This window comes from Trachypithecus francoisi, unplaced genomic scaffold (genome assembly GCF_009764315.1).
Source record: "Trachypithecus francoisi isolate TF-2019V2 unplaced genomic scaffold, Tfra_2.0 Lachesis_group10, whole genome shotgun sequence".
Taxonomy (NCBI): Eukaryota; Metazoa; Chordata; class Mammalia; order Primates; family Cercopithecidae; genus Trachypithecus; species Trachypithecus francoisi.
In genome coordinates, this window is record NW_022681455.1 from 29976928 (window position 1) to 30046806 (window position 69879).

Sequence of the window (69879 nt, forward strand, 5' to 3'; positions counted from 1 at the left end):
AACAAGCAATAGGGAAAGGATTCCCTATTTAATAAACGGTGCTGGGAGAACTGGCTAGCCATATGCAGAAAATTGAAACTGGACCCCTTCTTTACACCTTACACAAAAATTAACTCAAGATAGATTAAAGACTTACATGTAAAACCCAAAACTAGAAAAACCCTGGAAAATTTCTAGGCAATACCATTCAGCACATAGGCATCAGCAAAGATTTTTATGATGAAATCAGCAAAGCAACTGCCACAAAAGCAAAAATTGACAAATGGGATCTAATTAAACAAAAGAGCTTCTGCACAGCAAAAGAAACCATCATCAGAGTGAACAGACATCCTACAGAATGGGAGAAAATTTTTGCAATCTATCTATTTGACAAAGGTCTAATACTCAGAATCTACAAAGAACGTAAACAAATTATATGAAAAAAACTTCATTAAAAAGTGGACAAAGGACATGAACAGACACTTCTCTAAAGACATACATGTGGCCAAAAAACATATTTTAAAAGCTCAACATAACTGATCATTAGAGAAATGCAAGTCAAAACCACAATGAGATACCATCTCATGCCAGTCAGAACGGCAATTATTAAAAAGTCAAGAAAGAACAGAAGTGCTGAGCTTGTGGAGAAGTAGGAATGCTTTTACACTATTGATGGACATGTAAATTGGTTCAACCATTGTGGAAGACAGTGTGGCGATTCCTCAAAGATTTAGAACCAGAAATACCATTTGACTCAACAATCCCATTAGAGGGTATATACCCAAAGGAATATAAATCATTCTGTTATAAAGATACATGCATATGTATGTTCATTGCAGCACTATTCACAATAGCAAAGACATGGAATCAACCCAAAAGCCCATCAATGATGGACTGGATAAAGAAAATATGGTACCTATACACCATGGAATATTATGCAGTTATAAAAAGGAATGACATCAAGTCCTTTGCAGGGATATGGATGAAGCTGGAAGCCATTATCCTCAGCAAACTGACACAGGAACAGAAAACCAAACACTGCATGTTCTCACTTATAATTAGGAGCTGAACAATGAGAACACGTGGACAAAGGGAGAGGAACAACACAGTTGTTGGGGCCTGCTGGGAGAGGGCAGTGGTTGGTGGAGCATTAGGAAAAACAGCTAATGCATGCTGGGGTTAATACCTAGGTGATGGGTTGATAGGTGCAGAAAACCACCATGGCACACGTTTACCTATGTAACAAACCTGCACATCCTGCACGGGTACCCTGGAACTTAAAATAACATTAAATTAAATTTAAAAACAAGCTTAAAGCATTAAAGAAAAACAATTAGATAAAAAAAGACTTTGATTTACAAAATCCTGAAACAATAGTTTGAATTTTGCTTTTAACATAGATGCAAATCCTTTAATACTGCTCCCTTCCAGAGGTACAGCTTAATTCCCTCTCTTGAGTGTGGCTTGGAATTAATGATGCACTTCTGATATGGCCCAGTTCTGTGTTCCCACCCAAATCTCATCTTCAATTGTCATGCTAATTGTAATCCCCACATACTCAGGGAGGGACCTCACGGGACGTAACTGAATCATGGGGACGATTCCCCCAAGCTGTTCTAATGATAGTAAGTGAATTTTCATGAGATCTGTTGGTGGAAACGTAAATTGGTTCAACCACTGTGGAAGTCAATGATTGAACCTATTTTTCCTAATGATCCCCCCACCACTGCCCTCCACCAACAGGCAAATATGTGTTGTTCCTCTCCCGGTGTCCATGTGTTCTCGTTGCTCAGCTCCCAATTATAAGTGAGAACATGTGGTGTTTGGTTTTCTGTTACTCTGTTAGTTTATTTAGTTTGTTGAGGATAATGGCTTCCAGCTTCATTCATATTCCTGAAAGGACTTGATCTTGTGCCTTTTCAGGGCTGCATAACATTCCATGTTGTATATATACAATATAAGGGATTTTTCCCCACTTCACTCTGCTTTTCTCTCTCCTGCCACCATGTCTTCTGCCATGATTGTAAGTTTCCAGAGGTACCCTCCTCAGCCATGCGGAACTGTGAGTCAATTAAACCTTTTTTCTTTTTAAATTACCCAGTCTCGGGTATTTCTTTACAGTAGTGAGAGAACAGAATAGTATAAATTCTAACTAATAGAGTAATGTTGACATAGCAGTTTGTGAGTTAGGGTGTAGAACATAAAACTCACTGAGGCTTCCACCTTCTCCTCTCTGTCTCTGAGATCATGAACTCTGGGGGAAGCCAGCTGCTGTGCCATAAGTGGCCCTGCAGGAAGGTTCACGTGGCTGAGAACTGAGGCCTTCTAGGAACAGACAACAAGGAACTAGGCCTTTTCCAAGAGCCATGTGACTGAGCCATGTTTCATGTGAATGCTCAGCCCCAGTGAAGCCCTTAGATGATGCAGGCCTAGGCTGACAACTGGACTGCAACCTTGTGAGAGGCCCTGAGCCAGAAGTCAGGGAAACCTCTCCTGCATTCCTGACCATTGGAAACTGTGAGAGATGAGGAATATTTGTTGTTTTGAGCTGCTAAGTGTTACATAATTTGTTATGTAATAGTAAATAACTAATACATTTTCACAAGACAGGGTGTATTATTACGTTAGTATGCATTTACTCTAAATTTATCATCATCATTATTATTATTTCTAAGACAGGATCTCACTCTGTCACCCAGGCTGGAGTGCAGTGGCATGATCACCATGCACTGCAGTGTCGACCTGCTGGGCTCAAGGGACCCTCTGATCTCAGTCTCCTGAGTAGCTGGGACTACAGGCATGAACCACCATGCCTGACTAATTTTCTAACTTTTTTGTAGAGATGATGGCTTCACCATGTTGCCCAGGCTGATCTTGAACTTCTGGAGTCAACAAATTTGCCTTCTTCTGCCTTCCACGATGCTAGGATGACAGGCGTGAGCCACCACACCTGGCCTAAATTAATTATAAGATATTAAACATGTAACTTAGTTTTAAAAGGTAAGGAGAATTTCCACAGCTGAAGAGGATGCATTTTATTACCATTCACAATGATCACTTTACTTGAACTTCAATTTCCAACTGTGTCCCAATTAAACACAAAAGGAAGATCCAACCATTGCTAGGCTGACTCTATTATGGCCACAACTACCACCTCCTGGTCATTCACCTTCCCCCAGTTATTCAACCAACTCTAGTGTAGGTGCTGCTGTGAAGGGATTTAGCAGATATAATTAAGGGCCTCAATTAGTTGACTTTAGGCTAGGTTTATCCTGCTTGGACTGTCCTAATCAGGTGAGCCCTTGAAAGGACTGGGTTCTTGCTGAGCATAGAGATCCACAGTGTGAGAGGCACTCAGCATGAGGGGTTTCCTCCACTGTGGGCTTTGAAAATGAAGGGGCTGTGTAGCAAAGAACGCTGGTGGGCACCAAGAATTGAGCACAGCCCTCTCTGTTCTCTACATTGACAGTCAGCAGGGAATAGGGACCTCAGTCTTACAACTGCTAGAAACTGCATTCTGCCACCTCTGTATAAGTCTAAAGAAGGATTCAAAATTAAGACTCAGGTTTGGGAAGCCCGGAACAGAGATTCCATCTACATCACACCCAGATTTCTGACTAAGGTACTATAAACAGATAATGGGTGTTGTTTGGCCAGGCGTGGTAGCACACGCCTGTAATCCTAACATTTGAGGAGCTGACACAGGAGGATCACTTGCAGCCAGGAGTTTGAGACCAGCCCGGGTAATATAGTAAGACACTCGTCTCTACAATTTTTTTTTTTAATTAGCTGGGCGTGGTGGCACTTGTCTGCAGTCCTAGCTACTCTGAAGACTGAGGCAGGAGGATTCTTTGAGCCCAGGAGTTTGAGGCTGCAGTGAGCCATGGTCATGTGACTGCACTTCACCCTGGATGACAGCGGGAGACTCTGTCTCTAAAAACAAATAAATGAATACAATAAATGGGTGTTGTTTAAAGCCAATGTTTGTGACAATTTGTTACACACTCTTATAAAATTCATACACAGGCTCCACAGACTCATGGAATGAACTGATGAATTGATATACACACTAGTTACATAAAATAAAATCTTTCTTAACTTTTTCAGTGTTTTACATTTTATAATTTTCTGTGATGCAATTTAATACTCTCATATTTCATTCATGCAGTCAACAAAAAATAATTTAGTCCCTACAATGAACCAGGTGTCCCCTCATATGCTCACGTGCCTGGCATTCTAGAAGCTTCACAAGACCGAGGTGGAGCCACTGGAGTGTTTTAGGTGGAGAAATGACACACTTTGACTCACATTGGCAGGACCACTGTGGAGAGAACAGTCATGTAGCAGGTAATGGGAGAATGCCAGTGTCACAATTCAGGAGTGACAGTGTGATGGGGACTAAGGGGAGAGGAGGGCCTGAGGGATACAAGGGACGGAGGGAAGGGTTGGGGATGCAGGAGGCGAGGAAAAGGAGCAGAGGGACAGAATTCAAAAGCAGCAGAACTCTTAGGTTTGAACACATTGATTTACAGTATTTCAATACATTCATCTACAGAGCCTCGAAGGGTGTTACTTGCAGTTGGCCTTTAATACCTTAAGTGGATCTGCTTAAAAACTAATTTTTTATATTAATCAGGTTTTAAAAATACTAAGTGTTCCTATAAAATATACACACCACTTAGATGTGGATACTTCCTAAAACCTGGCAGTGCATGAGCACTGGTGATGGGCATTGTGACTGCGTTTAGCGCTTGCAACTTTGTGGTGAATAAAGTCTGTACTGACTCCTGGTTGCAACATACAGGAACATAGTGGCTACTTTGTATTGAGGAGATGTTCTGGACTCACATAGAAACACAGGGCTATGGAATGAAGGTAAATTTAAAATACAAAAAGCGGGAGTCACAGATACATTGTCTGCGAAAGTGAAACTTAGGAGCTTTGTGAGTCCTGTTGTAACGCTTTTATATATTTTATACATTTATATATCAAGGGGCCAAAGTCACATTTTTTACCGATTAGATTCCTGATCATTCAGGGATTACCAAGATTCTGCTACCCACTGTTGTTAATAAACAAAAAGCAAACTGATCTCTATTCTGTCTCATGCACTCAGGCACAACTTTTCCAGATTTAAAGAAAAAGAAAAAAGAAAGAAAAAAAAAAAAAGCCCTGTCTCTACACCTCCATTCCCAGGGCGAGCTCTTTCTCCGGCACCAAGCTCCCTGGGGTGAGTTTTCTTCTAGACGACTCCAGGGGGACAGGTAAGAGTGGGAGACAGGGAGTCCATTTCAGGGACAGGAATTCCGGGATGAAAAGTGAAGCGAGAGGGAGGGGTCCCAAGCCGAGGGTTTCTTCCCGGTTTCTCAGACAGCTCCTGGGCCAAGACTCAGGGAGACATTGAGAAAGAGGGCTTGGCACAAGAGGAGCGGGTCAGGGCGACGTCCCAGGGCCCCAGGGGTGGTTCTGAGTCTCAGGCCCCGAAGGCGGTGGATGGGCTGGGGAGTCCCAGCGTTGGGGATTCCTAATCTCCGCAGAGTTTCTCTTCTCCCTCTCCCAACCTGCGACGGGGTCCTTCTTCCTGGACACTCACTACGCGGACCCAGTTCTCACTCCCACTGAGTGTTGGGTTGCTAGAGAAGACAATCAGCGTCGCGCCGCCCCGGTTCTAAAGTCCACACGCACCCACCGGGACTCGGAGTCTTCCCAGACGCCGACGATGGGGTCATGGCGCCCCGAACCCTCCTCCTGCTGCTCTCGGGGACCTTGGCCCCGACCGAGACCAAGGCGGGTGAGTGTGGGGTCAGGAGGAAACGGCCTCTGCGGGGAGGGAGGAGCGAGGGGCCCTCCCGGCGGGGGCGCGGGACCCGGGGAGCCGCGCGGGGAGGAGGGTCGGGCAGGTCTCAGCCTCTCCGCGCTCCCAGGCTCCCTCTCCTTGAGGTATTTCAGCACCGCCGTGTCCTGGCCCGGCCGCGGGGAGCCCCGCTTCATCGCCGTGGGCTATGTGGACGACACGCAGTTCGTGCGGTTCGACAGTGACGCCGCGAGTCCGAGGATGGAGCCGCGGGCGTGGTGGATGGAGCGGGAGCGGCCGGAGTATTGGGAGCTGCAGACACTGGGCGCCAAGGCCCAGGCACAGACTGGCTGAGTGAACCTGAGGACTCCGCTCCGATACTACAACCAGAACGAGGCCGATGAGCGACCCCGGCCCTGAACGCATATCACTTACTCCCGGCTCCATGCCTCACGGACGGCCCTGGTCCCCCTGAGTCTCCGGGTCCAAGATCGACCCCGAGGCTGCGGGACCTGCAGAGATCCTCGACCCTGGAGAGCCCCAGAAGCCTTTACCCTGTTTCATCTTCAGTTGAGGCCAAAATCTCTGCAGGTTGCTAGGGGCCGGACCCGGCCGGAGCTGGGTGGGCGGGGCTGACCGCGGGAACTGAGCCAGGGTCTCACACCCCACAGTAATGTTTGACTGCGACGTGGGGCCCGACGGGCGCCTCCTCCGGGGGGTATGAACAGTACGCCTACGACGGCAAGGATTACATCGCCCTGAATGAGAACCTGCCCTCCTGGACCGCCGCGGACACGGCGGCTCAGATCACCCAGTGCAAGTGGCAGGCGGCCATGTGGCTGAGCGAAGAGAGCCTATCTGGAGGGCACCTGCGTGGAGTGGCTCCGCAGACACCTGGAGAAAGGGAAGAGACGCTGCAGCGCGCGGGTACCAGGGGCCATAGGGTGCCTCCTAGATCTCCTGTAGATCTCCTGGGCTGGCCTCGCACAAGGAGGGGAAGAAAATGGCAACACCACCAGAATATTGCCCTCCCTCCGGTCCTGAGGGAGAGGAATCCTCCTGGGTTTCCAGATCCTGTACCAGAGGGTGACTCTGAGGGCCCGCCCTGCTCTCTGGGACAATGAAGGGATGAAGTCTCTAAGGGGGTGGGGGGGAAGACAATCCTTGAAATACTGATCAGGGGTTCCCTTTGACCCCACAGCAGCCTTAGGTACCAGGACTTTTCCCCTCAAGCCTTGTTCTCTGCCCCACACTCAATGTATGTGGGGATCTGACTCCAGCTCCTCTGAGTCCCTCGGCCTCCACTCAGGTCAGGACCAGAAGTCCCTGCTCCCCCGCTCAGAGACTAGAACTTTCCAAGGAATAGGAGATTATCCCAGGTGCCTGTGTCCAGGCTGCTGTCTGGGTTCTGTGCTCCCTTCCCCACCCCGGGTGTCCTGTACATTCTCAAGATGGCCACATGAGTGCTGCTGGGGTGTCCCATGAGAGATGCAAAGAGCTCGAGTTTTCTGACTCTTCCTTGCAGACCCCCCAAGACACACGTGACCCACCACCCTGTCTTTGACTATGAGGCCACCCTGAGGTGCTGGGCCCTGGGCTTCTACCCTGCGGAGATCAGACAGACCTGGCAGTGAGATGGGGAGGACCAGACCCAGGACATGGAGCTCAGGGAGACCAGGCCCGCGGGGGATGGAACTTTCCAGAAGTGGGTGGCTGTGGTTGTGCCTTCTGGAGAGGAGCAGAGATTCACGTGTCATATGCAGCATGAGGGTCTGCCCAAGCCCCTCACCCTGAGATGGGGTAAGGAGGGAGATGGGGGGATCATGTCTCTTAGGGAAAGCAGGAGCCCCTCTGGAGACCTTTAGCAGGGTCGAGTCTGGGGCCTGAGGGTCAGAACCCTCACATTCCCCTCCTTTCCCAGAGCTGTCTCTCCAGCCCACCATCCCCATCGTGGGTATCGTTCCTGGCCTGGTTGTCCTTGTAGCTGTCATCACTGGAGCTGTGGTTGCTGCTGTGCTATGGAGGAAGAAGAGCTCAGGTGAGGAAGGGGTGACAGGTGGGGTCTGAGATTTCTTGTCTCACTGAGGTTCCAAGCCCCAGGTAGAAATGCCCTCCCGGTTACTGGAAAGCACCATCCACACTCATGGCCAACCCAGACTGGCCCTGTGTGCCAGCACCTACTCTTTTGTAAAGCACCTGTGACAAGGAAGGACAGATTTATCACCTTGATGATTGTAGTGATGGGGACCTGATCCCAGCAGTCACAGGTCAGGGGAAGGTCCCTGCTGAGGACAGACCTTAGGAGGGCAGTTGGTCCCAGACCTACATCTGCTTTCCTTGTTTTTCCTGATCCTGCCCTGGTCTGCAGTCACACATTTCTGGAAACTTCTCGAGGGTCCAAGACTAGGAGGTTCCTCTAGGACCTCATGGCCATGCCACCTTTCTGGCCTCTCACAGGACATTTTCTTCCAACAGATAGAAAAGGAGGAAGCTACTCTCAAGCTGCAAGTAAGTATGAAGGGGGCTGATCCCTGAAATCCTTGGGATATTGTGGTCGGGAGACCATGGGGGAGCTCACCCAGCCCACAGTTCCTCCTCTAGCCACATCTCCTGTGGGCTCTGACTAGGTTCTGTTTTTGTTGTACCCCAGGCAGTGACAGTGTCCAGGGCTCTGATGTCTCTCACAGCTTGTAAATGTGAGACCCTGGGGACCTGATGTGTGTGGGGTGTTGGGGGGAACAGTGGACATAGCTGTGCTATGGAGTTTCTTTGACTTGGATGTATTGAGCATGTGATGGGCTGTTTAAAGTGTCACCCCTCACTGTGACAGATATGAATTTGTTCATGAATGTTTTTCTGCAGTGTGAGACAGCTGCTTGTGTGGGACTGAGTGGCAAGATTTGTTCACGTTTTCCCTTTGTGACTTCAAGAACCCTGACTTCTGTTTCTGCAAAGGCATCTGAATGTGTCTGTGTTCCTGTAAGCATAATGTGAGGAGGTGGGGAGACCACCCCACCCCCATGTCCACCATGACCCTCTTCCCCACAGTGACCTGCATTCCTTCCCCCATCACCTTTCCTGTTCCAGAGAGGTGGGGCTGGGATGTCTCCATCTCTGTCTCAACTTCATGGTGCACTGAGCTGTAACTTCTTGCTTTCCTATCAAAATTAGAATCTGAGTATAAATTTACTTTTTTCAAATTATTCCATGAGAGGTTGATGGGTTAATTAAAGGAGAAGATTCCTAAAATTTGAGAGACAAAATAAATGGAAGACATGAGAACCTTCCAGAGTCCACGTGTTTCTTGTGCTGATTTGTTGCAGGGGAGGAGAGTAGATGGGGCTGTGCCCAGTGGGTTCTCAGGCCACTGTGGGCTTTATGTGGTCACAGCTCGGCTGGGTCATCTTTGCTGCTCCATTGCCCTTGGCCCTTCAGTAGAACTCTGTCTCATCAAGACCTGTGATCACAGGGACTTGGATGTTACCTAGGGTGGTCCTTACACATAGAAGTCCTTCCAGTATCAAGAGACAAACTTTCAGACCCCTGTATCTCTCGCCCTCCTTCCAGGTCTCTTTCCTGGATTGTACTTTCCATCTTTTTCCCTAGCCTTCTTAAAGGAAGCAGATTCTGAAATTTACAGAGAGGATGGGTCCCATAGTTTCTTATCACAGGTAACTTTCTGTTGGAGCTCCTCTTCTGCTCTCCTACTCTTCTTCCTGCCCTGAGTTGTAGTAATCCTAGTGCTGGCTCCAATCCAAACTCATGGATTTATAAAGCAGAGTCTAATTTAGATTCATAGGTGGTTGAAAAATTGGACCCAGAAGCCTAGGATTATCTTTCCTGAACAGAAAAATATGGTTGTGTGCTGCAGTGTGCAGGAGGATTCGTGTGGGAGGAGGAAGGGAAGGAGGACACACAAGCAGCCCTGGTGAGAAAAGCACTGGTGGCACTGATGGTGGTGTGAGATGATGTTGTTCTTTAGCTGCCATGAAACAGCATTTGACCTGAGGCTACATTAATAAAGATATTGCCTTTAGAATATAGAGGTGCTCTACAGTGATCATTCATTCAACTGACATTTGTTGTCTGCTAGGGATATGACTGTTTCTGCATTTAGAAAACATCATTAAAGTAAAAACTGAAAAATTTCCAGCCTTGTGGTGCATACATTCTTGATGCAAGCTGTCCAACCCGCTGCATGTGACCCAGGACAGCTTTGAATGTGAGAACTTTTTTGCTTATCTGTGGTGGCAAATATCATGAAAATTATGCCTGAACTTTTTTTTCTATTCTTTCTGCTCATCAGCTGTCATTAGTGTATTTTTTGTGTGGCTCAAGACAATTCTTCTTCTTCCCATGTGGCCCAGTGAAGCCAAAAAATTGGACACCTCTGTAGGCAGATGATAGATATAGTATAAGCAGAGTAGGAACAGAAGATGCTGAGTTAGAAGGTGGCAAGTGCTGTGTGGCAGGTGATTCAGAGTGTGGGCTGTGGGGACAGGGAGGTGGCTGTTGTGCTGGGTGGTCAGCATGGGCCTTGTTGCAAATGTGACCTTGGAGTAAAGATTTGAGGGATGTGAGGAGCTGTCTACAGGGATGTCTGGGAAAGTTCTTTTCAGGCAGGGAAACTTCAGGGTAGATGCACTAGGGCAGGAAATTGTCTGTGTTCCTGGAAGGACAAAGAGGCCAGAAGGGCTGGACACACAGAAACTGAAGTGAGGTCCAAGGTGTGGCTAGAGCAGGTAGCCCTGGAGGGTGTGGGAAGGATGTTGACCTTTGCTCTGAATGACATGGGGAGTTAGAGGACAGTTTTGAAAAGTGGGATATGGTAGGACTTATCCTTTGAAAGCTTCTCTCTGGCTGCTGTGCTGAGAACAGAATTGAGAGGTGGGGACCAGTGAGGCAGTGGGGAAAACAGTGGGAAAGGAGTGCAGTATTCCAGAATGGAGACATTGCTTACCTTGACTGGGGTGTGAGCAGGGAAATAGTGGGAAGTGAAGGGATTATGGATGAATGTGAAGATGGACTTCACAGCACTTGCTGATGGATTTATCTGTGGTGTGAGAAGAATCAGGGCACCCCCAGTGTTGGACTGAGTGAGCAGAAGGGTGGAGCTGCTGTCAGTGGAGATGGGGAGACTCTGGCAGGAGCATACAGAGGAGAGGGCATCGCAGGCACTCATTGGAGGAGACATCTACGCGAATGCAGGTGAGGGGCCCAGATGCCTCTGCAGCTACAGATTCATCATCCAATCACTCTCCTACTTCCACCACCCCTGTGTCTCAGAGCCAGAGCACTGATTCTCCCCTGGGCTGTCTGCATAGGCAGGTGAAAGTCAGGGAAGTTACGGTCTGCTGTTGGTTATAATAAGTCACAGATTATTGTACTTTCTCAGATAATTACAGAAATAATAAGAGGATGTATAATTAGAACACTTAGTCACAAGACTAAAATAATGCAAAGTTTTTTATTCATCTAAAGAAGGAAACAGAAGAAAAATAGTTGAGCAAGAAAGAGATAATATTAGAAGGCAGCAAACGACAATGTACAGATTTAAACCCAATGAGGTCAACAATTACATTAAACATATGGACTCAAACACTCTAATTACAAGACAAATAGTGCAAGGGGGTAAAAATAAATAAATAATAAATAAATAAATAAATAACCGTAGGCTATCGACAAAAGCCATAATTTCAGTAGAAGATACAGAAAAGTTGAAAGTAAAAGGATAGAAATACCAGACAAACATTCATGAAAAACCACATGGAGATGTCATTTAGAAAAATTACAGGACATGAGTCTCCTGAGACGTAGAGTACATGCAGACAGCTCACAATGTGTTTTTCCTTTTTTTCAGAGACAGGGTCTGTTGCCCAGGCTGCAATGCAATGGTGATATCATACCTCACTGTAACCTCAAACTCCTGGGCTGAAGCAATTCTCCTGCCTCAGCCTTCTGAGTAACTAGGACGACAGGCATGTGCCGCCACAGCTGCTATAATGTCTCATTTTCTCATTTGCTGAGGTGTGATCAAGGAAACAATATCACGCCATGTACATGCAGCATGTACATGTACTTGCAGCGGGTACACAACAATGTCAGATGAATAAATAAAACCACTTAGTAATCCAAGCCATATCCACATATACATTTTACAGGTGTGGAGCAACATCCCAGACAAGTAAAATAAACTGATTTACATCATCCAGAGCAGAATCGAGGACGTATTCCCTGTGCTAAAGGAATGAGAGCTCTACCAGGGGTCATAGCAGTATCATGCAAGTCAGATATGCTAATTACCAGAATTGGAATTGATACATTTTGAGATATACTAAACAAAGGATTTGGGAGGATTAACTGAATGCAGACATAGAGGAAGAAAATAGATTTGTTTAAAAGATGGACAGAATCTTTAAGGAAACAACATTTTTTTTAAGTGGCCTTATGTGGACCAAAGTAAAGATGAGCTCAAGTGTCAGGTGGGAAAATGCCTGACTAAGTGCAGCTTCCAGACCCAAGGGAGACCTAAAAATCCCGGACATTTTCGGTTGTCATGTGGGGATTGGTGGGAGGGGGTGAGTGGGGGTGCTGCTGGCAAACCTCCCACAATGCACAGGCCACTCCACAAGGGATTCTCTGTCCCAAACTGTTAATAGTGCTGCTATTGAGAAACCCGCCCCAGAGGTAAGTGCTGTAGTGTCCTCACCATTTCACCGATTAAGAAACTGAGGCACCAGGGAGGAAACTGTCAGTAGGACCAGAGCTGCAGGCTGAATCCAGGCCACCTGGCTGTAGGGTTTTGGCTCCCCTGATTAGGTCAGGGACCCGGGAGCCGACCACCAACAATCCCAGTCGTGTGGTGCCTTCATGGTCTGTGGGCGCCTTCATGGTCTGTGGGCGCCCCCTGGTGTTAACACTGGGCCTGTGGCCAAATGAGGCTTCACGGAAAAGGAAAAAAAAAGGTTTGGGTAGGGGGATATTCTTTCAGGCTCTCCAGATTTTGAGCCATGACTTACGCTCAGAAAAAAATAATGTCCTTCTTAATTATCTCTCCAACCCTGTTTTTCCCAGTCCCGGCCAGTTCCCTGCCTCGACTCCATCAACATCGGCACCTGCCAGACGCCCAGCACCCACCAAGTAAGGAGTGAAAAGACCCCAGGACTAAAGGACAAGACGCGGTTCCACCCCAGCCACCCCTCCCCTCCTAGAGCTCTAGCTCTGTGCGTTTAGTGCTTAGGCTGTTACCCTGGGGTCCGTGAACCCACTTACCTGTGACACTGCATGCAGAAGTGATGTTACATGCGCACATGACTTCATTACAGGACATTGGATATTAATATTCATCAGATCAGCTAGTGGCCCAAGATACACTCTTCCCCCAACAGCTTGTGATCCTCTGAATTAAAGAAAGGGTAGTGATTGAGGGAGGCCCTAACTCCAAATCTTCAACCACTTCCAGGGAAGTGCTGAAAAGCAGTGCAAGGTACTCAACCTACGCTGGGGATACAGCAGAAAGCAGAGCGTTCGCGGATTTCACATTCCATCAAAGAAATACCATTTTGAGAAAATATCCAAGTCACTTTTCTAAACCCCAGGCAGCAGCTCAAAAAAAAAAAAAAAAAAGAAAAGAGAAAAGAAAAAAAAAAATTCTTGGCCCAAGTGAAATCTTTGAGGACATAAAACTTTGTGAGACCCGTATTTAGAGCGAAGGACAATTTAATTTAGGGCTGCAGCGGAAAACCCCCACATCATATAGCTTTTTTCCTCATCATGAAGGTCCCCTGAAGGGATCTTCTCCCCTCAGCAGTGCATAGTGAGGCCACTGCTGTGTAAAAAGATAGAATTTCTTTCATTCCTGATGTTTACACTTACTATTCACTCTTTGACTTTGTAGATGCCAACTTCACATTAGACATCTTTCGGTTAGTTTCCTTACTCTGTCTAAGCAGAGAATTTGAAATTTTTTCTGAAGCAGAAAACCAGGGACTTGTTATATGAGCTGTCACCCTACTCTGTGGCTCTCTTATGCAATAAGCATAAGAGATTGTGGGCCAACAAAATTTGTAGTAAGGTAAACATAAACCCTTCATTTCAGCCTATGTTTCAGTTTGTCTGGTGATGTTCCAGTCTTGCTCCAGTCTTAACATTTTAAAATTTATAATTGTACTTGCATTTGAGTTTATAAGAAGTCATATATATTCATTTCTGTTGGGTTTCTCAGTGAAAGTCTTCTTAAAACAACTGTGGAGGAAAGACAGGTAAATAAATGCATGGTGCTCCCATGTGTTAGTGCTCACTGCATCTTACAAATGTGTCACCCCCACTGCGACATACAGTGCATCAACAAATGGTGCTGGAAACCTGGATATCCACATGCAAAAGAATGATGCTGGAGAAAAATGCCCTTCCATTACACCCTTTTCAAAAATAAAGTCAGAATGACTCAAAGAACTAACCTTAAGAGTTGAACCTGTAAAACCCTTTAGAAAATACTGAGGAAAATCTTATGGACATTAGAATCGATAGTGGTTTCTTGGTTGGTGACCACTAGTACAAGTAACATAAGAAAAATGACAAATGAGACTGCATCAAAATTTAAAAACTTTTTTGCATCAAAGGACACTGTTAAGAGAGTCAAAACAAAATGCACAGACTAGGAGGAAATATTTGCCAATCACATATCTGATAAAGAATTAATATCCAGAACATGTAAAGAACTACAATTCAATAATAGCAAAACAATCTCATTCAAAAATGAGTAAAAGATATGAATAGACACTTCTCCAAGGAACATATACAATAAGGACATAAAAATAAGGAATGCTGGTCAGGCGTGGCGACTCATGCCTGTAATCCCAGCACTTTGGGGAGCCGAGGCAGGCGGATCACAAGGTCAAGAGATCAAGACCATCCTGGCCAACATGGTGAAACCCCATCTCTACTAAAAAAAATACAAAAATCAGCTGGGCATGGTGGCATGCACCTATAGTCCCAGCTACTCAGGAGGCTGAGGTAGGAGAATCACTTGTACCTGGGAGGCGGAGGTTGCAGCAAGCCGAGATTGCGCCACTGCACTCCAGCCACGCGACAGAGCAAGACTCCATCTCAAAAAAAAAAAAAAAGAAAAGGAAAAGGAATGCCGATAAGGACATAAAAATATGGTAAACTTCACTAGGCCAAATGTTGGTGAAGATATGGAGAAACTGGAACACGTGCACACTGCTGGTGAGAGTGAACAGTGGTGCAGCCACCATGGAAAACAGTATAGTGGTTCCTTAAGAAAGTGAAGATGGAATTACTATATGAGTCAACAATTCCACTTTTGGGCACATCGTCAAAAGAATTGAAAGCAGGAATTCACACAGATATTTGCACACTCAGGCCCATAGCAGCACTATTCCCAATACCCAAAAGGTGGAAGCAACCAAGTGTCCACTGAGGATGACTGGATAAACAGCCCACGGTGCACATACACATGGAATATTATTCAGCCTTAAAAGTGAATGAAATTCTGATTGGATGAGCCTTGAAAACACTGTAAGTGAAATAAGCCAGAAATAAAAACAAATATGATATTTTACTTATATAAGGTAGCTAGAATAAGCTAATTCATAGAAACAGAAAGTAGAATAGAGGTTACCAGGGAATGGGCAGTTATGGTTTAATGGGTATGGTTTCTGTTTGGGATGATGAAAATGTTCTGGAAATGGATATTGGTGGTGACTACACAACACTGTAAATGTGCTTAATGCCACCAAATTGTACACTGAAAAAATGGTTAGAAGGTAAATTATACAGTATGTATGTTTTATCACAATTTACAAAAAATATATCAACACTAAATCCAATCACAGCTCTCATCAAGATTATTTTATAATGATGTTTCAATAAGCATGTTGCCACTGTGGTGGGGGGGGGAGTCATTAGGGTTCTTATGCCACTATGTTCTTTTGTGTCACTCCTCAGCCACTTTTGAACTGTGCTTATGCATCCCAATTTCTGATCTGCTAAGTACTTTCAGGAAAGTTATTCACATGGTAAAAACTCATTAAGCACCTAACTTATTCTTGGTGCTCTACTCTATGGAGTTGATCTCAGAAAAAAGAATCAGACTTCATTGGACCTCATAGATGGCACAGTGGGGGGTTGGAACATGGGTAAGGAAATTATAACACAACATGTTACAGTATTTTATATTACTTTTTTCCTTTGAATGCTACATTATTAATATTTTATAATGACTGTACTGACTTACATGTACCAATGATTCCAAATTAAAATTACTGCTTTCTCTGTTTCTTTCTTATATATTTTTCTGTCTTTGTAAGTATTTTCAGAGTGGGCATTTTGGAAATAGCCCAACAATTTCATTTATATGATAATGTTTTGTTTACTCTTATTCTTGAAAGATGGATTTGTCAGCCACAAATTTCTATTTGACATTGGCTTTCTCTAGGCTCTTTGATGATTATGCCTCTTCTGGCTGCTGTGATTAACAGGGAAAAATCAGTTACATCTTAACCCAGTTGCTTCTTAGATGATCTGTGTGTCTTCTGCAGCTACTTTGAAGATGACTGTTTCCCTTTAACATCTGAAGTTCCAGTGCAGTGTGAGTAAATGTGGATCCTTCATTCACAGTGCTATGTACACACTTGCTTCACCTTTACCCATAAACTATTCATGGAATGCCTCATACATTTACTCACTTTGTGACGTGTAGGAATTTAACTAGACTAATGTTAAATCTCATTTGGCCACCACTTACATTGTGAAATCCAAAATAATGGCCCCACAAATATGTTCAAGCCCTAAGCCTATCACCTTTGGATATGTTACCTTACACAACAAAAGAGATTTTACTGACATGATTAAGAGGATGGACCTTTAGATGGGGAGATTATCTTGGATTTTCTGGGTGAGCCCAATCTGATCACATGAATCCTTAAAAGTAGAGATGACTGAAGAAATGTGGGTCAGTTGGAGTGCTGAATTTCTTTTACAGTAATTTCTTCATCTACTAAAATATGATTGTCTCTGTTTTTTAATTCTTTAAGTGGTGAAATGCATTAAAAGATTTAAAATTTATATATCATTGCATTCTTGGGATATATAACTTTGTCAATATAGTCTATTCATTGCATACAGGTAGATATAGTCTACTAATATTTTTCTCAGGATTTTCACACCTAATTATATAAAAGTGATATTCCTATAATAATCTTTCTTTATTGATTTCCTAACTGGTTCTAGAATCAATGTTATTCGTGCCTAAAAATTTGAGTTGTTTGGATTTTCCTATGATTCCCTATATATCTTGAATATTTTATATAAGTCTATTATATGTTTGATACATGAGCATACCTATAAAACTGGATATATTTGAAGGGAAATAAAATATTTATCTTTTTTTTTTTTTTTTTTGAGACAGAGTCTCGCTGTGTCACCCAGGCTGGAGTGCAGTGGCTGGATCTCAGCTCACTGCAAGCCCCGCCTCCCGGGTTTACACCATTCTCCTGCCTCAGCCTCCCAAGTTGCTGGGACTACAGGCGCCCGCCACCTCGCCTGGCTAGTTTTTTTGTATTTTTTAGTAGAGACGGGGTTTCACCGTGTTAGCCACGATGGTCTCGATCTCCTGACCCCATGATCCGCCCATCTCGGCCTCCCAAAGTGCTGAGATTACAGGCTTGAGCCACCGCGCCTGGCCTTTTACCATTGTTTTAACTTCTTTACTTGTAATAAGTCTTTCTGTTGACATAATTTTTCAGTTTCAAGACTGTTTAAATCTCTCCTATATCTGCAGTGGTATATTTGTCTGTTATGACGCTGTCTTGTTCTTAATTAACACTGCCTGTTTTATTTCTCTGTTCAATGAACAGCTGCTTTTGGCAGGCTGGGTTATCAGCAGTGGCAGCTGCCAGGTCAGCCTTGGTGAGTCGAGTCAGTTGCTGTGCCCGTGCAGTGTCCATCGCAGCCACCACGGCCACTTTGTGCACAGATTCCATGAGCAAACCCTGTGCGGCCGAGTGGCATCGTCCATCAAGCCGTCTTGCCCACCTGATTACAGGGAGCCCCAGCCCCTTGCAGCCCCTCTGTTAGGCATCCACGTGCAACCACTATCATCACACAGTCTGCCCATAGCAAGAGGCCTATGCAAACCTCTCTACCCACTAATTTTCATCTTTATTTTTCCCAAGTTCCTGACTTGCAAGCAAACCCCTGAGACACTGCCCATGATTCATTCACTCATGCACTATTGGGGCATCATTTCACACCCCCCACCTTCCATGGGCCTGTGTGGGATTTGATTTCTAGTTCCTGGCTCAACAGCCATTAGCAAAGCTGTTTTGGTGTCAACTCCAAAGCCTACTGCTCTTGTTGTAGGTTCTCCTCCTTATATCTGAGTCACAGGCATTTATTTGCTGGGATTTTTAATAATTGCACTGATTTGTTCAATGTAGCATTTCTAAAGACTTCCAGCAAGGGAGATTCTATATTAGCTTAGAAAGAATTATTTCAAAACATCAGAAATGTATACTGGAATGAAGGACAACATGCATGGAGAAAGGTGGACAAACCATGAGTGGGCTGTGGATTTTCATAAAGTGAACAGTTGAGCAAACAACACTCACATCAAGGTACAGCATTTCCAGCCTCCAGGAAACATAAATCAACCCCCGATGCTAGAGCAGCCACTTTCTTCATTTCTAACACCATAGGTGAGATCCGTCAGATCTGAATAGAGCAGTCACCTCATGTCCTGGGTCTTGCTGTGCGTGATCGTAGCCTGCTCACTCCAATGGCTGTCACTGCTCCATTTTACAAATAGCTCACTCTTCTGTCCCTGCACTGTTGATAAACATGTGTGTTATATCCAGATTTTACAAACTGTGCTGCTATAAATAATATTTGCACATATTTTGGGACACAAATGCATGCATTTCTATTGGTATATAACCAAGAGTGCAATCGCTGGGTCATAGGTGAGTGGATGCTTGGTTTAGTCTCTCAAAACACAAGTGTCTATGGAACCGACAAATAATAGAGAGGGGTAAATCTCTTGTTCTAGAAATTATTTAGCTAATACATGAAAAGAAATGAAAGACTGAGACTATAACCCTTTTGCAATCCACAGTGAACTAACAGATTTCGCCATTGAACAGCAATGGCAATTAACATCACAAGAAAAGAATTAATCAGTATTACATTATTCTTCTTGATGAAAAACACGATATTGTACTGTGAATCCTGAAAATCTGAGACAGATCCCAGTTAATTTAGAAAGTTTATTTTGCCAGCGTTAAGGATACATGCCCATGACACAGCCTCAGGAGGTCCTGACTACATGTGCCTTAGGCTGTCAGAGCACGACTTGGTTTTATACATTTTAGGGGGACATGAGACTTTAAGAGGACATGAGACAGTGATCAACATATGTAAAATGAACATTGATTCCATTCAGAAAGGTGGGACAACTCAAGCAAGGAGGGGGCTTCCAGGTCACAGGTAGATGAGAGACAAATAGTTGCATTCTTTTGAGTTTCTGATTAGCTTTTCCAAAGGAGGCAATCAGACATGCATTTATCTCAGTGAGCAGAGGGGTGACTTTGAATAGAATGGGAGGCAGGTTTGCCCTAAGCAGTTCCCAGCTTGGCTTTTTCCTTTAGCTTAGTAACTTTGGGGCCCTAAGATTTTATTTTCCTTTTACAGAACCATCAATACTTACAAAAAACAAAACAAACAAACAAAAAACCCTGAATATACACAAACCTCTATACCAAACTACCAATTTATAGAAAATACAGTAATAGAAACACATTAAACCACACCTTGGTGTGCAATCCACAAAATGCAAACAACCGGAAAGCTTACCATACAATGTAAATTTCAAGGAGAAACCTATAGAACAAATGAGAACAAGAAACATATTTTTAAAGGTGGTCTTTGGCTGAAAGACATTGAAATATGCTACCTTTCGTCTTTCCAATTTTTTTACGTGTCTTTAAATTTGATCACTGGCATATGTTTGTATATTTGTAAGTTTGTGGTTGACATAGAGAAGTTTTATTTTTCATCTTTGGGTCATGCTTAGAGAATCCTTTTCTACTTCACGATTGTAAAACTTAACATATATTTTCATCCAGGTACAGATGATATGAAGAGAGGGAAGTCCCTGAGTGAAGAGAAACACAGAGATATGTTTGATTTGGGTAGAAAGCTGGGTAATGAGCAAGAAGCAAAGAGTTCTATGGTGGAGTTTTAACATTTAAAACCTGGTCAGCTGTGGTGGCTCATGCCTGTAATCCTAGCACTTTTGGAGGGCAAGGTGGGCGGATCACTTGAGGTCAGGAGTTCAAGACCAGCCTGGTCAACATGGTGTATTTACCAAAAAATACAAAAACTAGCCAAGTGTGGTGGCGCATGCCTGTAGTCCCAGCTACTTGGGAGGCTGAGGTGGAAGAATTGCTTGAACCCAGGAGGCGGAGGTTGCAGTGAGCCATGATTGCCCCACTGCACTCCAGCCTGGGTGGCAGAATAAGATTCTGTCTCAAAAAAGAAAAAGAAAAAATTTAAAACTTTTGCTTATAATTTTAAAATATGTCTACAAAGCCTATGAGATATTTTATATGGCATCTTCAATAAATACGTTCTCTTGGGCTAAGTAATGACTTATATATCTCCTTGTGTTCATCAGGTTATAGAAAACAATAATACCAAGAGTCTTAACGAAATACAGATAAGGATTAGCTCTGGTGATAGGTATTTTTGAAAATGTATGACCTTGAGTTGATAAATCATGCTTTGGTAATCTGTATGTACACTCTAATTGTTAAAATACATAGTGAACTTTCTTAGGCCTGCTGTATTTTAGGGATATGTCTAAGACCCACATAACCAAATCCAAGGGTTCTATGTGAAGGTAATTTTAATGTATTTCAATCTAGGAGTCAAAACGTATCTTTTTTGTGGGGGAGATTAAAAACTAAGGGCACTCTAGATAAGCACTATCAAAAATGGTAACTACTAGCTACACATGGCTATTTATATTTCAATTAATTGAATAAAACTTTAAAAAATCAACTATCACACTAGCCACATTCCAAGTGCTCAATACCCACATGTAACTAGTGGCTCCCATATTGGACAGTGCAGATATAGATCAACTTCATCATCGTAGAATGTTCTATTAAACAGCTCTACTGCCATAGACATTTTTATGCTCCTCTCAAAAGAAAACCTAATCCCCAGTGAGATGGTATTTGGAAGTGGGTTTTAGAGGAAGTGATTACATCATGAGGTCAGAACTCCCATGAATTGAACTTGTACCCTTATAAAAGAGATTCTAGAAAGTTGTCTTGCCCCTTCTGCCATGGGAGGGTGCAGTGAAAGGACAGCTATGAGGAAGCAGGCCCTCACCAGACACCGAGTTAGATGACACCTTGATATTGGACCTCCTAGCCTCCAGCACTGTGAGAAATACCTTTCTTTTGCTTATAAGCCACCTAATCTAGGGTATTTTTGGTATAGCAGCCTGATGGATTAAGGTAACTGCTCTTGGTGCTATGTGGGCCTCAAGTCAAGTGCATTAGACACATTTAAAATGAAAAGGTGACTGGTTGTGGTGGCTTACGCCTGTAATTCCAGCACTTTGGGAGGCCAAAGCAGGATGATCGCTTGAGCTCAGAAGTTTGAGACAAGCCTGGGGAACATAGCAAGATCCCATCTCTACAAAATATGTTTAAAATCTACAAAATATATATATTTTTAAAACTAGCTGGACATGGTGGCAAGTGCCTGTAGTTCCACCAGCTTAAGAGTCTGAGGTGGGAGGATCGCTTGAGCCCCAGGAGAGTTCACTACTACAGTGAGCCATTATCATGCCACTGCACTCTAGCTTGGGTGACAGTGTGAGACTCCATCTTGGAAAAAACAAAAATGAAACAGCCAATACTATTTATCATAGAGACTGCAAAATCAAAGTGGGTCAGGAGTGAACCTCTATTTTGTGCTTTCAGGCACAAACCATTCCCAGCTCTAAAGGGGAAACACATCTGCTACCTCTGTTCCCAGACTAAGGACACTCTGCATCCAATCTACAGGTGATAGGTTCTCTTCTATAAGAGCTCAGGGCAGGGCAAACTTAGCGCTAGCTAAGTTTTGAGATGTAGGGAGTCCTGCTCGGAGAGAAAAATTTGGGGAAATGAAGAGGCAAAGGGACCAGTCAAGAACCCTCCATAGTTTACCCAGAACAAGATTTCTCAAAGTGCAGTCTGTGGAACCCTTGTGGGCTGCTGAAACCCCTTCATAAATCCACAAGGTTAAAACTATTTTTATAATATAATGAAGACATTATTTGTACTAAAGTAAAACTTGACAAGAATGGAGGCTATGGTACCAAACTGAAATAGTAGTTATTATATTCTTAACCACTTCTTAATTATAGAAGAAAAAACAGGTTTCGCTTAAATATGTCCTGGTTGAAGTATCAAAGAATGATTAACTTTATTAAATCTCTATTCCAGAATCCACATTTTAATATATCTTAAATGATTAAGTGGTAAGTACACATAAGGTACTTCTACCACATTCCAAATTAGGATGTTTGAGGCCAGGCATAGTGGCTCACACCTGCAATTAATTCTAGCACTGTGGGAGGCCTAGGCAGGTGGACCATTTGAGGTCAGGAGTTCAAGCCCAGCCTGGCCAACATAGTGAAACCCCATCTCTACTAAAAATACAAAATTAGCCAGGCATGGTGGTGCACACCCTTAGTCCCAGCTACTAGGGAAGCTAAGTCATGAGAATCACTTGAACTCGGGAGGTGGAGGTTTCAGTAAGCCAAAATCGTGCCACTGTACTCCAGCCACTCCACCCTGGGTAACAGAGTGAGACCCTGTCTTAAAACAAAAACAAATTAAAATGTTCGTGTTCACAAAATCATTTTGAGTTGTACTAGTCTATTTTTTATGGAATATCCTTTTTACTTGAAAGAATGAATGACAGAAATGATTATCATTTAGACTTGAATATTTGGCTGACACTTTCTCAAAAATGAACATGAGCCTGTCCCCTCCGCATAATCCACTGACAGTATTATTCCCAATGATAAAAGGCAAGCTCTCAAGAGAAAAATTAGAATCCTGGAGAACTTGTACTCACCATTGTAAGCCTGACGGCTTCCCAATACTTAACAACCTTTTCTGGTGATATCTGTGGTAATATTAAAAAATTGATTTTTTGATAACTTGTAGTTAAATGTATCAACACTGGAAGACATAACATGGTGAAATTGTATTTCTTTTCTTTAAAGTCATGTATTATACAAGATGCATTCAATGTGGAAGACAGACCTATGTGTTTTAATGTAACAACAGCATGTGAAACAGTTATTGATAGTGTCACGTTCCACATTGCAAATAACCTTTAAGAAGCTAACACTTCTATCATTTTAGTGTAGTATCAAGGATGAATATCCACAATTTTCTAGAAATGGTATTAAAAACATTCCTGGCCTAGCGAGGTGACTCACACCTATAACCCCAGCATTTTGGGAGGCCAAGGCAGGAGAATCGCTTGAGCCTAGGAGTTCCGCCCCGGAGTTCGAGACCAGCCTGAGCAACAGAATGAGACCCACATCTCTGCAAAAAATAAACTAGCTGTGGTGGTGTTTCATGCCTGTGGTCACAGCTGCTCATGAGGCTGAATTGGGAGGATCACTTGAGTCCAGGAATTCGAGGCTGCAGTGCGCTATGATCACACCACTACACTCAAGCCTGGGTGACAGCATGAGACCACATCTCCAAAACAAACAAACAAACAAAACCCACCACAAAATCCAAAACAAGAATAGCAACAAAAATATGATTGTGTGAGAATGGATTTTTTTTTTCATACACTTCAACCAAAATAACAGATTAAATGAAGAAAAGGAGATGAAAATTCATTAATCTTCTAATGAGATACATAAGATTTACAAACATACAAAATGTAAAAAGATGCACTCTTCTCACTATACTGTTTATTTTGGGAAATACTGACTTTGCATAAAAATATTTCTAACTTGCAATGCATTATTAATATTCTAAATGAATAAAATAATTTAAATGATTTTAGTTTCTAGTATGGTAAATATTAACATATGTGACTCACATAAAATTACCTTTGGAGTCCTCATTAATTCCTAAGAGCATGCAGAGATCCTGAAACCAAAACGTTTGAGAAACGATGACGTAACTCCTAGCTCTGGATTAAGGGAGAATGTGTGACAAAGAGCATTTGGTATAGGAGGAGAGGGGCCAGGCCTTACCCTGTCTCTAGGACTGTGGCAAGGGCTTTGCGTGACCTAAGTCAGGTCAGCCTAGGCTCAGGCTTGGGTCTGGCCCTCAGCCCCCATCTTTTTCATTGTTTTGTTTTGACAGAAGTCTATGCCTGTCCTTGTTCTTGTATCTGAGTCCTGGTCTCCAAGTCTCCAATCTCCTCTGTCACAGCAGTAGGAGTTACTTTTTCTGTCATTGTCCTCACAAGGCCTGGGGTAGCCCCTGCACACACGAGTCTCTGTGGTATCAAGAGACCAATTTTAGACCCATCCAGCTCTTGTCCTTCCAAAGCTGTTTCCTGGATTGTTCTTCCCATCTTTTCCCCAATCTTTTTCAGGAAATCAAATTCTGGAATTAGAGACCAGATCCCGGTTTCTCACCTTAGATAAACTCCTGTTAGGTTTCTAACAGGAATTTATTTTTGGCTCACCTACCCCCTCTCTCTGCCTTTGGCTGTAATAATCCTAGTGCTGGTTCAAATCCAAACTCATGGAGGTCTAGACTCTAATTCACAGTTGGTTGGAAAATAGGGTCCATAAGCCTAGGATCACTTTTTTTTTTTTCCAGAAAAGGGAACTATAATTGTGTGCTATGGTATATGAGGGTTGGTGTGGGAGGGAGGCGAGAACAGCACTTGTGAGAAAAGTACAGGCGGCACTGATATCAACATGAGCGGTTGTTTCACTGTAGCTGCCACAAAACAACATGTGGTCTGCAGCTACATTAATAAAGATACTGTTTCTAGAATAGGGAGGTGCTGAACACTGGTCATTCATTTAGCCAATATTTGTTGAGTGCTGGCTATATGAAATGCTAGTTTTACATCTGGAAACTAAAGTCAGGCAAAAATTGCTGGCCTTGTTTCAGTGGGAAAACACAGACTATGAACTATAAGCAGAGTAACTAAGGAAAGTGTTTCTGGCAAAAGGTGCTGAGGGCTATGGGGCAGGTGATCCAGATTGTGGGTGTGTGGGGACAGGGAAGATGGCTGTTTTACTAGAGTGGTCTGCATGTGTCTCATTGGGAATGTGACCTTAGAGAAAAGATGAATTATCTATGAGGATGTCTGGGGCAGGTTCTTTCCAGGCAGGGGAACCCCCAGTGCAAAGGCACCAGAACAGGAGCACATCTGTGTTGTGGGAAGAGTAAAGGGGGCTAAGATAGCTGCAGCAGAGTCACTGAGATAAGGTCAGAGATTTGGGGAGATCATGTAGGCTCAAGGATACTGGAAGGGTTTTGACTTTGCTCTGAGTGAGATGGGGGAGATACAAAACAGCTGTCAGCAGAGTAGAGACTGCTACATCTTTTAAAAGGATCACCTTGGCTGCTATGCTGAGAACAGAATTGAGAGATGAGGGGTGAGTGAGAAAGTGGGAAAGCTGTAGGAAACTAGTGCAGTATTTCAGACTAGAGATGCTGGTTGCTTTGCCTGGGGTGTGAGCAGAGAAAAGAGTGGGAAGTGATTGGATTCCGGACATATTCTCAATATGGACTTCACAGCACTTCCTAATAGATTAAGTCTGGGGTATGAAAAAGAGGAGTCAAAGAGGAACCCCAAAATTTCAGACTGTGCAAGTAGAAAAATGAAGTTATTGTCAGCAGAGATGGGGAAAATTCTGAAAGGGGCATATCTGAGGAAGGGGTACCACAGGCATTCAATTTAGGAAATGTTGAATCTCAGATGTCAGGCATTCAAGTGAGGCAAGTTGGGAATTTAGGAGAAATGTCTGGGCTGGGAAAATAGATTTAGGAGCTAATGCCATATTAATGACATTTAAAGCATAGAGCATGCATGAGTCACCAAGGCAGTGATGGCTATAGAAGAGAAAAAGGACATGGACTGAACCCTGGACCTTCAGTGCTAAGGGATTTCATCAGAACACACTCTGACAGCAGACTGCACAGTTCTAACACCACATCTAGAAAGTATGTAAATCTGAGAATCTCAAATTTTAGTGTGCATAGGAATTACCTGGACAACTTTCTAAGATTCAGGTGGTCTGGAGTTGAGAATGAGATTCTGTGTTTATAAAAAAGTTGGGGAAGACACTGATGGTCTTCAGATCACACTTTTGGTAGCAAGAATGTAGACCAGGATTCCCACGTGGCTGTGCGTCAGCCTCACCTGCAGCTTGTTATTCCTGAGCTCCATGTTCCACTTCTGAGATGGTGGGAATGGGGAAAGGCCTGAGTATTTTGTAACAAACCTACAAGGAATCCTGGTGATCAGCCAGAGTGGGAACCACTGAGGTCAGCGATCAACAGTGCCTAGGGTGGGAAAGGGTTTTTTTTTTTTTTTTTTTTTTTTTTTTTGAGGCGGAGTCTCACTCTGTCGCCCAGGCTGGGGTGCAGTGGCCGGATCTCAGCTCACTGCAAGCTCCGCCTCCCGGGTTTACGCCATTCTCCTGCCTCAGCCTCCCGAGTAGCTGGGACTACAGGCGCCCGCCACCTCGCCCGGTTAAGTTCACATTTAAATGCGATTTTTTCTAACTTAAACATAAAGGACTTTATCTATCTATCTATCTATCTATCTATCTATCTATCTTCATTAGGTTGGCGTTTTATTTTGGGAAGGCCTGTGAGAATAGGCTTAAAGCTACATAGCTAGGATCTGAATCTATAATCCCATCCTAGGCAGAGTCTCACATAGGAATCACTGCCCCTGATGCTGGCAGAGATGGAACTCTAAAGCTAGACACTGGACCTTGCAGATAGAACTGCTGTCACAACTGCTCCTGGCAATTGGACATCGCTGCTGCCACTCACACCACACTTACTAAAATGTGTGCACAGTACCAGCTTGTGTCACCAGGCTGAGTCAGAATCCAGCAAATGGTTATCTGTTGATGGAACCTAAGCCTCATCCCATATCCAGCTGTCAGAATGTTTGGAAAAGTGAGTTTTTCTCTTTTGTGGAAGGAGTTGGTGTCTGCCTCCTATGATGACTCTTCAAGTATGAAATTCTTTAAGTATGAAATCATACTCTTTAAGTATGAAATTCTGCTAACATGGAAAGAGGGTTCAGGTGCTGGGACACCAGAAGATAGAGTGGAAAAAGAATGAAAAAAAGTCAATTCCTAGAGCCGTAATCTGAAACTAAAACTGCATCTGGTACATCATAGACACTTGGGTTTGGTTGCACGAATGAGTGACTAATTAATTACATCTTTCAACTTATTCCCTTGATAGTCAGTTATGAAGTACAGCTTTTCCCTGATCAGTTTATAATCAGATAAGTAGAATAGCATTCCGAAATGGTGAAATGATTGCTCAAAACTTATCTCGTTAGGATTTTTTAAAATCTAGATTTCTAAGACTTCAGAGGACCTGTGTATACACTAAGATTTTTTTTTTTTTTTCCGAGACAGAGTCTCGCTCTGTCACCCAGGCTGGAGTGCAGTGGCCGGATCTCAGCTCACTGCAAGCTCCGCCTCCCGGGTTCCCGCCATTCTCTGCCTCAGCCTCCTGAGTAGCTGGGACTACAGGCGCCTGCCACCTTGCCCAGCTAGTTTTTTGTATTTTTTAGTAGAGACAGGGTTTCACCGTGTTAGCCAGGATGGTCTCGATCTCCTGACCTCATGATCCGCCCGTCTCAGCCTCCTAAAGTGCTGGGATTACAGGCTTGAGCCACCGCGCCCAGCCTACACTAAGATTTTATACTAATATTTATATTTCTTTGTATATGCACGTATTTTCTGGAAAGAGCATCTGTGACATTTATGCTTTTGTAAGCCAATTTTAGGAAACCCTCTCTCAAACCACATTTTTCCTCTGCTCTCACACCACCACAACAATCATCAACACAGAAGACTTCTGTGACCAAAGGTGTGGAGGTTTTTCCCCACACTCCAAGCAGTGGAAATCAGCTGGGTATCCTCCAGTTCAACGTCAACACTATCTACCTGGAGATAGCATCATATCCCACAGATTGGGGCTTAGTCCCCAAGACTACTCCACATGAGACACCAGTCACAGGAGTTCCCACCACCTGCTTTGGGCTTCACTAATTTGCTGAAGTAACTCACAGAATTCAGGGAAACATTTATGTTTACTAGTTTATTATAAAGGATATTACAAAGCATACAGATGAAAATACGTGTAGGGTGAGGTATCTGGGAAGGAGCATGGAGCTTCCATGCCCTTCCTGGACACACCACCCTCCTAAAACCTCCACTTGTTCAGCTACCTGGAAGCTCCCTGAACCCAGTTCTCCTGGGTTTTTACAGAAGCTTCATGACGCCAGCATTCCTTCTCCCAAGGTATAGCGTGGGACCCTCTCTGGAGAGGGTCTTAAGACCCATAATCAGAAAGGCAGAAGATTAGAGTCCTGCCTTGGGGCAGGTGAAATGAGGCCAGAAGAGAGATTCTGATTCCTGAGGCTTGCTGAGGCCTAACACACCCACCATTATTACAAAAGACTGTAACGAGGGAATATAGGAGCTAGGAACCAGTAACTGTGGCCAAAAACCAATAAATAACACCACATACCCCCACTGTCTTAGTCCACTCAGGCTGCTATAACAGAATACCTTAGACTGGGTGGCTTATAAACAACATAAATGTATTTCTCACAGTTCTGGAGGCTGGCAAGTCCAAGAGCAAGGTGTTGGTTAATTTCATGTCTGATGATGGCTCCTTTCCTGTTTCATAAACCTGTGTCTTCTCCAAGTGACTTCACATGGCAGAAAGTGAAGAGAACTGCCTGGGGTCTTTTTGATAAGGGCGGTGATCCCATTCATGGGAGCTCTGCATTCATAACCTAATCACCTCCAAAAGGCCCCACCTCTAAATATCATTACACTGGGGATTAAGTTTAAACATAGGAATTTGGGTGGGGGATTTAGGACACAAACATTCAGTCCAGAGCATCCATAAAAGTCTAAAAAAATTATCCTAGGCTTGTCACCATGCTACTCAAACTCTATGAATAACTGATATTAAACCACTTCTTCACAAACTCTTCCAAAAAGGAACACTGCCCAACATATTCTATAACGAATGTTCTATAAGGCTGGTACCAAAACCAGACAAAAAAAAATCACAAAAAAACTACAGATCACTATTCATGAATATAGATGTGAAAAATCTTCAAGAAAATACTAGCAAACAACCCAGCAGCTTACAAAAATAATTATACACCATGACAAAGTGACATTTACTCTAGGAATGCAAGGTGGGTTTAACATCCAAAAAACCAATTAATGCAATATATAATATCAATAGAATAAAAAACCCCATGATTATCTCAATAGATGCAGAAAAAAGGTTTTGACCAAATTTGATACTCTTTCATAATAGAAACAGTCAACAGGTGGGTACAGTGGCATGTGTCTATAGTCCCAGCTACTCAAGGAAGCTGAGGCAAGAGAATCGCTTGAGGCCAGAAGTTCAAGGGACATCTTGGGCAATGTGTTGAGACCATGTTACTAAAAAAAAAAGAAAGAAAGAAAGAAAGAAAGAAAAAAAAAGTCAACAAACTGGGAATTGAAAGGAACTTTCTCAGCTGGATAAAGGGCATCTATAAAAAACCTATAGCTAACATCATACTTGTATTAGTCCATTTATGCATTGCTATAAAGAAATACATGAAACTGGATAATTTATAAAGAAAAGAGGTTTAATTGGCTCAAGGTTCTGCAGGCTATAGAGGTTTCTGCTTCTGGGGAGGCCTCAGGAAACACAATCATGGTGGAAGGTGAAGGGGAAGCTAGTACATCTTACATGGCTGGAGCAGGAAGAAGCGAGAAGGGGGAGGTGGCACACACGTTTAAAAAACCAAATCTCACTACGAAATCTCAATGAAAACTCACTATCATGAGAACAGCAGGGGGGAAGTCCACCCCCATGACCCAATCACCTCGTACCACACCCTTCCTCTAACACAGGGCATTACAATTTGACATGAGATTTGGGTGGGTACACAAATCCAAACCATATCAATATTTAATGGTGAAAGACTGGTTGCTTTCCTCCTAAGATCAGCAGTAAAACAAGAATATCCACTCCCACCATGTCTATTCAACATTACTGAAGATTATAGCTAAGATAATTAGACAAGAAAAAGCAATAAAGTATATTTAGATCAGAAAGAAAGAAGTAAAACTACATTCACAGATGACATGATCTTTTATATAAAAAATCCTAAAGAATCCACTAAAGAGTTATTAGAACTACTAAGTTCAGCAAGGATAAAGGATATAACACCAGTATACAAAAATAAATTATATTTCTAAATCCTTGCAATGACAAATCCAGAAATGAAATTAAGAAAACAATTCCGCCGGGCGCGGTGGCTCAAGCCTGTAATCCCAGCACTTTGGGAGGCTGAGATGGGCGGATCACAAGGTCAGGAGATCCAGACCATCCTGGCTAACACAGTGAAACCCCGTCTCTACTAAAAAATACAAAAACTAGCCAGGCGAGGTGGCGGGCACCTGCAGTCCCAGCTACTCGGGAGGCTGAGACAGGAGAATGGCGTAAACCCCGCAGGCCGAGCTTGCAGTGAGCCGAGATCCGGCCACTGCACTCCAGCCTGGGCGACAGAGCGAGACTCCATCTAAAAAAAAAAAAAAAAAAAGAAAACAATTCCATTTGTAATAGCTTTAAAGGAACAAAATACTTAGAAGCAAATTTACCAAAAGAAGTGCAAATCAAACATTGATGAAAGAAATTAAAAATCTAAATAAATGGGGTAAAGTTCATGGATTATATTTAATATAACTCAATGATTATATTTCCAAACTGACGGATTCATCACAATCCCTATCAGATTCCTAAATGACTTCTTCATAGTAATTTGCAAACTGATTATAAATTTATAAAGAAATTAAAGGGACACAGACTATGCAAACAATCTTGAAAAAAAGAACAAAGGGCCAGGCACAGTGGCTCATATCTGTAATCAATCGCAGCACTTTGGGAGGCTGAGGCTGGAGGATTGCTTGAGGCTAGAACTTCAAGTAGAAGTTCAAGACCAGCCTGGAAAACACAGCAAGATCCTGTCTCTACAAAAAAATTAAAATTAGTGGGGCATGGTGGTACACACCTGTCATCCCAGCTACTCGGGAGGCTGAGGCAGGGGGATTGCTTTAGCCTAGAAGGTTGAGGGTGCAGTGAGCCATGATTATGCCACTGCACTCCAGTGTGCGTTACAGGGTAAGAAACTGTCCCTAAAAAACAAAAAGAAGGAAGAAAAGAACAAAGTAGAACTCATTCTTTCCCATTTCAAAAGATCACATAAAGTAATGGTAATCAAGACAGTGTGATACTTGTGTAAGACAGACATAGATCAATAGAATAGAAATGAAATTCAGAAATAAAACCATGTGTCTATGGTCAACAGATTTTCAGCAAGGGTGCTGAGCACATTCGATGGAGGAAAGAACAGTCTTTTCAACAAATTGTACTGGGGAAACTTGATAGCCACATACAAAATGATGCAGGGGACCTTATGGTGGTTGAAGCGTGTACTCCAAAAGGTTTGTCTAAGACCTGACCACCAGTACCTGTGAATGTGAACTTATTTAGAAATGGTATCTTTGTATATGTAATTGAGTTCAGGTTCCCAAGAAGAGATCATCCTGGATTTAGGGTGGGACCTAAATCCAATGACTGGTGTCTTAATAAAAGAAAAGAGAGGGAGATGTGACATAAACACAGAGAAGAGACACAGACAAGAATGCCATGTGAAGATGAAGGCAAAGATTTCGGTGATGTATCTCCAAGCCAATGGAACAACAACTACCAACAGCTACCAGAAGCTAGGAAAGTATCATGGAATGAACTTTCCCCAGAGCCTTCAGAAGAAACTAATCCTGCCAACACCTGGATTTCAAACTTCTGGCCTCCAGAACTGTGAGAGAATACACGTTTGCTGTTTTAAGCCATCAAATCTTTGTCACCCAGGCTGGAACACAGTGGAGCAATACTAGCTCACTGCAGCCTTAATCTCCTGCGGTTCAAGCGATCCTCCTGCCTTGGCCCCCTAAGTAGCTGGGACTACATGCACATGCCACCACACCCAGCTAATTTTTGTAATTTTTGTAGAGATGGGGTTTTGCCATGTTGCCCAGGCTGGTCTTGAACTCCTAAGCTCAAGTGATCCACCTGCCTCAGTTTCCCAAAGTGCTAGGATTGCAGGTATGAGCCACCGTGCCCAGCCCATTATGAATTTTTGGATTGTTTTTTCTATCTCTGTGAAGTATGTCCTCGGTAGGGATTGCATTGAATCTGTAGGTTGCTTTGGGCAGTATGATCATTTTACTGATATTCTTCCAATTTGTGAGCATGGAATGTCTTCCTATTTGTTTATGTCCTCTTCAATTTCTTTCATCAGTGTTTTATAGTTTCCCTTGTAGAGATCTTTCACCTCCTTGGTAAATATATTCCTAGGCATTTTTTGTAGCTATTGTAAATAGGAATGGCTTCTTAATTTCTTTCTCAGCTAGTTCTGTGTATAGAAATGGTACTGATGTTTGCATGTTGGTTTTGTATACTGCAATGTTACTGAATTTATTTATCAGATCTAAGAGCTTTTTGGCAGACTTTTAGGTTTTTCTAGATATAAGATCACAACACCAGCAAAGAGGGACAATTTGACTTATTTTCCAACTTGGATGCCTTTTATTTCTTTACCTTGCCTGATGGCTCTGGCTAGAACTTCCATTACTATAATGAATAGGAGTGGTGACAGTGGTCATTTTTATCTTGTTCCAGTTCTTAGGGGTAAGGCTTTCAGTTTTTCCCCATTTAGTGTGATAATAGCTGTGGGCTTGCCATATATGGCTTTTATTATTTTGAGGTATGTTTCTTCTGTACTTTGTTGAGAGTTTTACCATAAACAGATTTTTGTTTGTTTGTTTGTTTTTGAGACAGGCTGGAGTGCAGTGCCGAAATCTTGGCGCCCAGGCTGGAGTGCAGTGTCAAAATCTTGGCTCACTGCAACCTCCACCTCCTGAGTTCAAGCGATTCTCCTGCCTCAGCCCCTCGAGTAGTTGGGACTACAGGCATGCGCCACCATGCCCAGCTAATTTTTGTGTTTTTAGTGGAGACGGGGTTTCACCATGTTGGCCAGGATGGTCTCGATCTCTTGACCTCATGATCTGCCCGCCTCAGCCTCCCAAAGTGCTGGGATTACAGGCGTGAGCCACCATAACTGGCAACACATACAACCTAACAAGATTTCACCGGGAACAAATAGAAAACTTGAACAGACCAATAATGAGTAATAAAACTGAATCAGTAATTAAAAGTGTCTCAATAAAGAAAAGCCCAGGACCGGATGGCTCTCTTGTCAAATTCTACCATACATACAAAAAAAAAAAATTAATAGCAATACTTCTCAAAATATTCAAAAAAAACTCAAGAGGAGGGAATTCTTCTTAACTCATTTTATGAAGCCTGCATTACCCTGATACCAAAAGCAGAGAATACAAAAAAAGAAAGAAAGAAAGAAAATTGCAGGCCAATCTTCCTAGTGAAAATATATACAAAAATCCTGAACAAAATGTTAGCAAACTGAATCCAAGAACATATCAAAAAGATAATATACCACAATTAATTGGGATTTACCCCAGGAATACAACGGTGGTTCAACAGGCACAAATCAATAGACATGAACATTTTTTTCATCTTATTTGAAAAGCTGGATAAAACTGAATGTGGAATTGGGAGATTTGTTTTGGGTGACCACTCTGCCATTTCCAAACTCTGTACTCTGTACTCTAAGTCGCAGGGTGCTTGAGGGCGAAGAAGCTTTTGTCCAGCAGACAAGAAGGAACTGTTATTACACAGCCTTTGACCCTTGACCCTCTAAGGACTCCAGCAACCTTGTACTGAAAGAAGACTCCTTGTCTCCTTCTCTGGGCACCCTTTTGTTCAGAAATAAAACTTTCATGCTGCAGGTGCCTTGAGGACATGTCAGTGACCTTTACTAGAAGGCAGAGGAGTGAAAGTTTTGGGAAAAGTGACACAAACAAATCCTGTACTGGAAGCTCATTGAAAACCAACTAAGTAAACAAATATTTTAGTGCCTCAACTGAAATATAAGCATAAACAAAGGTTGACTATGATTGTACCTGGACAGGATGAGTAAAAAGGTAAAGTGGTCTGTTATCAGCTATTTCTGTATTTTGGTTCTGGCTCTCTCCAGCAGTTAACAAATGTCCTTTCTTTCAACAAATATCTATCAAGAGGCTAACATGTACCAGACTCTACAGAACAGGCTTACAGGCATAATGCCACAATGGAATAGAAATCTAACAGGCTCCAAGATCAGGCTTGTCAAATAAATGTACCACAATTTATATACCTTATATATATATCTGGTACAAAGGCACCAGAACATAAGATTAGGTATGTTAAAGGAATGTTTATCTAAGTATCATTTTTAAAAGAAAAATAAAACAAAAACTGGAAACAACCAAATGACATTAACAGAATATATAATTACGTTGTGGCATATTCATGTCATGGAAATGAACTACCGTGTCACACATCAACATGGATGAATCCAAAAATAATAATGAGCAAAAATAATCATATACAGTATAATTCTATTTATATAAAGGCTATAAATAAGCAACTGTTAGGGATACACAGACAGTAAAATTTATAAAAGTTAGGTGACAATTATACAAAATTCAGGATAGTGGTTGATTCTGGCTGTAGGGGAGAGAGATATGAATGAGGAGAGTATACAAGGCTCCTGGGATGTAGTAATGTTCCACTTCTCAGTTTGAGCAATGGGCACCTGGACATTTATTATTGTTCTTCTAAATATACATTTTCATTTGTATATTGTATATTGTATTGTATATTGTATATTCTATTTCACATTAAAAAGAAGAAAGACCAAAAAAAAAAAAAAAGCATTAAGTGTGACTCAAGATTTAAGCAGACACAGTGCAAGGAAATGAAAAGGTGGATATAATTTGATGGGTTCAGGTTTGGACAAACTGAGCTCCTGAAACACAGACTTTTATTCTTAGTCATATTAGGTATGAAATTGCCCTGAGATCACCAGTTGCTTTTATGCTAGATTTGGAGGGGCAAGAGGGCAGTTGAACTCAGCAATTTGTGTCCAGCACTGAAAATCTTCATGGTAAACAATTACTAATAGGTTATGTGTTAGGTTACTTTTCAGTCCCACTCAGCTCAAAGAGTTTGTCATTACCCTACTGATTTGCACTTCTAAGTCTTCTGCCTGTTGCATTCTGATGATCTGTTGCTACACAAGACATAGAATCTAAAGCTGAGACATAGCAATAGAAGACCAGAGAACAGACACAGCAACAAAGTTTGCATGAGGCAAATCAGGAGGGTAGGAATGAGCTTTTGATGTGCATCCTGGCCAAATTCCAGAACTAGCAAAGAGAGGGCCAGTTCCTAATTCCAATCAAAGCAAATTCAGCTACCTTATCTTCACACAGAAGTGGTCTACATTGATTTTTAAATCTCTTTAAGGGATTAGGGAGCCTCTGAAATACAAAGGAAACTGATAGTAATGTAAAACGAGCAGTGACCTATCATACCAGCAAACACTGTCAAAAACAGAAAGCTAATGGTGGGACTGGAGTCTAGAACACAGGAGTTATGTTTATCCAGTGCTGCACTGTACAACAGGGCAGTCACTTGCCACATGTGGCAATTTAAATTTAAATGAAATTCAATTAAACATTCCATTCTACAGTTGCACTAGCCACATTTTGAATGCCTCAACAGCCACTTGTAGCAAGGGCTACAGTACTGAGGAGCACAGACATAGAACATTTCTATCAGTGGCTGACCTAGCAATATCCAGGCTAAAGGGTGTTCTGCTAGTAAAGCAAGGTAGGCATCAGAATGATCACAACTTAAGAATAAGATTCCTGAGGGCATCCATTTCCATTTATTTGCTTCTCTGCTTGTCAACTCTGAACCCCTGCTTTCCCAATTTTCTAGTATCTGGAAAGAAAACAAACTGACTAAAAAACATAAATTTCATTCTGCTTGACAACTGTAATTCTCACTAAATTTATAAATTTGCTTTCTGATTTATCAATGAGTGACAAAGGCATGAGTTTGAGAAAGGATGAGTTTGACTACCCCTGAGTGGATCCAAACATTAGGAAGCTCTTGCTTAAGTGAGTGACAGAAAGTGACAAAAAGAGCTGGAAGAAACATGAGAGACTATTATACTCTCTTCCCTAACCTTCCTCCTTTTCACCCTGCTCACCTAAGCCAGGTTAGAATCCGCCCTTTGCAAAGCACCCTGTATCTTTCTATTGTAACCTTTACTACATTATCTGTTTATAGAGTGATCTATGCCATTAGCTGAAAGCTATTCAAGGGCAGAGACTTCTCTTCATTCACCTTCAGTAACTAACACAATGCCTAGCATGTAGGAGGCTGTCAAAATTAAGTTTCTCATACAAATAAATTGTACAGGGCAAGTTACACTTTTAGGGCCTGGCTAGTAGTTATCTGATGAAGGTAAGACATTAAAGACCATATACTAAACTATATCAATCTCATCAAAATAACCTTGGAGGGCTGGGAGCAGGGAGAATAAGAGAAGCAGATTAGAATAATTCTTTATTCACCCCATCGCCCAACCCCCATCTTCCCAAGTGGGGAAACTAACATTTATGAAACAACTAATACATATCTACACTTCACAAACACAATAGTCCTTCCACAAATGCAATCAAATATTATTATTGCCATTTTAAAGATGAGGACACTGAACACTAGAAAGGATATGCAACTTGAACAAATGCAAGTCAACTAAAAATAGTTAAGCTAATTTTCAAGTCCAGAACTATCTATCTGTATCTGATACAAATGGGAATATTCACTGAACCCTGGAGAGATGAGAACACGCATTTAAAAAAAAGGGGGGGTTCACTTAAGAGGTATGATTTTATCATAACAGCATTGAAACTTTAATCTTTTATTTTTCCTATTTGACTTCTTAAAAAGGGTGGCATGGCCAAGAATTTTCTTTGATATGGTTTCACAATTGTATTCACTTTCTCTCCATTCTGAGACTTTTCCATAAGAATATTCACTTTAATCCGACTTCTACTGCATGGCTGGAAAAGAGGATATGCAATAACTCTTTCAAACTCCTTTATCTCTTTCTTTACTCTCTCACGCTTCTCATATGTAGGTAGCTGGCTCTGGCTTCTTCTTAAGATTCTTTCCTTGAGTCTTTGCTCTGTAAGTTCTCTCCCTCGAATCATGCGTTCCTGGTGATCCTTAATCTGCATCTGTTCCCTCTCATTCACCTGCTTTCTTCTCTGTGAGTTCTGGATGCCATGCCCTTCTGGCACAATGTTTGGTAATTTTCTTTCACTGAAGGGTCGCAGTACTGGTCTAAATGACTTGTTCTTAAATTCTCCAGCCTGTCCTGCTTGATGTATGTGCCTTTCTATGTGTTTCATCTCTCTCTCAGGTATCAAATGGCACTGTTTTAGTCCTTCTATGCTTCGGGTTGTTTTCTTCTCCATTTTTTTCTTGATTTCATTGCCTGTCTCTTCTTTCATCATTTCCACTATTATTTTATTATAATAAGACTCTGCTTTGGCAAGCCAGTAGTCAAGAGAAACAGCTTGCTCCCTATAGAGGATTTCACACTCCTCCTGATATTTCTGAGTTATCAACTGTCTTGCTGCTGTTGTGTGCACACCACCTAGATTCTGTCAAAGTGAAGTCAGAAATTTATAATGTGATCATCTTTTTCCTTTGAACACATTTAAACAGGAGCCAAGCCCACCCTCCCTAACAATACCAGAACAGCTACATGCTCTTTACTTTAGCTTGTTATTTTATTCCCATCACTCCCAGGTGAGCCTGTGAGCTCTGAAAGTATGAAGTAGTCACCACCACAAATCAATAATTAGTTTTAAAAATGTATGGTGTTGGAAGTTTTCAAAATGATACTTTGTTTTGCAACTGTGGATATAGCTGGGTAACATTTGCCAGTGTAGACATACTACGTGAATGTGTCACTTGGGCAGAAGGATTTTAAACCTAAGATTCCTTCTCTGTGTAGTTCCAAACTGTATGATGTGAAGATAATTTACTTACCAAGATCTTTTTTTCCAATGGAGACTGCTGACCTGCAGCAATCCTAGGATCTTTAGATGATGTACCCCAGGCCAATCTGAAAGATAAAAAAGCAAAGGTAGATTCAAATGTAGGAGGTGTCAGAACAAACCTGCTAATAGGCAGGACTACAGTAGGGCCATTTCCCGCATGGGAAACCACTGCATTCCTATGGTGGAAAATAATGAATGCTCTTTTAATAAGAGGATCTTTCCTTTCACAAGCATACTTTTCCTGTGGACTCAGCATGAACCACTGTGAATCTCGTATTGGGGATTGCGAGTGGGAAGAGACATGCTCCTTGGTGAGGTGTTGTCCAAGTACATCTATGTCAGTCTGCTCAGTCCTCAAGCCTCCTCTGTGTTCTGAGACGATTCTAGGTTCTAGTTTTCTAGATGATTCTAGGTTTCTAGTTTTCTCTTCCTGCAGTTTCTTGATCCGGGCCCTCTCTGCCTCTATCAGCACATACAGCATTTCTGCCCTCTATTCTTTTGTTCTGAAATTTTTTTATTTGATTGCTCAGCCCTCTGCTTGCCTGCCTTACAATGCCAATCATCCTTCACTCTAAATCCATTATGAGACTATTCCCTGTTGAACCCCTCAGGATGGGAATTTGTGATTACTCTGGGTTTATTTATAGAGGAGGCTGATGGCAACACAAACGAAAACTATCAACCTTTATGTGTCATCCCTGGTCTAGCCTGAGTTTACTGTGAGGTCGTATTTAAGCCCCTGAGGATGTCTGGCATTTCCTCTCTATGCCTTTTATACCATTTACAGTTCAAAGGATGGGCTTTACAGTCTGACAGGGCTAGATCTGAATCCTAATTCCACCACTTCCTAGGTGTGTGACTCAGGGCAAGTAACTTCTGTCAGCTTTCTCATCTATAAAATGAGATGTAAGACAAAAATCTGCCTCTCAGGGTTATAAAAAACAAATATGAATTAGATGTAAAGAGCTTGGTAAGTTCTCAATAAATTCTATCTGTCCTTCACAGGTCAAGTTCCTGACTATAAAGTCTTTCTGGTCTACTCTGTCACAGTGATTTTCCCTTCCTCTAAATACTTGACATATTTTAATTCTACAACTCATTTGAAAATTAATCATGGTTTACACTGTGATATCTGTATTCATATATCACTTTTAACATTTTGGTGCTAACATTTAGGCTCATAAGGAATGAAAACTGTAATTTACATCTACAAATATGCCTCTATATTGTTGGAAAGGATCTGATATCAAGTATTTGGTCTCATTGGCCTCTTAGGAACATTCTTATTTGTCTAGGTAAGTTTATTTTGAGATTTTAGACATACGATCATCTTACTTTTACTTCTCTGTACATGGCTTCTAGCACAGTACTTAACATTAGAGTCTGTGATCCCAAGTTCTCAAAATTAATGATTTGTTGATTGCTGATGATCCTTGACACATAATATCTGAGCATCTTTTTAAATATCTGCCATAACATTGTATCTATCTTTTTATTAAATCATTTCCCAGTCTTCCTTGAAGTTTACAGATATGTTTGCTTTATATGCATGTTCTGGGCTCTCATATTTTGTACCTCCTAGCACACTTTTATTGTATTCTAATTATTCATTCATGTTCCTTGAGGTCAGAGAACACAGATTCAACTTTGCAGGTTCAGCCTCAGCTCAAAACCTGGCATAGTTGCTCAATAAATACTTTATTGAATAGATTGTGAGCTTTTGTTGGGAAAAGGATATGCCTTTCACTGCTTTGTTCTTTACTGCAACTCACAGGGGATGTTGGGTGAGTGTTTTTCAAATTAAAAAGAGAAAATTGAGAAGGGTAGAATTTCAAGTTCCATTTTCAAAGGAGACACACAGATAAGTGAGAATAAAAACTGTCTACGACAATCAGCTCAATAACGCATCTCCCTTTGTCAGACAGAATAACAAGCAATTTCACAGTTAGGTGATAGGGCTTGTCACTCTTCAGCAGTTTGCTGAGTTTTAACCCTTTAACTATGGTGTTCTCTCCATTATTACAGAGAAAGGCAGATGGGAGCCTCTCCCAGCGAAAAGACTACAGCTTGTGTCCTTCACAGGACAAAATAGTGATGGCTCCAGAACTTTCATATGAAGGAACTTAGCACAGCTATCAGAGTGGGTGGTGGTGGGAGGACTAGCAGGAAACTAGTAAACAACTACAAGCTGCCCCTTCAGGGAAAGTTTCTACTTCGAATATAAGTTACAGAGAAATGAAAATAGCAAGATTTCCGAAAGAAACTTATTCCCGTGTTTTATAAAAGATCAGGGAAATGTCAGCTGTCCACTTAATGGATGACGATAATGAATTAAGAGTTCGATAAGCGGCAGGCACAACTAAAAGCCAAACTCGACCTAAGTCTTATGAAATCCTGCTTAATGAGCTTTCTTGACTACCGCTAGCCTCACTTATCTGGCAGGAGTCGAAGGAGGGGAAGCCCCAAGCTCTTCTGTTCCACCACCTCCAAAGTCCTGAGCCCCTTCTCAAGTGTCCCACTTCATCCCTGCTTCCTTTAGTCCCGTGGGACTAAGGATTCCTCCTGCCTTCACCCTCACCACTTGCTGTCCCTCAAGAAGCCGACTCACCCCTTTCCAAGCGCGGTGAACCGTCCGCAAAGCACACAGGCTGGCTGTGCTCCTGTGCTCTGCAGAAAGCCCACGCTCGCCAGCGGGACCCAAGGAACGCTAGAACTATACGTGCCAGAATACTTAGCTTTGTTTTTAACTACTGTGCAGCCGCAAAAGGGAAATACCAGCTCAGGACCCAGGGGAGTTGTAGTTCTCTAATCCAAAGAAGTCATTATTCAGCAAAGTACGGTTTTCAGGAGGATATTACCCCGCGATTGGGTTCCCGTAGGATGTGAAACAAAGAGAATAAATATCCCAGGATTCGGTGCTGGTGGGAAAATTTGCTGGAAGCGCAGCATTGGTTACCAATTTTGTGCTCACCGTCTCAGTACCAGCATGAAAGTTGAGCCGCAACCTCCCTTAGAAGAAGTTACTCTCCATCTCCAAGGCTCCAGAGACAGAGTTCGCAATTAATTATGACGTCACAGCCAATCGTCAGCGCGAAAGCGTGACGCTCTAGCCGCCTCTAGCTCGCTGCCCCGCCGCGGGCGCAGAGGTGGCGCTCTAGCCCACGGAGTTGGCCAGCTCCTCTCGCCGGCCCCAGGAAAGGGTTCCAAGTCCTTTTAGTACCCGATGCTGTGTGGGAGTTCCGGGCATTTCGGCGCCTTGGTCGCAGAGGCAGGAGGCGTGCGTGGGAGGACTCGGGTTATATACGCCTACGTCCTGTGACAGAATAGTTACCACCTCTGGGGCGGGAACTCTTCTCTCTTTTATTAATAAACTTCCAACTCCCTCCTCAGACCCGACTGCATGTCTGTCATGGATCACGCCAGTACTTGCTCCAGCTTTCAGTCGGACTTGGATTTCTGTTCAGATTGCGGCTCGGTCCTGCCTCTGCCCGGGGCTCAGGATACGGTCACCTGTACTCGCTGTGGCTTCAACATCAACGTTCGGGGTGAGAGGCTTGTACGCAGGGGTCCTGGCGGAGGGCCCAGGATCGGAAGCTTGGGGAACTCAAGATCGGTTGGGTTGAGGAGGGGATCCTAGAGCAGGGCATCAGGCAGTTGTACATTTGGTCTAGCGATGAAAACTGAGGGAAAGGATATAGGGCCTCCTGGCCTAACCAGCCAGGAGAGAGGGGAAGTTTCCGGTGTCAGCTCCCTCTGGTTGTCTCCGTAACCAGTCTTACTTGCCTGCGCAGACTTTGAGGGGAAGGTTGTGAAGACTTCAGTTGTGTTCCACCAACTGGGGACAGCCATGCCTATGTCGGTGGAGGAAGGGCCTGAGTGCCAGGGACCTGTGGTAAGTTAATGAGATCAAGAACTGGCTCCATAAGGTGAGTAGGCAAGAAATGGAGGAGTGATTGCAGAGATCTGGAGAGTTTTGTGCCCAATTCCAAGTGGGAAAAGATGTAAAGCATCGATGTTTGAGAGGCGTGATCGCCTGATTCCTGTGGGAAGTCAGGGGATATGACCAGGCCTCCATAACCCAGCAGTTTCTTCCCAGGTTGACAGGCGCTGCCCTCGATGTGGTCATGAAGGAATGGCATACCACACCAGACAGATGCGTTCAGCCGATGAAGGGCAAACTGTCTTCTACACCTGTACCAACTGCAAGTGGGTATCCTTTCCCCTCCCTTGGTTTTTCTTTTTTAAAATTACACTTTTTAACCCTTTTTATAACCAGTGAAATAAACCTTTTAGGTTTTTTGGGGGGGACAGGGTGTCGTTCTGTCACCTAGCCTGGAATGCAGTGAGGCAATCTTGGCTCACTGCAGCCTCCGCCTCCTGGGCTCAGGTAATCCTCTCACCTCAGCCTCCAAAGTAGCTTTGGGACCACAGGCACGTGCCACCACGTCTGGCTTTTGTTTTGTTTTGTTTTGTTTTTTGTATTTTTAGTAGAGATAGGGTTTCTCTGTTTCCCAGGCTGGTCTTGAACTCCTGAGCTCAATCAACCCACCTCAGCATCCCAAAGTGCTGGGGATTACAGGCATGAGTCACCCTGCCTGACCTCCTTTTAGGATATTTAAAAGGAAATGAAGAAAAAAAAAACCATAAGAAGCAGGTATTGTTTAGTGGTCAGCATCTTATACTGCAGTCTTCAACCGCAGTCAAGGTAGCTTTACTTTGGAGAGAATTAGTCACACATGATTTAGAGAACATGGGCTTTCTGAATGCTTTTAAGACCTCATCTTTGTCTTTGGTGTTCTGCAGTCACTATAGTATATGAAAATGTGATTTTCTTTTATTCTGTTTGGGATTTGTTGGACTTGCTGAAACTGAGAGTGCATTGTTTTCTTTTTTTTTTCTTTCTTTTTTTTTTTTTTGAGACGGAGTCTCGCTCTGTCTCCCAGGCTAGAGTGCAGTGGTGCGTTCTCGGCTCACTGCAAGCTCCACCTCCCAGGTTCACGCCATTCTCCTGCCTCAGCCTCCTGAATAGCTGGGACTACAGGTGCCTGCCACCACGCCCGGCTAATTTTTTGTGTTTTTTAGTAGAGACGAGATTTCACTGTGTTAGCCAGGATGATCTCGATCTCCTGACCTCGTGATCCACCTGCCTCGGCCTCCCAAAGTGCTGGGATTACAGGCGTGAGCCACTGCGCCCGGCCTAGAATGGATTTTTTTTTCATCAACCTTGGAAAATTATTAGCCATCATCTCTTTTAATATTCTCTTTCCCCCATGTTCTCAGTCCTCACATTCTGGACCTCTAATTAGTTACTAGAATGAGATTTCTCTCTTCTGTCCTCCATTTCTCTCGCCCTCTTTTCATATTTTCAATCTCTTTTCTCTTTATGCCACCTTCTGAGTAATTTCTTCAGGTTCCTCTTCCATGTCACTAATTCTGTTTTCAGTTTATTTCAAGTATTATTATTTTTGACTATTATTATTTTGAGTTCTATTTAATTACTTTTCAAATCTCCTCAATTTTTAAATCATTCTCAGTTCCTTAATCATATTTTAAATTGTTCCTTTCACTTTCTTTAAATATATATTTAAAATATTAAATATGGTTATTATATTCTATGTCTCATAATTCTGATATCCATGGATTTTGTGTGTCTGATGCTGCTGTCTGTTTCTGCTGTCTCTCTTACAGTGCTTTTTGTCTTTGTTTTGTGATCTTTGACAATAAATTTGAGTTTTTTAGGACTTGAACTGTAGGAATTCTTTGAGGCCTGGAGTAAGTGCTGTATCCTCAGCATTTGTGTTTCTTCTCTAGGTGCCTTGAAGCACTATCAAGCTGGAATTACTTTAAATAAATTCTTGGCTTCATGTTTTTTTTTTTTTTTTTTTGAGACGGAGTCTTGCTCTGTCGCCCAGGCTGGAGTGCAGTGGCCCGATCTCAGCTCACTGCAAGCTCCACCTCCCGGTTCACGCTATTCTCCTGCCTCAGCCTCCGGAGTAGCTGGGACTACAGGCGCCCGCCACCTCGCCCGGCTAGTTTTTTTGTATTTTTAGTAGAGACGGGGTTTCACCGTGTTAGCCAGGATGGTCTCGATCTCCTGACCTCGTGATCCGCCCGTCTCGGCCTCCCAAAGTGCTGGGATTACAGGCTTGAGCCACTGCGCCCGGCCTGGCTTCATGTTTTTTGGAGCAGACAGATAGTATGAATTTGAGCTGCAAATCCATGTATGGGCTAGCTTATGGTTAGAAATTCTCAGGAGAGAGTTTTCTCTCTTTCTACCTACTGAGACAGTCAAATTCCCCTTCTATAGAGTTGAATGTTTTCTTTTCTTGTTCACTTTTACAAAAAAGGGCAGCCTTTTGCAGTTCCCAAATTTATGCACAGGATCTCCTATCAACCTTACACATTTTGTGCCTCATTTCCTAAGCTTCCAGTAACTGTCGCAACCGTATAAAGGGCACCATAGTGTCACTGTCACATTTCATAGGGACATCAGTTTTAACTTCACTGTCTGGATTTCTGGTTTTACAGAACTTTTAACCAGTATGAAGAGTGCCTTTACTTTCTTGCCATCTCATCAAAGGATTAAAAATATTCATAGTCAGATATATCTTTTAAAAGTATTTTTTTGGCTGGGCGCGGTGGCTCAAGCCTGTAATCCAGCACTTTGGGAGGCCGAGACGGGCGGATCACGAGGTCAGGAGATCGAGACCATCCTGGCTAACACGGTGAAACCCCGTCTCTACTAAAAAATACAAAAACTAGCCGGGCGAGGTGGCGGGCGCCTGTAGTCCCAGCTACTCGGGAGGCTGAGGCAGGAGAATGGCGTAAACCTGGGAGGCGGAGCTTGCAGTGAGCTGAGATCCGGCCACTGCACTCCAGCCCCGGCGACAGAGCGAGACTCCGCCTCAAAAAAAAAAAAAAAAAAAAAAGTATTTTTTTCCTATCACTGATTGTCATTTTACCAAAAAAAAATTAAAAAAAATAAAAGATGATGTTTTTCCCAGCCTGTGGCTTGCCTATTTATTTTCTTAACTCTCTTTAAATGAGCAGAAGTTTTAAGTTTTTATAAGGTCCAGCTTATCCTTTTTTTTTTTTTCTTTCTTTTACAGCTAGTGCTTTCTGTGTCCTAAGAAATCTTTGCTTTGAGGTTATAATTCATTGGATATATTTTTAATCCCAGAATTTTTAGTTGTCTTGGAATTAGAATTGGAGGTTTGTTTAGGGGAGCCAGTCCTCAATGATGTCATAAATAAAAGTCCTTCCTTAGTTATTTGATTGCATATCTTATCTTATACTACTAGAAACTCATCTTTTGGTGAATATAACAAGTCCTTTCTTTCCTCATAGGTTCCAGGAGAAGGAAGACTCTTGACCTTTTTCCTGGGCAACTCAACACTTCCTCCCTCCTTTTGGAAGGTGAAGGATACTGGGTTTTTAGATGCCTTGTCCATCCCATCTGGTTGCAATGTTTTGCTCCTAGAAGAGAGTCAGATCATCATGTGGGGATTACCATTGTTCCTGGAGTACTCCTACCCTTAATTGAATTTCCTTATTAAAGTTATATTTTCCTAAAAGACCCTGACATACGTATGTTACTTATAATCTGCCTTATTCCAAAAGGAATTTAAATGAGTTTACAGAGATATATGAAAAAGAAAAGAGGGAAAAATAAGGACAAAAAAGTAGAGTCAGGAATGAGGCTAATATAAACAAAAAGCAATTGTAAGTATTGCCATACTATTTAAATCTATTTGGTTCCTGAGTTTAGGTTAAGAAAAACTAGGGATTTGGATAGTGAGACATTTAACGAAATTTTAACCAGATCTCTTTAGCATATAAATTTGGACAGCTAAAAAACTGATACTAAGTGATCACTATAGATATTTTATTACTATTGGGATAAATACAATATACAGTTGACCCTTGAACAACACAGGTTTGAACTGCTTGATTCTACATATATGTGGATTTTCTTCCACTTCTGATACCTATAAGATAGCAGCACATTTAAGCCCTCCTTTTCCTCTTCCTGAGCCTACTCAACATAAAAATGTGATCAACTTCTACTTAATGAAGAGTAAATATATTTTCTTTTCCTTATGATTTTCTAAATGTTTTCTCTAGCTTACTTGATTGTAAGATTGCAGTATATAATACATATAACATACAAAATATGTGTTAATCAACTGTTTATGTTATTGGTAAGGCATCTGGTCAATAGTAGTTAAGTTTTGGGGGAGTCAAAAGTTATATATGGACTTTTGGCTGTTCAGAGGGTCAGCACCCCTTACCCCCATGTTGTTCAAGGATCAATTGTATATCTATTATAATAGATTCTTACATAGAAAGATAAAGTCAAGTCACGAATCCTACTCCACAGAGATAACCAAATTGTACTGTATATCTGTGCTTGTGTATATATATGTGGCTCTGTATGTGTGTTGCTATATATGCGTTTGGTTTTTTTAATGGACTATACTAGACATGCTGAACTCTATCTTGCTTTTTTCTGTTTGAACCAAAAACTTTCAAGAGGAACAAAACATACTCAGGTCCTGCATTCCTTGGCTTAAATCGTGATCAAGGGGTTACTGTAGTAATTATCATATAATTGTGTGGCCCTTCATATATATATTCAGAGCTCTCAAACACAGCTATCTTTTTTTATTTTTATTTTAATAAATATAGTTTATTTATTAACATATTTATATTATGGGTTATAGTTTAATTACTGTTATTTTAAAATGATCATCAATTTTTTTTATTATACTTTAAGTTCTAGGGTACATGTGAATAACGTGCAGGTTTGTTACATATGTATACGTATGCCATGTTGGTGTGCTGCACCCATCACTCGTCAGCACCCATCAATTCATCATTTATATCATGTATAACTCCCCAATGCAATCCCTCCCTCCCCCCCCTCCCATGATAGGCCCCATTGTGTGATGTTCCCCTTCCCGAGTCCAAGGATCTCACTGTTCAGTTCCCACCTATGAATGAGAACTGCGGTGTTTGGTTTTTCTGTCTTGTGACCGTTTGCTAAGAATGATGGTTTCCAGCTGCATCCATGTCCCTACAAAGGACGCAAACTCATCCTTTTTTATGGCTGCATAGTATTCCATGGTGTATATGTGCCACATTTTCTTAATCCATCTGTCACAGATGGACATTTGGGTTGATTCCAAGTCTTTGCTATTGTGAATAGTGCCGCAATAACATACATGTGCATGTGTCTTTCTAGTAGAATAATTTATAATCCTTTGGGTATATACCCAGTAGTGGGATGGCTGGGTCATATGGTACATTTAGTTCTAGATCCTTGAGGAATTGCCATACTGTTTTCCATAATGGTTGAACTAGTTTACAATCCCACCACAGTGTAAAAGTGTTCCTATTTCTCCACATCCTCTCCACACCTGTTGTTTCCTGACTTCTTAATGATTGCCATTCTAACTGGTGAAACACAGCTATCTTGTTTGACCCCCACAGCAACCTGGAGAATGGGCAGTGCAGTCTTCCCCATTGTACATTTGAACTGTTCTGGCAGTTGACTTTCCTGACCCCCTCCTGAAATCTGAAACACACCTGTTCACGTTTCTACGCTACTTTAAGCCTTTCTCTGGCCTGTAACAGTGATTGGATTAAGCTCAATCTCTTAGCAAAGCATACTGGTCCTTCCATATCACCACTGTCTACCTATCAAGCCTCATCTGGCACTTCCTCAGATTCAAGCGGTACAAAACTCCATTTCCGGTAGCGCACACATCTACAACTTTTTAAGCTGCTCTTCTAAAAAAACCTACTTGTCGGCCTTCCTGGTTCTTGTTTTACCACTTTCTTTTGCTCTCTAAGAAACCTGCATATATTTTTATAAAATGGCCTATACTGTAATTTACGACCATTTCTCTGCCTCATCATACTCATCACCCCAGAGAGAATGAATATGTTGGCAGTATGTAACTACATTCAGATTTACAAATCCGACTTGGCATTTGTTAATGCCCCAATGTTTCATTTTTTTGTTAGTTTTCAGCATGCCTGTCTTTTCTACTAGACTGGGCGCTAAAAGGCAGGGTCTGAGCTTCTTACATGCCTCCATTTTCAAGGCTTAGCACAGTGACTGAAAAAAAACCCACGCTGAACGTGCACTAAACTGAACTGCTCAAACATCTACAGGCACAAGGCGAGGGCTAGAACCACATCGCTTGACTCTTAAGTGTGTTTCCAACTGCTCCCACATCCCGTTTTCATTAGAGAAACCCAGACCAACAGAAAAGGAAATAGGCCGCGGTAGGGTCATTACTATTGCTCCTTAAGTTTCCTCGCCGCTCCCCCTACCCAGACAAGGTAAATGGAAATCTGCAACAGGACTCAGCTTGGTGCACACAACTCCGCCCTCGCCACACCCACTCTGCAGCGTCTGGCCCGGCCCTATCCATCTGGGCGCCCCTTCTGCTTCCTCTAGGTTGTGAGTACGCGTGCTGCCCTTGACTCTCCCGCCGCCTCCCACACCCGCAGTGACACCCCTTCCGCCAAATTTGTTTCTCTTTCTTTCAGCGCCTGCGCGCCGTCATGTTACGGCGGAACTAATCCAGCGACGCCTGCGCTTTGACGAATTTGGTGCCGCGGAAGGGAAAAAGGGGGACTGCAGCATGCGTCACACCCGGAAGCTGCGAGCCGGAAGTGGGGTTGGCCAGGTTATCCCCAGGGGTGGAGAAACGGAGGCCCAGGAGGAGGAGGGGGGAAAAAAGAAGGTGGAGGATCCTGGCTACCACTCTGAATCCGATACCGCTTCTCTTAGACTTCAGAGACAGAAAAAGGAAAGAGTGTCTCATCCCCCTTCCTCCTCTCCTCCCTCTCCTGAGCCTTAGCCATGGCCGAGGCAGGGGCTGGGCTGAGCGAGACCGTCACTGAGACAACGGTTACCGTGACAACCGAGCCCGTGAGAAAGGCGGGGGGGGGGGCGGTGCTGTTTAGGGGTCTGGGAGATACTGGGAGGGAGGGGACAGGGATTAGAAAAGTTGTTGGAGGAACTGGGCCTGGGGATATGGGAGGTGTGGGATTGAATATCTAGGGCTGGGAGAATCGGAAGGTATTGGAGCTATTTAGAGTGGCAGAGATGGTGCAGGAGGCTGGTCAAGGATCATGTAATAGGGAGGTACAGTTAGGATATAGGTGTTGCTGCTTGGGGTGGTTATGTGTATAAGTAATGAACGAATGGGAAATTGAGGATTAAGGAGCCAGGAAGATGTTGGGAGGAAGTCAAAGGTAGTGTAAGAAAGCATGGTTGGAGACCAACTTATCAATATTATCAATGCTTATATTTAAGTAAATATTTATTGAATGGATGAATGTAAAAGGAAGTGGCAGGAATGAGGAAACAAGAAAAGGAGATGAAAAGAGGCATTTTGAGAAATCAGAGAGCAAAACTGTAAATGGAGAAACAAGAAGTATTTTTCCAAAAACATGTTAAGTTGCCTTCAAAGGGAGAAGATTGCATTGGGCTTAATACTCTTGGATTAAAGGGAGCTTGGTAATTAATAGATTAGTAATACTTGCTACCAGAGATGCCAGGATGTCAGAGAATAGGTGGGTAAGAGGTAGAGAGAGCTGGAGCTTGAGAATGAGAGAGGTTTTGTTTGTTTGTTTAATGGGAAAAAGAAGAGGGGATCTGGAAAAAGGAAGGGAGATCAAAGATTAGGTGCTGGGGACTGAAAAATAATTTTCATGTATTAATACTACCAAGGATGATTGGGGAGGAAGACGGAGAAACAGCGAGGATTATATTTTCCTTTGAAGAGTTGCTGGAACTTTCCCTAGGTTAGGAATTGTGCCTTCTCTTATACTGGTGATATAAGAACAGGAAATAATACTTACTCCTCAAGGACTGTCTGAGGTCAATGACCTGTTCTGTTTTATCTTCTTGCAACTCCTCTGGCGTTATGTCTATGGTACTGATTGAGCTGAAGAAGATAAGAGAGGAAGTTCCCTGGGAGGGAGTGGGAAAGGTTAGTAGGAGGGGACTAGATAGGTACTCTCATCCTTAACCTTCTAGGAGAATCGGAGCCTTACCATCAAACTTCGGAAACGGAAGCCAGAGAAAAAGGTGGAATGGACAAGTGACACTGTGGACAATGAACACATGGGCCGCCGCTCATCAAAATGTGAGTAATTGTTGGCCCGCAGTAGCCCTGTAGTTCTGGCTCTTGTATCTACTCGTATCCACTGGCTTTCCAGAAGCCCCCAGATGCTCATAGTTCTGTCACTTTTTTGGTGGTTCTGTGGTATCAAGGAAAGAGGTAGGGAAGGGCTAGAACTGGAATTGCCTAGATCTGATGACAATAAGTATCAGAGGTGGGAGAAGTAGGGCTTTGAATTCGTGGCTCTCTAAGAGGACAAGAGGAGTGGGGCCTGAGTCCCAGAGGGTAGGCCTGGGGAAGGTGGATCCTGGAACGTAAGAGAAACTAGGAATTTTCGCTGAGTTTGAGTGGGAATGGAACTGACTATACATCTTACCCTTCCTCCTCTTTAACTGGGCTCCTCCCTCTAAATCTAGGCTGCTGTATTTATGAGAAACCTCGGGCCTTTGGCGAGAGCTCCACGGAAAGTGATGAGGAGGAAGAAGAGGGCTGTGGTCATACACACTGTGTACGTGGCCACCGCAAAGGACGGCGTCGTGCAACCCTAGGACCAACCCCCACCACCCCTCCCCAGCCTCCTGACCCTTCCCAGCCCCCACCAGGGCCAATGCAGCACTAAATTCCTCTCTCCTCCACCATTCCTGTGTCTGTCTGGCCCTGAATGTATCCATGTGGCTACTTCTCCAGCCCCCTCCTTCCCTCTCTTCTGCCTGATAGAGGAAAGAGGAAAAGGGGGGTGAACAGAGATCCTGGAATTCTGACTTGCTGCTATTCCAACCCAGCCTCCTGGGTTCCCCTAGTCCTCATTTTTCCTCCCAATACCCACCCTTCTCTCTCAAGGGATCTAGTCAACTTGGTCCCAGTCTCTTCCTTTTGTTCTCACTGCCAAACTGCCTGTCCTGGGATCTAGTTATCTTGGCCCTGCATGCTACATGAGTAGCAAACACTTAAATTGGGTTTTCAACAGTCCCAGCTTTCACTGCCAGGGTCCCAGTCAGATTCCAGGAATTTACACCCTAGCTTTGCTTGCTAATCCTGGTTTAGAGCTATCCTACTAAAATATTTAATCTTAATTCTTAGTCCTTGACTGTGAGATATGAGGTCTTACAGGAGACCTCAGAGCTCCCAGCCCTTCTCCTCCTGCTAACCCTCCTCACGCCCTGAAGAGGAGTTAGAAAAGAGGTCCTTGTCATTCTCACCTCTTATGGAAAATGGAACAGGAAATAATCATATCCTTTCTTCCCACCCTTCTCCTGTGATTTAGGATTTCTGACAAAGATGGCTTGAGATTGGTCACTTAGAGCCAACTATCTCCTCCGCCTTTTGTTTTTCAGCTTCAGAGACAGATCCAATATAGTCCCAGGGACCTGAGTCTCTGGGTTAGGAAGGAAGAGGGAAGGAGCAAAGAGATTGGGGTATATCCCCTTTACTACACTCTTACCTCTTCCTTCCTAGACTTTGATTTCCCTGCCAGCCCAGATGTTCAGTTCTCTTGGCCCTCTCTACCCCTTACTGGGATTTGGTTTTCATTTTCCAGTCCTTTTGCCATACACAGTTGCAGAGATCAGTCAAATCCATACCACCACTGAGATCTCATTTATTGCCACAGATGCACAAAATAAATAACCCAAAATCACAAAATGTGTTAAATATGGGCCCATTTGTACATATGGGGAAGGGTGTGAGACTATACACAAGGATGAGTTTGGAGATGTCTGAAGTATTCCCAGGTTGAGGAGGAGAGAGGGGAAGTAGCACCATTGGCTCCTTTCTGTGAGTATGTGCAGGGAGAAGTTTCAAGAAGGTTCTTATGGAAAAAAGGCTGTGAACATAGAAAGCAGTCATAGGAGGTTGGGGAACTAGCTTGTCCTTCCCCACCCTGAGATCCCCCAAAAGGGGTAGGAAGCTTCCCAGAGGGTCACAGGGCCCAGACCAGAGTCAAGCCTCTTGTTTTAGGAGGAAACTTAGTGGACAGGCAGGTTAGCCCAGTCCTTAGATCTGTGGGGAAGACCCTGAGCCCTTCTTTGGAGCTAGGAGAGGCAAGAGTGGGAGTCAAGTATTTGACCAGCAGAGCCTCTGTGTAGGAAACATGGTCACTTTACCAATACTGATGGGGAGGGCCTGTTCCCCATTGCAGGCCTAGAGTGGTTTGAATGGGAGAAGTCAGGAAGTACTGTGGCAGCTGTAGGGAAGAGAAGATTCTGAGAGCCAGAAAGCAGGAATGGATTTGATTTTGAGCAGGGACGTGGAAACCTGGAGACCAGGTGAGATCTCATTTTTGGGGGGGAAATGTGGGTTGGTATTAATACTCCTGCAATGGGCATGTGAATGTGTTCGCAGAAATGAGTGGAGAATTGCACGGCCAAAAAGAAGCAGCTGCAGGGCCAGTGGCCGGGCCAGACTTCTAGTTGGACTCAGCTTTCCGCTGGTACAATGCGGAGTGGAGCACGAGGGTCGCAGGTGCAGAACAGAGGGAAGATGCGCTCCCCCAGGGGGCCGGACGCCTGGAAGGCATAAAGCAGGTCCAGTGAGCGGCCGTCGTAGAAGGCCACGCGGCCCCGCTCCCAGTCCAGGTCCACGCGAATACGCCGCGGCGGGGGCTCGACTCCGCCCAGCAGGGTGGGCTCGGGTGCCGTGAGGGCCCACAGGCGGCCGCCGCGGCCCTCCACGGCCCACACGGCCCCCGCAGGGCACAGCCTCACGCAGCCCTTGCGTTGCACGGATTCCCCGGCCGCGCCCACTGCATAGTGGCTCTCCTCGTCGTCCTCATCCTCCCCAGAAGAGTCTCTGCAGGAGGCAGCGTCCGCAGTCTCCACCTCCCAGCAGTGGCGGCCGGCCCTGAAGCCCTGCGCGCCCAGCACAGCCAGGAGCTGATCGAAGCGCTTGGGGCCGTCAGGGGGCGCGGGCGTCCCTGGTGGGGCCAGTTGAACGCTGCGGCGGTCGGCGGAGATGAGCAGGCGGCGGTGTGCGGTCCCAGGGTCCAGGGTCAGGTCGGCTGGAGAGCGGGAGGCAGGGAGAGGACTTCATGAGAGAGTTTTCTATATCACAGGCGGGGTAGGGTGGAGAATAGTCAACGGAGATCACGTAAAAGACTGAGTGCTAGTGACCCCACAGCAGCTCAAAGGGCGGCTGCAGGACCAAAAAAGAGCAAGGCATGTGAAGAACAGGCCTGGGCAATATCGGACCTTGTACTAATGCACCACTTCTGTAGAACTGGACCTGGGGAAGGATCATACTGGTCCAGGGCAAGGAGCACAGCAGGAAGATCAAAGGAGAGGTTGTCCGGTTTGTGGGGTTGGGGGAGGAAGAGTGAGGCTGATCTGACTTCGAGGGAGGAGTAAGGACTGATACCTCAATCTGCAGCATCTGGGGTGGGGCATGGGAGCTGGGTCAGCCAAATGGGGAATGTTCATCTAAAGAGAAAGCCACACTGATACTGGAACCTCAAGTGATGGGAGGGGCACAGGGAGGAATCCAAGGTATCCTGAGAAACCAGCCAGCCCACCCACCTACAGGAATGGGGGTGGGTGGACAGGCCTATTTCTGTTGGGGGTGTGGGGCAGAGGAGGAGAGCAGGTGGTGATAGCCAGAGACCAGAAAGAAAGAACCATTGGTCTTATATGTATGGGGTGCTTTGAAGAAAGATTTCTGGATTAGGGGTGCCAGAAGCAATCTGGACTGGGCAAGATGGTGGATGACCAAGAGGGTGGACCATCTTCTCTAGGCAGTTTAAAGAAGGGTAGAGGCACCCTTCTTCTTGGGAGTGAGTGAGGGAAGAAGGGTCAAGGAGATGCTGGGGTCCCCTTCCAGAGAGGAGTGATGAGAGGTGGTGGAAGCAGAGATTTCTGAGAGGCACCTAACCTTCAGGGATCTGTTGTTTGAATGTATGAAAAAGGAAGAGGGAAAATGGCTGGAATATGAGGAATCGAGGATAGACATTGTTATATGCTGAACTGTGCCCTCCCCCACTCCACACACACACACAAAGATAGGTTGAAGTCCTCCAAACCTCCAAATGTGACCTTACTTTGAAACAGGATCTTTACAGAGGTAATCAAGTTAAAATGAAGGTCATTAGGGTGGGCTGTAATCCAGATTGCTGACTTATAAAAAGAGGAAATTTGGACACAGAGACAAATGCATACAAAAGAAAATGTGCAGACCTATCACCCAAAGAACATGTGAGGCTACCAGAGGCTAGGAGACAGGAATGGAACAGATTCTGTCTCATGGCCCTCAGAAGGAACCAACACTGCTGACACCTTCATTTCAGACTTCTACCTCCTGAACTTTGAGATGTCTGTTGTTTAAGCCACCTAGTTTGTGGTGCTTCATTACAGCAGTACTAGGAAACTAATGCAGACATCAAAAAGGACCTGATCACTTTTTAGGGCTAAAAGGAAGAAAATCTAACACAGACTGTCATTCACTTCCCTTCCCTCCCTTCTTCTTTCCTTACCTGTCAGTCTATGAAGCATATTTTTGACCACTGGATAATCTTCAGGGAGATCATCCTCTGATTTAGATGACTTAGGTGTTGGGACTTCAAATCTAGATGAGGGGAAGGGTCAGGAAATCAGCCCTCTGATGCTAATGTCCCCACGCATACCCCATTCACATCTCTGGAGGGAGAAGGGATGAGGCTATACCCCAGAAAACCTGCCTATTAATGGCAACAAAAGTGTGGGCCCAGTGAGAACGTGATGGCTATGGCAGCTCGTGCGAAAAGGAAGGAACAGAAAAGTGGAACTTACCGTCTCCATGTCTTCCTCATATCCTAGGATGGGCAGAAACAAACATGGATGTGAGCTCTGCGCTTCACTCCCTGGGGCATCCCTCCCTATCTCCCCCTCCTCAGGTGAGCTCTGTCTGAGTTGGCAGTGTCCCTCCTCACCTTTCAGAGTGATCTCACCTCCTTACCCTCTGTGCTCCTTTTCCTCTCATACTCCTCCTTCACCTTTCATGATCCCTTCTTCCTCTCACCCCATCACTTTTCCCTCATCCTCCTAACTCCATCTCCACTGTCCTGCCCCTTTCCGCTCCCCAAAGTTCTCAATTCTCTGTTCCCAGGCTTGTCCATGACTGTTTCTTGTCCCCAGAGCCCTTGCCTTCCTCTGCTGCCCCCTCAGTCCCATTCTCTGTCTCTTTCAGTGGCCCCATCCTTATCCATCTTTCCCAGTGCATCCCAGAAAAACATCTGTCCCTTCTGCCCTCCATCACACAGACCAAACACACACCCAGAGCCCTCAGGCTAAGAGTTGGTATATAAAAGCCTTACAATAAAGCTGCTTCCCCTATTGCAATAAAAGCCCAGTGGCATTTATTGGGCCCTTTGCTTTGTGTCTCTGGACCCTGGCCAGGGAGGCAGCTAGACTTGAATGTGTCCCAAAGGCCCAGCAGATCCATAGAGCACTATGGGAGCCAGGAGAGGGCGCTGGATGCTCCCCTCCAAACACTGGGATCCCGACCCCTCCACTTCACTGTCTAGTGCTGATGTCTGGAGCAGGCCGATATGGTGGAGAGAGGGAGAGAGAAACAATTTGCCTAATTGTGCCAATTACACCCAGACTAATTAGGTCTATGAAGACTTCAAAGGGCAGAAGCAAAACCCAAGACCAGCTTGGCTGCTGGGGAGAAGCCAGTCAGGAGTCCCAGACGCCGGGGGATCGGGCAAGGTAATGGGTTGGTTGGTGGCCAAGGAGCCCGGGCCCAGGAGAGGCGCGGGGGTAGATGGGTGGTAAGACTGGGATGTGGAGAGGAGCCAGATGCCCCGGCGGCCGTTCTCCCGCACCTCGCCTCCACCCATGGCCGCTCCTGCCTGGGGCCTTAGGAGGAGCCGAAATAACAATAACAAACAACACACAGCTTAGCTTGAGCCGGAGTCCGGGACCAACCCCCATGACGCTACGGGGACGTTTGGATCTGCCCCAACCCCTTGCTCCCTTCCTCCATCCTCTTGTCAGTCCCCTCCTCCCCAGTTTTTTATCCGCCAGCCCAGCCTCCTGCTCCCGCTCCTCTATGCAGGTTCTGCCCTCGCCCACCATCCTCCCAGGACCCCTGCTCACCCTCACCTGGGTCGGCTCCCACTTCCGCCCGCCTCTCCCTCCCCTCCGCCAGCTCTTCTCCTCCCGGACGCCTGCGGCTGCCCTGCCAAAACTTCTGCAGTTCTCGTGCCCTTCGCGGCGACTCCAGGGCTCTGAGCCTTCTATCCAGTACCCCTTCTCTGCCTCCCCACTCTCTTCTCTCCAGCCCCTCTCACAAGACTCAGGCATCCGTCCAGCCTCCTCCCCTGTGGACCAAGTGTCAACTCCATCCATCGTCCTTCCGGACGCCTCTCACCTTGAGGACCCAGGGTCAGCCCTCACCCCTTCATCCTTTGCTTTTCTCTGCCCACCCCATCCTTTGCCTAAACTTCCACAGGGCCTCCGGCTCCAGGCTTGCCATTCCCGGCTTCCCCGGGGAACCCATGAACTTCCCGCTTCCACCAACAACTCCGCGACGCGCGTCCAACCTCACCTCCCCAGGCGGGTCCAGGCAGCCCATGGTGGGGATGCGCCCCCCTCGGCGTCTCCCTACACGGGCCCCAGGCTCAGCCAGCTTCTCTCGCAGCTCACGGCTGATTCGCACCTCCACTGCCAGCCGCACATTAGACCTCAGGCTGCGGCGGGGACACGGCAGGCCGCAGCAGGGACAGGCGGTGGGGGAAGCCTCGGTGTCGGTCGCCGGCGGGGTCCCCCAGCGGCGGGCCAGACACGCGCGGCAGAAGCTGTGCTCGCACGCCAGAAGCACCGGGTCCTCGAAGGAGCCCCCGCACAGAGGACACGTCGCCAGCTGCTCCAGACGCTCCACCAGCCCCGGGCCCAGCTCGGGTGCATCCATGGAAAGTTGGGATCTGGACGCCGCCCCTTCCGCGACCACCGCGACCGCCTTCGAGCGCGCAGATGGCAGGCCGCCCCTGCTGCTTGCTGTGTAGATGCCCTTATCTCCGACTCCCGCATTAACTTTTGCCGCTTTCCGCCCCTCCCCTGGGATTGCCTCTGTCTTCAACCAGAGTCTCAGTCTCGGCAAATCTCTCCACGACATCAGGCTTTATAGGGAGGGAGGAGGCTCCCACGGGAGGTAAACACCAGGCCTTGCGTAATGCCTCATCTGGTTCTCCCGCTTCCCCGGTAAGGTTTAGGGGAGCAGGGAGGGGAGAATAGCACACCTGGGTCCCTGAGCCTAGGAGGCGGTCACTAGAGGGCGGTCTGGGGCGGGGTAACCCTGTATGGGGAAGGTAGCCGCCTGTGAACCCCCGAAGAGCCCCAATTTTACCTTCCCCTCAGCCTATGGTACGCGCATGGGCCGGGTGCCCAGGCTCACTCTTGGCATGTGCGCCCACATTGCCAAGGTGTGATTCATTCCAGGTGGCTGGCACACCTATATCTGGGGGCTGGGGGCCGGAAGTAGAGATCCTGGTTTGTGTGGCTTTGGCAAACCTCTGAGTGTTGATGTGTGGTTTTCATTCCCGGTGCCTCTCGCCTTTCCATCTTCCTTCCTTACCTATTAAGGGCTTAAGGGCACTCTGAAGTTCTGGAGTAAGGGGTGGGGAACAGGCACCCACACTCCGGCCTCAGGGAGTCGGGGCAGAGCTCTCGCAACTCTACCTGTGGCCGGCTCCCAGGGCCTCTCCTTAATTTCTTCGTGAGTCTCTCTTTCTGATTCTTTCTCTCTGTTTTTCCCTGCGTGTGTTTTTATTTCCAGTTCTCTCTTTCCTTCCTTCTTTGGAATGTACCCGGTATTAGCTATTTCAACTCTGGTAGTTCACAGAGGCCCAGAGAGTTGGAATAGCCAAGGTCACATAGCAAGGGAATGACCAGAAACGGAGCCCTACCCTGGTCTTCTGACTTGTGTTCTTGCTGTGACTCAACCCTGCCTTTTTCAGTTACAGATCCCTGGGACCCCTCCTGCTTCCTGATTTTTTTCTGGTGTTCTTTTGTGCCTTCATTCCTCACCTCCATCTCTCTTTCTCCTTACCTGCTCCTCTCCCAACCTCTCTTCTTCCTCCCTGCTCCCTCCTCTTCCTAGCTTCTCTGCCCTTCCAATGCCAGGCCTAGCTGACTGGATACTCATGGGGGTGTGTGCATAAGTAAACATCCAGCTGTCTACAACTATGATCACTCACACTGTTATATAACATGTGTCTGCATCCATCAATGTCCAAATGCCCAAATTGCGGACAGAAGCATTCACGTAATACAAACATCACAGCTAAATATAATGTGTATGAATAGCCTCATACACATTGAATATCACTGGGATAAATGTCCAGTATTATTTAGGAACAGATGGACATGCTCAAAGAAAACAGGCAAAGAGACAGATACTCTATCATTAGTTTTATTATTCAAAGAACAAGAGTATAACAGCAGTAAGTCTTTATGGAGCAGCAGGACTTTATTAGGCACCCCCTCCAGGCACCCTTCTTCCCCCTCCCCCATACTTATCAGGGAGACACTCAAATATGACACCCTGATAAACCTACACAAACAAACACACGTACATTCATCTTGGAACAACCCTCCCAGCTCAGTGCTCATAAAACACACAGAAATCCAAGCATAAGACTACAGTTGTGACTGCAATCTATTTTGTAAAAGATGCACTTCTATGCTATGATAGGTAGCATAGAGAGATAGCAGCATGAGAAGTGATTGCCTGACATTGCTGGCTTTGGAGACTGAGGCAGGAAGTCACAAGCTAAGGAAGTGAGTGACCTCTGGAAGCTGCAAAAGACGAGGGAATGGATTCTCTAGCAGACCGTTCAGAAGGAACCAAGCATTGTGGACACCTTGATTTTTGCCTAGTAAGACTCATTTCAGACTCTAAACTACAGAATAATAAAGTAACAAATGTGTATTGTTTCAAGCCCCTAAGTTTGTGGTAATTTTTTACAGTGTCAATAGGAAACTAATACACAAGATTGCCTTTTCTCCTCCAGTCTCTGGCTCTCTGAGTCTATTTGCACTTCTCTGTTGTTGCACCTTCCAATTTGTCATATTTTCTGGATGTCTCTGCCTCTCTTGACCTTTTTATCAGTCTCCTGTTATCTCTTTTCCTTCATTGTCCTGGTTTATCCCCAACTCCAAGGCCTCTCAGGATCTTTTTGGATCTGGGCTTGAAGTACTGGAGGAATATCTCTGAGACTCCTCAAGAACCTCAATTGTCATCAATCAAAGTGCCTAGCCATGGCCCTCATGGGCTTGTCAGCAGTTAACAGCTTCGGTTGCACATTAGAATTGTCTGGGAAACTTTAAAACTCCTGATGCCCAAGTGACACCTCAGACCAATTAAACGGACACTCTGGAGATGGGTCCCAGGTATCAGTACTTTTAAAAGCTTTCCAGATGGTTCCAGTGTTTAGCTAACAGGGGAACCATGGTCTTGAACGGTGGATGTTCATGTGGACCTGTCACTCCATTTTGCTTCTTGTGCCCTGACTGCAGTGCTTCCTATTTGTTGTTCCCTGAGCATGCCACTGCTGCTGCAGCTGTACTGCCTTTGCACTCGCTCTTCCCTCCACTTGGGCCCCTGCTCCTCCTGAGCCTCACATGGCTTTCTCCATTTTCTCACTCATGTCTCAACCCAAACGTAACATTCAGAGAGGACTTCTTTTACCATCTGTATCTCAAGTGGTCTATCTCAAAGGCATTCACTATATATTTACCCATATTTATTATCTCCATGGTATTTATTACTATCTGCAATGATCTATTTATGAACTTTGGATCTGTCTCTGTCCAATAGAAGGTAAGTGAACAGGGACTTAACCTTTATGTTCGTTGCTGCTTTCCCTGCACCTAGAATAGCACCTGGCACACAGTGAATCTTAATAAACTTAGGCCCAGCTGTTGAATTGCTCATTTACAATCTGAGAGGGTCATTTGATTGACTCTGCTTAGACCTTCTTATCCTTCTCAACCAATAGTCATGCCTCACTGGCAGATTCCAGGCACAGTGCTGGGAAACACTCATGTGATATAAGACATATGGTGCTTAGTCTGGCTAGGAAGCTCATGACTAGTTGTCATTTACCTTCCATAACCAGATGGTGAGGATTCCTGCTAACAAAGCATCAGCTCAGCCTTTATGTCCTGGTTACAATGAGTTCATACCTAATGGTTCCAGGACACCTTCTCCCTCCCTTTCCAGAATCCCGAACCACTCTACACTTGATCCTCTAATCACCCCCAAGTTCATTCTATTTCCAGAGAGCCGGAAGGGTGGATGTGATTTTATGTATGTCGGCTTTGCTTGACTTGTTCCAGTTGACCATGACAGGATCTTGTCTCTCTGCTAGGATCCACATCTTCCTTCCTTAACATAGGAGCCTCCCAAATAACTGTTCCCACCCCTTTCCAACTCCTTCCAGGACTCCTACTTGTGGTGTTGTGGAGCGTGACAGCTCGATACCCATGCATGGCACTAGGGAATGTTAGAGGTGGGACAGGCCTTGACCCATCCCTTCTTTTCCTTCTCTTCATTTTTTTCCTTCTATCCTTTTATTTATCCTTCAGTTTCTCTCCTCCAAATTAGCAATATCCTCATGCTTTTAAAAGCCCCACAAGTCTTTAGAAGTTTTCAAGAGGGAGAGATAAGTATGAGGAGGAGTTTGGGAGACTGATCACAGGACAGTCATGGTTCCTGCCCTTAGGAAGTGTGATAAGCCAGGTAAAGTGTATCCATCATCAACAAAATTTAGCATTACTGAATTGGGGTGTGTAATAAGGCAGATGAAGTGTATCCATCATCAACCTAAATCTGTCATTACCAAATTTAAAGGGGCAGTGAGGGGGGAAGAGTGAGTGCGGATTCTGTTGACAGCTTGAAGGACAATTGGGAATCATTTCAGGAAGTCTTCCAGGAGGAGGTGACCTGTAAAAGAAAGGAAGGTTGTGTTGAGTGGAGTGGAAGAGAAGTGAAAAGGCCTGAACAAAGAATGTGAAGCATCTCTGGGGAGAAAACTGGATTGGGAAAATAAGTCCTAGGAGGTAAGAAATCCAAATGAAGGAGACCATATTTCTTTCTCAATTCCCACTCACTATGCCCTTCCCAAATATTTTCTTCAATCTTGATTGTTTCTATAATGACTCATTTTTTTAAGGACTTGGATGTTTACACTATGCTTTAACATAACTGGAAATTCTATTAGACCAGAGCAATTTTTCTATGCAACTACTCCAAGGACTCTGAGTAAAACTTGCCCTGAAAATACAAAAAACTAGCCGGGCGAGGTGGCGGGCGCCTGTACTCCCAGCTACTCGGGAGGCTGAGGCAGGAGAATGGCGTAAACCCGGGAGGCGGAGCTTGCAGTGAGCTGAGATCCGGCCACTGCGCTCCAGCCTGGGCCGTGGCAGAGTGAGACTCCGTCTCAAAAAAAAAAAAAAAAAAACTTGCCCTGATGTGGGAGGCAGTTTTAGGAGGAGTGGCTTGAAGCAGGGATAGAGGAAGAAGATCCAGCCAGATTAATCCAATCAATCTTGATACTCAAATACATGACTATGTTATAGAAATGCCACCTTCATAGTCCATTCTCTCATTTAACCCTAGAACAGCTGTAAGGCCAAGTCCAGCCATTTTACAGTGAGGCCTCTGGGATTCTGGCATGGTAAGGGATTTGACTAGGCTCAAACAGTTGGCAAGAGGCAGAGCTAGGACTGAAATTCAAACCTGCTGGCTCCAAAGTCTGTATTGTTTTCCTTAAATATTAATTTCTTTATTTTGAGACTTTACTTTCTCTTTTCTGTCCCTCCTGGAAGCCTCCTTCCTTTTTCTCCCTTTAAATCTCTGCTTAGGGCTAACAGTTTCTCTGAAATGTTGCCCATCCTTCAAGTTCATCCTAGGTGCTCACTTATTCTCTTTCCTTCTAACAACACACTTGTCAATGTCACTAATATTTCTATCCATCATTTAAATTCTCCCTTAAACGTTCACTATTTGTCTTCTCAATTTTCTCAAGGCCTTCTTGTTCACCAAGCCCTTAGCAGCTTCCAGTTTGTTCGTTTGTTTGTTTGTTTGAGATAGAGTCTCGCTCTGTCACCAGGCTGGAGTGCAGTGGCATGATCTCAGCTCACTGCAACCTCTACCTCCCAGGTTCAAGCGATTCTCCTGCCTCAGCCTCCCAAGTAGCTGAGACTACAGGCACATGCCATCACACCCAGCTAATTTTTGTATTTTTAGTAGAGATGGGTTTTTGTCATGTTTGCCAGGCTGGTCTCGAACTCCTGACCCCAGGTGATCTGCCTGCCTCAGCCTCCCAAAATGCTGGGATTTCAGGTGTGAGCCACTGCACCTGACCAGCAGTTTCCTTTTAAGAGCTGTGCATTCACTCGTCCATTCATTTAATCATTCAACAACTATTTACTAAGCACCTACTATGTACCATGCATTGTTCTAGGAGTTAGGAACAGTGGAGAACAAGCCAGTCATAGTCCCTTGTCCTCTGGTAATTTAGATTCCACTAAAAAAGGCCAACAATAAGCAAGTAAATAAATAAATTAACAAGATAATTATAGATTGTGATCAGTGCTTTGAAGAATACAAAGTGGGTAATATAAGAGGAATTAACTGGAGGAGGTGTGCACTACTTTTAATAGGATGTTAGAAAAAGCTCCTCCGAGAAGGTGATGAGAGGGAGCCAGCAGTGAGAAGAGTTGGGGGAGAGCAACAACAGCAGATGCAAAGGCCCTGAAGTGGGAAAGATCTTGAATGCATGAAGTGTAATGACAATGGTTTGATGTGAGATTGGAGAGGTACTAAGAGCCAAGCTGTGTAGGACCTTAGGGACCAGGATAAGGAGTTGATCTTTGTTCTAAGAGCAGTGGAATGACACTGAGGAGCTGTAAGTGTGATATTTACATGGTCTAATTGATTGATTGATTGATTGATTGATTGGAGAGATGGGTTCTGGCTGCATTGCCCAGGCTGGTCTCAAGCTCCTGGCTTCAATCAATCCCCCACCTTGGCCTCAGCTCCCAAACAGCTGAGATAATAGGCATAAGCTACCACACTCAGCATGATTTACGTATTTTGAAGCTCATTTTGTCCTAGTAGTCTTTTCTCTCAGTTTTCTTTTCTAATTCCCATCCCCCTTCACATTGTTTACATTCAAGATGATAATCTCATTTCCATGTCCACTTCCCCATCAGGGAGAATAGTCTTCCAAACAAGTTATTTATTATCCCGTACAAGGATCGCTAGTAAGTGCACCAAGTGTAGCTAATTTTATTCTGGCTCCCACCTCTATTAAATACTTCAAAGAATCATAGATTTGTAGAATGTTAGAGCTGAAAGGAACATTAACAATGTGTAGTCTAGCCCTTACAATATGGATAAGAAAATTGATGCCCAGAGAGATTACCTAGCTGGTGTGTAAGTAGGGAAAACTTTCTGATCCTCATCCCTCAAGAATGCAGGAGCAGGTTCCTTCCTGTCTTTTAGGCACCTATTTCAATTAAGAAAAAAATATTGGCTGGGCGCAGTGGCTCATGCCTGTAATCCCAACACTCTGGGAGGCTGAGGCAGGCAGATCCCAAGGTCAAGAGATCGAGCCCATCCTGGCCAACATGGTGAAATCCCATCTCTTCTAAAAATACAAAAGTTAACTGGGCATGGTGGCACATGCCTGTAGTCTCAGCTACTCAGGAGGCTGAGGCAGGAGAATTGCTTGAACCCAGGAGGTGGAGGTTGCAGTGAGCCAAGATCGTGCCACTGCACTCCAACCTGGCGACAGAGCGAGACTCCGTCTCATAAAAAAACAAACAAACAAACAAACAAAAAACCAGTCAGGATGTCCTAACTGGATTCTTGGCTTCAAGGTCAATCACCATAGGTCGGTAGTGCTGCAGCTACTGCTAGCATAGCGGCCACTGGCCCAGCTGCCCTACCCCCATGGACATTTCATGTTAATTGGGGCTCATCCATGCTCTTCTATAGGAAAATAGCCTCTACCTCACTTCTGCATGTCAAATCTCATACAAATACATTTAGTTGGAAGGACTTAATTCGTGTCCAGAATCCTAGCTCCAAAAACTCTGAGAAATTGTTTTTTACTTTTCAATCTCTTCAATAGAAAGGAAGTGAGGTCAATCCACATATGTAGGGTTGGCAGATAAAATGCAGAACATCCAGTTAAATTTGAATTTCAGATAAACAATGATTTTTTTAGTATAAATATCTCCCAAATACTGTATGGGGCATACTTACACAAAATAATTATTTATTATTTATCTGAAATTCAGATTTAAATGGACATCCTGTACTTTTATTTGATAAATCTGACATTTTAACAAATATCAAGCACAGAGACTGAGAGCAGAAGTCCTTAATTTAGGTGGGGGACACTGAGGAAGACCCATCTTCCGAGGTGATATTTAGGGGGAGACCTGAGAGATGAATAAGAGATCGTCATGCACAGACAGGAGAGAAGGGCATTCCAGGAACTGGTAACAGCTTTGCAACAACCTAGAGGCAAGAACAATTTGGGCTAATTTAAGCAAAGTTGACACATGATGAGTTGGGACTAAAGATGGCACAAGATAATAATGAAGACTTAGGCGGAGACTAGAGCAAGCGAGATCTTAAGTTTTAGTAGTGGAATAAAGAGGAATGGAATGAGGGAGACCCAGGGTCACTACCTGCTAATGGCATTCCCAGAGTTGTATATGGCAGTCATCCCAAAGAGAGAAAACTATGCCAGTAATTTAGGTGAGAAAGGATGATGGCTTGAGATAGTGGGATCCAGTGAAGCTGAAAATGAGCAGGCCAATTTGAAGTGTATTTTGTAGATAGAATTGACAAAAACATTGAAGTGGCCTTTGGGCAGTGAGGGAGGGGAAAATCAAGGATGAATTTCTAATTTCTGGAATGGATGACTGTGTAATTGCAAAGCTGTTACAGAAATGGGCAACATTCTTAATGAGCTTTGGATGTTGAGATGGGATCACAAGAGAGGGGGTAAGGACAAAGTGATGAGATATTTTGTTTCAGTTGGACAACAGTCCACAATAACTGGTTCTCCTCTCTGCAGAATATTCCCTAACATGCACTGAGTCCTGTTTGCTCTGTCCTTCTCTCCTTCCTCCCTGCCTTCCCCTTCATCATTTTCTCTTTTTTATTCTCTGTCCTTTCTTTCTGCTCTGTAGTCATCCTATTTCCTCGACAGATTCAAAGTCTCAGCCAGTGAGATAGAAGGAGTGTAGGCAGCTAGAAATGGAAAGGATTCCTGTGCTTCTGTGATTCACAGTCTCCCAGTGGGCCTTTAAACCATTTAACCTCTGTTGTCCAGACCCCAGGAAGAGGTGAGGCTGGAAGAGGTCAAAGAACTTGGACTGGAGCAGCAGGGGAGGCCCTGGAGGAAGGAGCAGGCATCATCCTCCAGCAAATGGGCAATCTATTAGTCCAAACTCCTCATTTTAAAATTGAAAAGACTAAAGTCTTTGCCCATTTTGACTAAATCAGATAAGAAATTATACCATATGAAGGAACATTGACACCACTTAGAAACAGTACGGTGTAAAGATTTGATTTGACTCTTGGCAGTTTTGTGACTACAAAGTGAAAAAAATTATACTTATATCAAAAAAATCATTTTAGGGATGATAAAAGTAATTTATATTTATTCATTCAAAAATACTTATTAAGGACCTACTATGTGCCAGATACAGTGTTGAAAGATGGGGACTCAGTGGAGATCAACACAGACAGGAACCTGCCCTCATGGGAATTAAACTCTAGTGGGGAAAACAGCTCATTAACAAATAAATAAGTGGAATCTATGGTAGGTACCATGAAGCAACATAAAGCTGGGAAGAAAGATACAAATACTAGCATAGTTTTCTCTTTTTGGATGACTGCCTTATACAACTCCGGGGAATGCCATTAGCAATTAGTGGCCCTGGATCTTCCCCCATTGCACTCTTGCCTATTCCACTACTAAAACTTAAGTTTTTGCTTGCTCTAGTCTCTAAGTCTTCATTATGATCTTGCGCTATCTTTACTCCCAACTCATCATGTGTCAACTTTGCTTAAATTAGCCCAAATTGTTCTTGCCTCTAGGTTGATGCAAAGCTGTTACCTGTGCCTGGAATGCCTTTCTCTCCTCTCTGAGCATGAAGATCTCTTATTCATCTCTCAGGTCCCTCCTTAAATATCACCTAGGGAGATGAGCCTTCCTCAACGCTGGATGGAGTGCTGGATGGAGTAGACAGAGTTACAATCTCAATAGATTCTATTTGAGCAAAGATTTGAAGGTGGTAAGAGAAGCCGTCAAGTGCTTATCTGAAGGAAGGATCATCCAGATGAAAGGAAAGGCAGAGGCAAAGGCTGTGGTGCTGAAACTGCTCATGTGTTTGAGATTTAACATGAGGCCATGTGGCTGGGCCAGAGGGAGCAGAGGGTGTGGAGTAGGAAGTCAGAGAGGCGACTGACCGACTGTGCAGGGCCTTGTCATTGTCAGGACTTTCTTCGGTACTGGGTGAGGTGAGCCTGGAAGGCATTGGAGGTGGTGGGAAGGGACTGCTTTCTGGATGTGAGTTTCTGCATTGGTTGTGGAGTGTGACAGCAAACGAGGAGGCAGGAAGCTCTAATGAGTTTGGCCCCAGCACGGGGAGGATGGAGCTGCCAGTGACTGCAGTGGGAAGAACTGTGAGGAGCTGGCCTGGGCAGGACGACCAGGGTGGCATGTTGGACATGTGAAGCCGGGAGGCCTGTGGGCCATCATTCAGTGCTGTGAACTATGCAGCCCAATGTAAGCATATCTGAAATTAGGAGTGGTGGAGAAACAAAAAGAACAACGATAGTTCATATTAACACAGTAATAATTTTGTAATTTTATGATTTTCAAATCATTAAAGATTTTACTACTTTCTTAACTACTCCAGGAGCTTGTGTCACATTCCAGTCACAGGGAGGAAACTGGGGGCCATGCAGGGTAAAGGTCAAAGCCTGCATGCTAGGACTCAAGTGCTTCTTCCCCACCAGCGTTAGAGCACCGACTCCTAGGAACACAGAGACTTGAAGAGAGTGTCCGGGTCATGGACTGTGAGTCACAGAAACGAAGCCAGGTGCATGCAAGGCAGCACAAGGCAGAGCAGGGGAACCCAGCAAGGGAGGAGGCAACGCAGAGTGACCTAGAAAAGCCTAATGAACTGAGAGCCAGCCGACAGCAGTCCCCATGTGCCTCTGCGTCTTGATCCACATGACAGACTCTCCCTCCCTTCCTTCCTTCCTCTCCTCTGGTGACCAGTAGCCAAAACATCACTGGCACGCTGCTGGCATCCAGCCTGCCAATTAGTTCAGGAGCCACTCCCTCTGACTGCCTCCTGAGCGTCAGATGTTACCTCCCCCATCTTCCAAACACACCCCTCCAGGTCTGTCCTGCCTGCCCTGCCTGCCCTGAATCTCTGAAAGGAAAACTGGCCCCGGGACCTGCCTCGGACTCTCTGGCTCCCCTCATCCAGCCCCTCCCTCCGCAGAGGGTGGTATCTCGCACACTTTTATCTGCCATTTCTGGGCATCTTTGTGAGCGTCCTTGAAACAAGCGCTTGGTAGAGTTATCCATGCCCATGTGAGGCTCCCCTGTCCCCTGGGTGGCATATGTGGCAGGAGAAGCAGGGAGGAGCTTCAAGGAAACAGAGGAAAGGAACCTATAAGAGCTCTTGGGATGGCTTCCAGGAAGCTGTGAAGATAGAGCCATGCTGAAAGGAGAAAGGCAAAGGCTACAGAGAAGTGAACACTGAAGAGAAATTAGGCAAGAACAAGGCCCACAAAGTTGGAGGAAGGAATGGGAGGGCAAAACAACAGCACCAGACAGGAATGAGGAGGCCAGGCATGGTGGCTCATGCCTGTAATCACAGCACTTTGGGAGGCTAAGGCGGGCGAATCACCTGAGGTCAAGAGTTCGAGACCAGCCTGACCAACATGGAGAAACCCCGTCTCTACTAAAAATACAAAATTAGCCGAGCATGGTGGCGCATGTCTGTAATTCCAGCTACTCGGTGAGGCTGAGGCAGGAGAATTGCTTGAACCCGGGAGGCGGAGGTTGTGGTGAGCCAACACGCCATTGCACTCTAGCCTGGGCAACAAGAGCAAAACTCCATCTCAAAAAAAAGAAAAAGAAAAAGAAAGGAATGAGGATCAGGAGTTGGGGGGAGAGACATGGTCTTACAGAAGGGGCTGGACCTGGGGAGAGGATTTTGTCAGAACTATGGAAAGTTTGATATGAGGTTGAAGAAGGAGTGATAGTAATACTTTTTACGTTTTTGGAACATCTTCATATATTTTATTTCATCATTCATTCATCATAGATATCATTACCCCCATTTTACAGATCAAGAAACTGAGGCTCAGAGAGGTGATGTGAGTTGCCCGTGATCACACAGCTAGTAAGAATGTACATTCTCTTCTATACCACAGAGCACCTGCTTCTGTATGTGGCATATTAAATAGAAAAATGAGATTAGACATTTAGAAGTTGAGAATTCTCATCCAACTAACACTTATGGGGCACTTTTTATGTGCCAGGCAATATGCTAGGCACTGCAGATACTAAGACACCGTGTTTTCAAAAGACTGACCTTCTGGTTAAGGAGTGATATGAATGGTGCAAACCAGATGGGGGGCGGGGCTGCCCATAGGCTGAGGGCTCCTCTGGGAGAGGACAGCTTAGAGAAGTTTTCACAGGGGATGTCTGGGAAGAAGGGAACTACTTCCCCTGTGGATGGCGGAAGGGAATAGCAGAGGGCATTTCAGGGAAAAGCAAGCAAGCAGAGTGTGTGGGAGAGCTCCAAGGAGTTGAGATCCACAAAAAGAGGGATGTGTAGGGAGCGGGGTGGAAAAGTTACAGAAATAATGGGAAGAACAGTGATATTAATTAAATTCATTATCTGTTTAAAACCATTGCATAGGGCAAGGTACGGTGGCTCATGCCTATAATCCCAGCACTTTGGGAGGCTGAGGCAGGAGGATGACTTAGCCCATGAGTGAGAGACCAGTCTGGGCAACATAGCAAGACTTGTCTCAATGAAAAAAATACTAAGTATTTTTAAAAGGCACAATGCATAGCTGTAATAAGAGTTGAGGAGGAATCTTACAACTATAGTGTTACAGGAGACAAAGGGTGTTTCTCCATTATGTTGCGGTGATGGGAACTTAAATCTTAAATGAGATAAGGATATATTTGAGTCTTCCTATATGCCAGATGGCATGCAAAATGGTTTTATATGCATTATGTAATTGAATTCATGTAACAGTTAAAAATAGTGAAGATGACCTAGTTGGGTTGACATGAGAAGATCTATAAGATCATGGTTAAAAGAAAAAGTCAGTGCAGAACATTATGTGCTATAAATTGTGATCCATAGTAAAGAAACACATACAGGGGAAGAGTTTTGGTTAAAGGGAGTACAGAGCCAGGGCAGCCAAGAGAAGGAGGCGTGTCTGAGCCTGGCACAGGGTGCGTGCCTGGGGTTGCTGCTGAGAGGGATATGAAGCTTGTCGTACTGAGGGCATAACTCAATCCTGTTACA

General features: G+C 44.3%; 4 protein-coding genes and 1 pseudogene across 14 annotated transcripts; 3 read left to right on the forward strand and 2 right to left on the reverse strand.

The window, feature by feature from the left end:
* The first annotated feature begins 5304 nt into the window (after positions 1–5304).
* On the forward strand, positions 5305–8958 carry LOC117088423 (annotated as a pseudogene). The gene is made up of 8 exons (XR_004439202.1): positions 5305–5770; positions 5904–6169; positions 6424–6735; positions 7299–7573; positions 7695–7811; positions 8249–8281; positions 8424–8469; positions 8636–8958. The product of XR_004439202.1 is annotated as a patr class I histocompatibility antigen, A-126 alpha chain-like (transcript).
* LOC117088395 (putative uncharacterized protein ZNRD1-AS1) lies at positions 8858–41686 on the reverse strand. Of its 6 annotated transcripts, none has more exons than XR_004439189.1 (3): positions 41143–41281; positions 38161–38236; positions 8858–8931 (listed from the first exon to the last, which is right to left on the reverse strand). XR_004439189.1 is itself a non-coding variant. In XM_033219652.1 (3 exons), exons 1-3 carry the CDS (start codon positions 38650–38652, stop codon positions 37014–37016), a joined length of 1077 nt encoding a protein of 358 aa, XP_033075543.1. In that variant the 5' UTR covers positions 38653–41021; the 3' UTR covers positions 36647–37013. The 6 variants fall into 6 exon arrangements, 1 of the variants encoding a protein (XP_033075543.1); XR_004439188.1 differs by lacking the exon at positions 8858–8931 and adding an exon at positions 28128–29516; XR_004439186.1 differs by lacking the exon at positions 8858–8931 and adding an exon at positions 36647–37769 and having other exon boundaries at positions 40780–41686.
* Positions 41305–45748, forward strand: ZNRD1 (zinc ribbon domain containing 1). Of its 3 annotated transcripts, none has more exons than XM_033219685.1 (5): positions 41305–41439; positions 41562–41716; positions 41963–42063; positions 42268–42377; positions 45519–45747. In XM_033219685.1, the coding sequence occupies exons 2-5, from the start codon at positions 41572–41574 to the stop codon at positions 45541–45543; spliced, it is 381 nt and encodes a 126-aa protein (XP_033075576.1). In that variant the 5' UTR covers positions 41305–41439; positions 41562–41571; the 3' UTR covers positions 45544–45747. The 3 variants fall into 3 exon arrangements, with proteins under 3 accessions (XP_033075576.1, XP_033075575.1, XP_033075577.1); XM_033219684.1 differs by having other exon boundaries at positions 41313–41448; positions 45519–45748; XM_033219686.1 differs by having other exon boundaries at positions 41347–41365.
* Positions 45749–48334: 2586 nt separating this feature from the next.
* Positions 48335–51955, forward strand: PPP1R11 (protein phosphatase 1 regulatory inhibitor subunit 11). 3 transcript variants are annotated; one of them, XM_033219689.1, is made up of 4 exons: positions 48335–48642; positions 48732–48871; positions 50230–50338; positions 50731–51955. In XM_033219689.1, the coding sequence occupies exons 2-4, from the start codon at positions 48827–48829 to the stop codon at positions 50931–50933; spliced, it is 357 nt and encodes a 118-aa protein (XP_033075580.1). In that variant the 5' UTR covers positions 48335–48642; positions 48732–48826; the 3' UTR covers positions 50934–51955. The 3 variants fall into 3 exon arrangements, with proteins under 3 accessions (XP_033075580.1, XP_033075579.1, XP_033075578.1); XM_033219688.1 differs by lacking the exon at positions 48335–48642 and having other exon boundaries at positions 48718–48871; XM_033219687.1 differs by lacking the exon at positions 48335–48642 and having other exon boundaries at positions 48726–49116.
* Positions 51894–57646, reverse strand: RNF39 (ring finger protein 39). Its single transcript, XM_033219637.1, has 4 exons — positions 56831–57646; positions 55069–55091; positions 54774–54865; positions 51894–53309 (listed from the first exon to the last, which is right to left on the reverse strand). The coding sequence occupies exons 1-4, from the start codon at positions 57395–57397 to the stop codon at positions 52729–52731; spliced, it is 1263 nt and encodes a 420-aa protein (XP_033075528.1). The 5' UTR covers positions 57398–57646; the 3' UTR covers positions 51894–52728.
* Positions 57647–69879: the final 12233 nt, after the last annotated feature.

Bases quoted from the DNA above. Each gene is read 5' to 3' on its own strand.
- LOC117088395 (XM_033219652.1), bottom strand. From the start codon at position 38,652: ATGCTGTATGTGCTGATAGAGGCAGAGAGGGCCCGGATCAAGAAACTG. The intron at 38,237-38,407 runs GTATGCTTGTGA...TTTATCTTTCAG, and splicing joins ATGCTGAGTCCACAGGAAAA to ATTGGCCTGGGGTACATCAT. The intron at 37,770-38,160 runs GTAAGTAAATTA...TCACTTTGACAG, and splicing joins CATTGGAAAAAAAGATCTTG to AATCTAGGTGGTGTGCACAC.
- ZNRD1 (XM_033219685.1), top strand. From the start codon at position 41,572: ATGTCTGTCATGGATCACGCCAGTACTTGCTCCAGCTTTCAGTCGGAC. The intron at 42,064-42,267 runs GTAAGTTAATGA...GTTTCTTCCCAG, and splicing joins CTGAGTGCCAGGGACCTGTG to GTTGACAGGCGCTGCCCTCG. The intron at 42,378-45,518 runs GTGGGTATCCTT...CTTTCCTCATAG, and splicing joins TACACCTGTACCAACTGCAA to GTTCCAGGAGAAGGAAGACT.
- PPP1R11 (XM_033219687.1), top strand. From the start codon at position 49,048: ATGGCCGAGGCAGGGGCTGGGCTGAGCGAGACCGTCACTGAGACAACG. The intron at 49,117-50,229 runs GTGAGAAAGGCG...TTAACCTTCTAG, and splicing joins TTACCGTGACAACCGAGCCC to GAGAATCGGAGCCTTACCAT. The intron at 50,339-50,730 runs GTGAGTAATTGT...CTCTAAATCTAG, and splicing joins GGGCCGCCGCTCATCAAAAT to GCTGCTGTATTTATGAGAAA.
- RNF39 (XM_033219637.1), bottom strand. From the start codon at position 57,397: ATGTCGTGGAGAGATTTGCCGAGACTGAGACTCTGGTTGAAGACAGAG. The intron at 55,092-56,830 runs GTGAGGTTGGAC...TGCCCATCCTAG, and splicing joins GCCTGGACCCGCCTGGGGAG to GATATGAGGAAGACATGGAG. The intron at 54,866-55,068 runs GTAAGTTCCACT...CCCCTCATCTAG, and splicing joins ATGAGGAAGACATGGAGACG to ATTTGAAGTCCCAACACCTA.